Source organism: Urtica dioica, chromosome 8 (assembly GCF_054948205.1).
Source record: "Urtica dioica subsp. dioica isolate 48M chromosome 8, U.dioica_male_clone48M_v1_H2, whole genome shotgun sequence".
Lineage (NCBI taxonomy): Eukaryota > Viridiplantae > Streptophyta > Magnoliopsida > Rosales > Urticaceae > Urtica > Urtica dioica.
The window spans coordinates 29,774,671-29,846,048 of NC_142763.1; the positions used below are offsets into that span (position 1 = coordinate 29,774,671).

At 36.7% G+C, this 71,378-nt stretch overlaps 6 protein-coding genes across 8 annotated transcripts; 4 read left to right on the plus strand and 2 right to left on the minus strand.

The window, feature by feature from the left end:
* Positions 1–3,939: 3,939 nt before the first annotated feature.
* LOC149389038 (uncharacterized) lies at positions 3,940–5,321 on the plus strand. Its single transcript, XM_089624324.1, has 2 exons — positions 3,940–4,654; positions 4,780–5,321. The coding sequence occupies exons 1-2, from the start codon at positions 3,967–3,969 to the stop codon at positions 5,145–5,147; spliced, it is 1,056 nt and encodes a 351-aa protein (XP_089480450.1). The 5' UTR covers positions 3,940–3,966; the 3' UTR covers positions 5,148–5,321.
* A 2,861-nt stretch (positions 5,322–8,182) lies between these two features.
* LOC149389039 (uncharacterized) lies at positions 8,183–14,386 on the plus strand. Its single transcript, XM_089622548.1, has 5 exons — positions 8,183–8,253; positions 10,133–12,218; positions 12,423–13,609; positions 13,727–14,096; positions 14,265–14,386. Exons 2-5 carry the CDS (start codon positions 10,145–10,147, stop codon positions 14,384–14,386), a joined length of 3,753 nt encoding a protein of 1,250 aa, XP_089478674.1. The 5' UTR covers positions 8,183–8,253; positions 10,133–10,144.
* An 11,415-nt stretch (positions 14,387–25,801) lies between these two features.
* Positions 25,802–28,869, plus strand: MGT4 (magnesium transporter 4). The gene is made up of 6 exons (XM_089623186.1): positions 25,802–26,291; positions 26,357–26,614; positions 26,871–26,999; positions 27,081–27,232; positions 27,323–27,512; positions 28,497–28,869. Exons 1-6 carry the CDS (start codon positions 25,899–25,901, stop codon positions 28,782–28,784), a joined length of 1,410 nt encoding a protein of 469 aa, XP_089479312.1. The 5' UTR covers positions 25,802–25,898; the 3' UTR covers positions 28,785–28,869.
* Positions 28,870–29,170: 301 nt separating this feature from the next.
* LOC149389041 (photosystem I reaction center subunit N) lies at positions 29,171–29,843 on the plus strand. Its single transcript, XM_089624211.1, has 3 exons — positions 29,171–29,387; positions 29,480–29,526; positions 29,619–29,843. The coding sequence occupies exons 1-3, from the start codon at positions 29,195–29,197 to the stop codon at positions 29,748–29,750; spliced, it is 372 nt and encodes a 123-aa protein (XP_089480337.1). The 5' UTR covers positions 29,171–29,194; the 3' UTR covers positions 29,751–29,843.
* A 10,505-nt stretch (positions 29,844–40,348) lies between these two features.
* LOC149389042 (uncharacterized) lies at positions 40,349–41,179 on the minus strand. Its single transcript, XM_089622549.1, has 3 exons — positions 41,062–41,179; positions 40,595–40,993; positions 40,349–40,450 (listed from the first exon to the last, which is right to left on the minus strand). The coding sequence occupies exons 1-3, from the start codon at positions 41,146–41,148 to the stop codon at positions 40,349–40,351; spliced, it is 588 nt and encodes a 195-aa protein (XP_089478675.1). The 5' UTR covers positions 41,149–41,179.
* An 11,488-nt stretch (positions 41,180–52,667) lies between these two features.
* On the minus strand, positions 52,668–54,175 carry LOC149389043 (protein SOB FIVE-LIKE 5-like). Of its 3 annotated transcripts, none has more exons than XM_089623701.1 (4): positions 53,519–54,175; positions 53,302–53,412; positions 53,177–53,208; positions 52,668–53,043 (listed from the first exon to the last, which is right to left on the minus strand). In XM_089623701.1, the coding sequence occupies exons 1-4, from the start codon at positions 53,903–53,905 to the stop codon at positions 53,040–53,042; spliced, it is 534 nt and encodes a 177-aa protein (XP_089479827.1). In that variant the 5' UTR covers positions 53,906–54,175; the 3' UTR covers positions 52,668–53,039. The 3 variants fall into 3 exon arrangements, with proteins under 3 accessions (XP_089479827.1, XP_089479825.1, XP_089479826.1); XM_089623699.1 differs by having other exon boundaries at positions 53,150–53,208; XM_089623700.1 differs by lacking the exon at positions 53,177–53,208.
* Between the last annotated feature and the right edge of the window lie 17,203 nt (positions 54,176–71,378).

The following is a 71,378-nucleotide window of genomic DNA, read 5'->3' on the forward strand; positions in this document are numbered from 1 at the left end:
GCAAAAATGTTATAACAATCGTCTCGCGAAGAGCACTTGGTTCCGAGCACGCAATCCCAAGAACTCCAAGTTTCTAGGAAAAAATTTCTCTTACTGACAAATAAAGAGAATGTAAACGAGGGTGCAATGTGATATGTGAGACTTCTGGCATTTACTTGTGCTTTTCCCCCCTCTTCTTTGTTGCTTTGCTTCTCTCTTATAGTGGTGAGTTTGAAGGTATTTTTATCAAGGTAACCGCTGAGCACATGTTCTCGGGCGGTTATTGTTTAAATTAGGATGTGGCCACGTTTTTTTAGTTTGACTAGCATTTGACCTACCAACTTCTCTTATCTTCAAAGTTCTGCTTGCTAAGCTTTGTTCTTACCTTATGAACGAATTCGTTCCTAATTTCATTTGTCCCTCATGCCAACTTGACTCGTGCTCAGTGCTGGATCACTTTGTTCTCAGCGCCTTCGAGCTCATACTCGGAATATGTAAATTATATGAGTAACAACAGCCTTCTAGTTTCTTGGTATTTTAGTAAAAAAAAAGGTAACGAACTATTTATATAATCTTTAGTTCAATTTTACATATGAAATTTTACTGATTTCATCTCGGTATGATCCGAGCTTTGCAATTCATAGGCTTGAAAACCGGGCATAGACTGAGTTGTCTTTTAAATTTCTTTTATGTTGTCCTCATATAATTCGAGCACGACCTTAATTCTGTTTTCTCCGTATTTGCTCATACCCTTAAAGCTAACACTTACTTATATTAAATGTCATCTAAGTCTTTTTGCTCTTAACTTACGAGACAATACTTTATATTTTTTGAAATTTCTTTTATCTTATGCTCATACCATTCGAGCACGAACTTATAATTTCTTTCATGTTTGCTCATACTCTTTGAGCTAACACTTAATTTTATAAAATTTCATCTAAGTCTTTTTGCTCGACTTATGAGCAAAGACTTGATTTTTTTTTATTCATACCATCTGAGCACGAACTTGAAATTTCTTTCATGTTTGCTCATACCCTTTGAGCTAACATTTATTTATTTATTTTTTATGAAATTTCATCTAATTTTTTTTGCTCTTGACTCATGAGCAAAGATTTGATAGTTTTTTAAATTTCTTTTATCTTGTGCTCATACCGTCTGACCACGAACTTGAAATTTATTTTGTGTTTGTTCATACCCGTTGAGCTAAACACTTGTTCTTTTATGAAATTTCATCTAAGTATTTTTTTCTCTTGACTTATGAGCAAAGACTTGATATTTTGGAAATTTATTTTATATTGTGCTCATACCATCCAAGTAAGAACTTGAAATTTCTTTCGTGTTTGTTCATACCCTTATAAATGACACTTAATTTATGAAATGTCATCTAAGTCTTTTTGCTCTTAACTTACGAGACAAGACTTGACGTTTTTTTAAATTTTTTTATCTCGTGCTCATACCATTCGAGCACGAACTTAAAATTACTTTCGTGTTTGCTCATACCCTTTGAGCTAACACTTAATTTTATTAAATTGCATCTAAGTCTTTTTGCTCTTGACTCATGAGCAAAGACTTGATATTTTTTTTTTTAATTTTTTTTTTATCTTGTGCATATACCATTCAAACACGAACTTGAAGTTTTTTTCGTGTTTGCTCATACTCTTTGAGCTAACACTTGTGCTTTTATGAAATTCCATCTAAGTCTTTTTGCTCTTGACTTATGAGCAAAGACTTGATATTTTTTTAAATTTCTTCTTATATTGTGTTCATGCCATCCGAGCACAATCTTGAAATTTCTTCTTATGTTGTGTTCGCACCTGATTATCTTGATTGATGTCCTAGAGGTCGTTCAGTTGGTTGATGTGAGAGGCGCCATATTCCGATTATTAGTGCATATATTATTGTGTGTGTTGAAACCCGCCGACGAGATAGTAGACGCCGTGAGCAATGTAGTAGACGGTGGCGGATTCCATCACCGGAGGTTTTTGTAGATAGAATATGGGCTCACATTGAGTGGTAGTTCCTCCTCTTCTGCCTCTTTAATTTTGTACCGCTCGATCGTCGCACCATCAACAGGCTTCAAAATTTTATTGATTGTGTCCATTTGTTAGCCTCCTACATCAATTCGTAGACCTAGGTCGTAGATGATTGACGGATACGATAAACCATGTCGTTTATTAGTATAGTTGATTCTCTTCATCCAATTATAGATGAATCGAGCGACATTGATAGATTTATCATGAACGACATGGACACGATCTTCATCGAGACGGGTGAAGTGAGTGATCGGAAATAGACAAGAGCAAACAAAATAAATCCAAATTTTTACGAATCTGTTTAATTGATAACAGATATTCATATATATGAATCTATATACTGATGCTATTACTATAATATATTATTATTACTACTACTATCTTCATTATTGATAACAGATCTCTTTGTTCCTTATATATATATACATACATATATATATATATATCGTACGGTTATTACACACACGAAAAAAAATTGTGAATGTACTACTACGTACTTATATTGCTATTATGAACGATTAATTCTCAAATTAAACATAGCTATATATATATATATGATTTAGTCTAATATATTACGAATAAGTCATCGAAAAAAATCTAATAACTAAACTTGAAGTACTCAAACCACGCATAAACAAGCGTAAAGCATACATAGCGTATAGTATATAATTGAAACTTAATATATTATGTCTTTTCATATGGCTAAGTTTCGAGATTTCAAGTGTGCCTAATTTTTTTCCTAATTTTTTTTGTTTTTCCAATTGTGTATGTCGGTTTCATAATCAATTCCATATAATTAGTTTTCTTCATTCTTTACCTCTTTACATCTTTTGTAATTTTTTTGAGCGGCGTCCTAATTTTTTGGAATTCTTTGTCAGCGGTGTGTTATAACATGGTTACCCTATTCTCTTAAGTCATTCAATTTTTTTCTTCGGTTAAATATAATTTTTGGGCTGATTATATATCATATATGGATCTATGAGTGAGTATAGTACTTTGCATATAACGATAAGTTTAGAATACTTTAATTTATATAAAGCTTTTTTCGTTTTGATTACTTTTTGACTTGTGCGGAAGAATTTGCTTACAAATTAATTTAGTATTTATCAGTGATAATTTAGATATTTACTTAGGGATAAGTTTAATATTTTTATATGAAATCAAATCATATTATATTTTGACTTAAATAATTGATACATTTTGAGATATTTTAAATTTTTCTTGATAAATTTCATTTAGATATTTTAATAAGATGTTTTATATAATTTATTTATTTTCCGCAACCTTTGACTTCAACAACTAGTTTCACCCCTGTGTGTTACTGTTACAGAACCTGCAGCCCATAAAATAACACGTTCAAGTCCAAAGTCATACCTCTTGGAGGAGACTTCAGATAAAATCAGAGTATTATAAAGTTAGAGTATGAAATTAATGGAATCACAAGGTTGTTGTAGGGACTTGTTATATAAATTTAAAAAGATTAGTAAATTATGATTCCATATTTCAATTTAAAGTGAAAACATATAAAACCTGTAGAAATAACAAGGGGGTATGGTTGCTTTTGTGGATGTCCGTAGAAGGCAGAAATATGTGAAAGCACGTCTTATTTGAGAACATAGCTTCAGGACAATGTACTATATAGTTAAATAATATTAGGAAAAAATACGATATATCAAGCGATGACAAGCTGTCTCATATATACGGAGGCACGTTATTATGAATTGATGACTAATTCTATTTTGAAAATGTGCACGTCTTGATTAAGCTAGCTAGAGTTATAATATTTACTAGTTAGTGGGGGCAATGTATCACAGCAATAGCGCCTAGGGCATACAATTCTATTGGATTAATTATATTTTAATTGGATTGTTGTAACTATAAATTGGCAAGGTGTATTGTGGACATCCTCACTCTCCATCTTCTTCTGTACTATCTTATCTTCCAAGTCCCAATAATGGCTCGCCAAAGCATTTACATTACCTCTATTCTCTTGCTGTCCTTTCTAGCCATTGCCTCGGCTTATGAGTACGGGACACCAGTCGAAAAGCCTGAAACTTTACCCACAAAGCCAGTGTACAAGCAGCCAAGCCCAGAAGAAGTAGAAAAGCCTGAAACTTTGCCCACAAAGCCAGTGTACAAGCAGCCAAAGCCAGAAGAAGATGAAGAAGAAGAAGAAGATCTTCACTACGAGAGACCCAGCTACTACAAGAAGCCGATGTACCCCATTAATCTCCCTAAGTACAAGCAGCCATACCCGGAAGAAGATGAAGATCTTCACTACGAGAGACCCAGCTACTACAAGAAGCCGATGTACCCCATTAATCTCCCCAAGTACAAGCAGCCATACCCACAAGAAGATGAAGATCTTCACTACGAGAGACCCAGCTACTACAAGAAGCCAACGTACCCCATTAGTGGGCCCAAGTACAAGCAGCCAGAAGCAGAAGAGGAAGAAGAGTACGTGCCGAACAAGCCATCCTATTACAAGGCTCAGCCACAGCCACAGCCAAAATACCCTGTCAACCCTACTCTCCCAAAGTACAACCAGCCCAAGCCACAACCAAAGTACGAGGCCCCGAGAACCGTTGTCGTTCAAGGCGCTATTTACTGTAAATCAGGCCCCAAATACTCTCCACTTCAAGGTATTATATTTGAAACACATGCACCATATATATATATATATATATATATATATATATATATATATATTCATTAATTAGGGTTTCTATATATATCTATATATAACATATGCCTGTGTATTATTTAGGAGCCGTGGCCAAGATTGTCTGTGTGAGCGAACACGTGCAAAGCTACGAGACCAGTGAGTACTCTGTCCTGAGCAAGCCATGCGATGCCAAGGGCTATTTCTACGCCAAGATGATGCTCGGTCATCAATGGAAGGTCAAGAACTGCAAGGCCTACCTTTACTCCTCTCCATCCAAGTCATGCAACGTCCCAACCAATGTCAACAATGGCGTCACCGGATACTCCTTCACTCCTAAGAATTACGGCATTCTATCGCACCACGACAACGCCAAGCTCTACTCCGTCGGAACTTTCTTCTACACCACCCCCGTTCCTAAGCCTACTTACTACAACAAACCAGCCCCTAAACCATACGGAAAGGGCTACTAATTCCTTCAATTATATTAATTATTAATGCACCCTTTGCTTTTTTCCATTCATTACTTATCTGTTTGAGAGCTCGTGGGATCATTTTCCGGCTCAGATATCGACATGTCAATGTCTTATTCTTTTTCATTTTTGTTGTTTTTATTCAATTATTTGGATTATCTATTTTATTCTTAATTGCCTGTGTTTTTTTTCTTCATGGCTTCCTGCTCTCTACGCACTGAATATGCACAAAACTTAAAAAGAAAGACACACCTACATTAGCGCCCTCCCTCAAAACTCTCTCACATAAATTCTTGATTCACTTTTTTCTCTCCTTGCCTTTTCCTTTTCCTTATGGGCAGGAATACAAACGAAGTTTAAAATGTACATGGTGTCTTTTGATCCAAAAATTTAGGATTTCACTATCATCACCTTGGCCGAACCTTCCCCTTCAACTTTGTTACTCGATCGTACACGTTCATTTTTGTTGTTTTTATTTAATTATTTGGTTTATCTATTTTTGTCTTAATTTTATGGGCAAACTAGCAACGTAACCATTTTGAACCATGGTTTTAAAAATCTAGTTTACGTTTGGTAAATTTTATAATGTAACCATTTACTGAAATTTACGACTATGAAATATCGAATGTACCATTGTGTGGTTTAAATTAGTGAAAATAAAACAATAGCCAACGTTTGAGTGCTACTAATAAGAAAATCAACAATGTCATTAGGCTTAGTATACATGTTTGGATTCAAATTTGAATATTTAAAAGGAATATCATTAATGAATATAATATAGGAAACAAATTAAATATTGATTGAAATAAGTAACTTGTGAATCGCCAGTAAACTTTCATTAATTTTTATTTATAAATTATGCATTTTTCAAATTTTAGGGCTGTAATAATTAATTTTTTATGCCTGTTATAAATATTTTTCATACGTTCAAAATAAAAAATAACATAAGTACTTCCTAATTAAGGAGATATATTCGTGTGCATTGAAAGAGAAAGTCAATGAGAATGAAATCTATTAAATCAGAGCAACGAATTGACCTACAAAAAAGGAAATAAAAATATGATAGAATAAATTCATACATCGTGTAATAAATAAACGAAAATAAACCAAAATAAATAGGCGATTTTGGCGGCGGTCAAAAAACGTTGGTTACATGTGATATTCAGCCGACTTTTAAACAAAGGATAAACATGTAATTTGCTAAATGACCAATAAAAGCCATGTCAACAATTATGGCTATGTTTGAAACTTAGCTTAAACGTTGGTTAGATTGCAATTAGGATAAACTTTTGTAATGCTCGGCTTGTGGATATGAATAAAATAAACGAGCTTCCGTTTGTTACAATTATGTTTTGAGTGAATGATGGACGTATAAGTTTCTCGAGTTAATTTAAAATATATTAAGGTAAGGAGAAATCTCGGAATAAATAAAGGAATTATCGAGTTTATCTCGACTAATAAATTATTTCCGAGGAAATATTCCGGAAATTAATTTAATAAATAAATTCTCAAGAACGAGAATTAATTCCGAGAAACCTTAAATATATTTTAATTAATTTAGAGCGAACGAGAAAATTCTCGGTTCGAATCATATAATTATAATCCATTCGGTTATGGGTTTAATTAAATAATTATATGAAGAGGACTTGGTTGTAATGATTTTTAAGGGACCCATTTGAAAAAAAACAAAGAAAATGGGTTAATTTTGTAGATAAGAGGATAAGTATTAGGTTGCCACATCATCAAGGATTCCTTATCTTCTTCACGTCTATATCTTCTCTTCTCCTTCTTCTTCACTCACGCGAGCTCCACCTGCAAAGAGTAACAAAGAAAAAAAAAAATTTGACAACAACAACCACCGAGTCTCTCTCTCTCCGGCCGACCAACCACATCACCACCCTCTCCTCATCTCTTCTCCTCCGTGCTTGCGCTCGACCAGCCGCCCATCTCCGAGTCGCGCGCACACCACCAGCCGAGAGGAGAAGGTCGCCGTGCGTCCTAGGAGCTCCGGCGAGCACCTCCGGCTGGGGAAAAGAGGGTGAGGACGGTCCAAATGGTCCGACTCTTCAAGTGAGGTATGGATTTCTTGGGCTAAAGTGAAGATTTCGAAATCTAGGGTTCATAGCTCAATTTGGGGGTTTTTGATCCGAGCTAAAATCAGTGGAATTGATTGGTTTTATTTGGTTATTGGACTTGATTAATGATGTTCCTAGCTCGGATTTGTGTTTTTGAGTCGATTTTTGAATGATTTGAGAATTTTGAGCTCGCTGTGGACAGCCTCTGTAAATTGACGTGGACAGTTCGATACCGATTTAATTTGGATTTGTTGATATTTTTCCTGGATAATAGACGTTATGAGGTTTCTAAAATGACCAAGAACGTGTAAATCCGTTGAGAATTGAGTGAGTTATGAATTTTTGAAATCTGTGTTTGAAAGCTGGGAAAATTGGGTATACCGAATTGATAAGCTGAAATTGTGAGATGCTTTTGAGTTAGCTGCCTTGGTCCAAAATTGGTTTGTAATACCTCGTTAGAAAGATGTGGATGTTAATTTCATTCTGAAATTGGAATCGTTGGTTTTCGGGTTGTGTAGCGGAAGTTATGACCCGTTCTTCACCGGGTGTCGAATATGTGATTTACTTGTTAATCCGGTGTGGATTCGGAAATGTTTAGGTTGATTTGAGAATTGAGATTTTTAATTGGGATTTGATTTGGAAGTGAATTTGAATTTTGAGTTGTGAGAATTGAATTTGAAATTGGATTTAATGACAAGTCTAAGAATTTTGTGACTAGTTAGTTGGATTCGTGTTTGGTCGTGTGACTTGTTTGGGTTCGGGTTTTTGAATCGAGATGTCGGATTTGGAATTTTGGAAATTGATAAGAGTTTGGACTTAAGGAAGTAACTCGTTATCGAATTCCGAACCGACTCAAATCTAATCCCGACACCGGACCCTATATTTTTCAAGTAATTTTGAATCCAATAACTAACGGACTTTCAACCTCGGATGCTAGTTATTTAGACGTTTCGACAAGCGTCAAGTATCTCATAGAACGTGAAAAACAAGACATCGCCGGAGGTCGTCGAGCTTCTGTCACAGTATTCCAGGTAAGTGTGGAGACATAAGTCAACTACTTACCAAGGGAATAATCATGTTTACGTGCATTTACGTGTTAATAATAAAAAGAGTAGGAAAAGCCTTAAAAGACACAAACACCAAAGATTAAGGCTTCGGCCACTCTTTTTGGAAAATTTAGTTGGGTTTATACCCATAGGTTCAAATGCTAACTTGAACCAGCCACGTTGCTATTTTGTTGTAGTTAGATCCCTCTGCTAACCATAGAGTTTAGCTAGATCTGAGGTGACAGGAGAGCATGTTGGACTCTCGGATTCGAGCCGAGGGTAGGAGTACCGGGAGTCATATCCCGAGTCTTCAACTTAAAACACTAACGAGCATAAAAGTGAAATGATAATTCTTTCGGGATTTAACCCGAGTCGCTCTCCTGTAAGTAGCATAGGTGTGTACTCTGAGTGCTGCAGAGTACCCGAACCCTAAAGAGATGATGTGTCGATGGTACCAAAAAGGAATTGAACCCTGACGGGCTATGAGGGCCTGGGGGATGGCGCTGAGTACTCATATTTCGGGGAGTCGACCAAGAGTCGTACCCGACTTTGTTGCCAGGCTATGAAGGCCTGAAGAGCGGGGAGTCGACCAAGAGTCGTACCCGACTTTGTTGCCAGGCTATGAAGGCCTGAAGACCTTGACGGGCTATGAGGGCCTGGGGGTGGCGCCGACGTCGAATGAAGTGGTACCATTAGTGGATCCCAGACAGATGTTAAAACTCTTAGGCCGCCGGACGACTGCTGCTCGAAGTCTAAGGCTGGTCTCTTGTCGTTCTAGAGGTTATAGCGGGGGATGTGTGTAACCTTAAAGACGACAAGTACTAGTTAGAGTGTGTACACACGAGTCATGCTCTAGAACTTGTTAGATTTGCATCCATGCATTCTTATGTGCCTGTTTGCACGTCACATGTTATCACATGGCATTAGTCGCTTTTATTTTTCTAGGTTAGACTCCCACTTACTGAGTCAATCGACTCATAGTTTTATGACCCTTGGTAATGTAGAGAAAGGCAAGGCGCCGATGTGAATAAGGAAGTCGTAGATGAAGACCAGACGTGTATCTCTTGACCTTTGGGCTAATGGGAACTCACCCGGGTTCAAATCCTTCTATAATAATATCTATATTTTGTTGAACCCCTTTCGTAAACTATGATCCCCAAACTATCCCTTGTATATATACTTAAAATTAGGGAGCTTGTGTATAAATAAGAGTCGCTATAAGGCTCTAATTCCTAAAGTTAAACAGCGAAAAATTTACCCAGGTTTTCGTATAACCACTTATAGTACTTATATATGATCGTGTTATGTTTAATATAAGTATTATGGTTATTATGTTGATTTGATTCTGTTTCCGCTGATATGAGATATATTGTTATATATTGATGTTGAAATCTGAGACGTAACCCCACCGTCTCGGCCCGTGAGCCGCCGACGAGAGGTCGCGGGTCGTGACAGGTTTTGTGGTATCAGAGCCCATGTTTAGTCTTTTCTGTAGACTTGAGATACACGTTTCCGGTACGGATTGTGGGATCATGCTGAGCTTGATGTTGCCTTCTTGTTGATAGGACATAGATAGTTAGTAAGCAGTGTCAGGATTACCCTTTTTGAAACTCGTCTGGCTAAGCCTCGGAGAAGGCTAGTCTCTTTTTGGGAGTCTAGATTTGTATAGATAGCGTTAGTTGCCATGTGACGTGTAAAGAGTAAATGCATGAATGCATGTTGCATATATCTTTTGACTTGATGTAGATATGATAAATGTTTGTGAAATGTCGTTTTGAGTTGGGATCGTGTGTTGATATGGTTTCTTTTCTCGCATTCTCGATGTTGTGACTTGGATTTAAACCGTGCCCTCTTCCATGTATAGAATTGAGCAGGCATGGGCCCTAGACGAAACCCGTCTAATGCCGAGAATGCTACAGCGGCGGATCTCACGGAGATTAGACGCGCGCTGGAGAGACAAGCTGCCGACGCAACCCAGAGAGACGAGATGAATCAGAGGTTCGCGCAGCAGCTAGAGGAACAGAACCGCACGATCGCAGAACTCTTAACGAGGCTGAATGCGCCGCCTCAACAGCACCCAGTGCCTCCAGTTCCAGGAGAACGACTAGATAATCCACCGCCAGTGCCTGTGGATCCTCTTGAGGAGCTCAACTTCCATATTCCTGACGTCGTTCCTCCTGTGAGCGAGCCGGTATACGAGAGGTTTCGTAAGCAGAAGCCTCCGACGTTTGATGGCCATGTTGATCCAGCTGCAGCTGAGAACTGGGTAAAGAAGATGCAGCAGATCTTCAATTACATGCAGCTGTCGGATAGCGAGAGAGTAGCTTGCGCCGTGAATCAACTGGAGGATGAGGCTAGGGGCTGGTGGGAAGTGGTGGCGTCGTCTGAGGATGTCCACTCAATGACGTGGGTCCATTTCCTCAATTTGTTCCATGGGAAGTACCTGAGTGAAGCTAACCTATCGAACAAGGTGCGCGAGTTTATGAGCCTTCAACAAGGTTCAATGTCAGTATCAGAATATACGACAAAGTTCGACACGTTAGCAAGGTTCGCTCCTTCCCTAGTCGCTACTGATCAGGCTAGGAAGATGAAGTACATGCATGGGCTCAACGTGGATATCGTGAGCCAAGTTGATAGTGGCGATGATGGACCTCGCTCTTACGCCAACGCCGTGCAAAGAGCTTTACGGATTGCTGGTTGGCGCGAGCGTGATCGAACTCCTGCACCGAAACCAATTGCTGCAACACCGTCTGAAGCTGCTGGCCCAAAGCAGAGTGAATCAAGGAAAAGATTCAGATCCCAGTCAGGATGGGAGAGTCGGCCGCAGCGAGGAGACGGAATGAGGTCCCAGCAAGGCTCGAGTTATCGACCTCAGGGAAGTTCTGGAAACCGATCACAGTCGGTGAACCGGTACAGAGGCCGTGAAGATAGCGGAAGGTCAGGGCCGCCTAGTAAAAAGCCTAGGACCTCTGGAAGCAATCAGTCGCCCGTGTGCCGAAGGTGTGGCAGACCGCACGAGGGAGAGTGTTATGCTCGTGCGCTGGTATGTTTCAAATGCGGGAAAGAGGGTCATCTGTCTCGGGTATGTGAGAATCCAGAAGTAAAGACCCCTGCACCCAAAGAGCAGCCGAGAGCCAATGCCAGGGTCTTCTCCATCCGTGAAGATGATGTGCGAGCAGGGTCGTCCACCGCTGTCACAGGTCAGATTTTCGTGGATTCCTTCTCTGCATATACATTGATAGATTCAGGAGCCACGCATTCATTCATCGCATCTAGGAAGTCTGGTCAGTTAGCTGAGTATCAGAAGGAATTCTCGTACCCGTTCATCACGGCTACGCCTTCTGGGGAAAAGTACCAGTCATTATACTGGTATAGAGATGTGTCAATCCGAGTTCATGATCGGATAATGAAAGCAGACTTGATAGAATTGGAAATGGTGGACTATGACGTAATCCTTGGAATGGATTGGTTAAGTACCCACCATGCAATCATAGATTGCGAAAAGAAGTCGGTTCTATTCCAGAACCCAGGACTTGGACCGCTGCAGTTCCAAGGTTCCTCTCGGAAACCGAGTTTTCCGATCGTATCGGCGCTGAAGGCCATGAAGATGATGCATCAGGGATGCGCTGGTTACCTTGCAAGCGTGGTAGACGTCACGAAGACGGTCAAGCCGCAGCTACAGGAGATTCCAGTTGCTAAAGATTTCCCTGATATTTTTCCAGAAGATCTTCCAGGGCCACCTCCTGATCGAGAAGTTGAGTTCAACATAGAACTCATTCCAGGCACAGCTCCGATATCGAAAGCTCCATATCGTATGGCTCCAGCGGAATTGAAAGAACTGAAGACGCAGCTACAAGAGTTGCTTGACAAAGGGTTCATACGACCAAGCCATTCGCCTTGGGGAGCACCGGTCTTGTTCGTCAAGAAAGCAGATGGTTCTCTACGGCTCTGTATTGACTACCGTGGATTGAACCAAGTAACAATCAAGAACAAGTATCCGTTGCCGCGGATCGACGATCTTTTTGATCAACTGTCAGGGGCGACAGTGTTCTCGAAGATTGACTTGCGTTCAGGATACCATCAGCTGAAGGTTCGAGATGAAGACATCCCGAAAACTGCTTTTCGTACTCGATATGGTCATTACGAGTTCTTAGTTATGTCGTTTGGATTGACTAACGCACCGACAGCGTTCATGAACCTGATGAACCGAGTATTTGAGGACTTTCTGGATAAGTTCGTGATCGTGTTCATCGACGACATTCTAATCTACTCGAAAACTAACGAAGAGCATGAGCAGCATCTGGAGCTAGCGCTAAGAAGGCTGAGGGAAAAGCAACTATACGCCAAGTTCTCGAAGTGTGAATTTTGGCTAGAGCGTGTAGTATTCCTTGGTCATGTTGTCAGTAGCGCTGGTATCATGGTAGATCCTGCTAAAGTGGAAGCCGTGAGGCAGTGGAGTCAGCCAAAGACAGTCACTGAAATAAGGAGTTTCTTGGGTCTTGCTGGCTACTATAGGAAGTTTGTGGAAGGATTCTCTAAGTTGGCCATGCCCCTAACCCAACTAACCCGTAAAGGACAGAAGTTCCTTTGGACCGAGACCTGTGAGAAGAGCTTCCAAGAGCTCAAGAACAGGCTGACAACCGCTCCAGTGCTCACCATTCCACAAGGAGTCGATGGATTCGCTATTTACTGCGACGCGTCTAAGCAAGGTTTGGGCGCTGTTTTGATGCAACATGGAAAGGTCATCGCTTATGCCTCGCGACAGCTGAAGGATTACGAGACCAGGTATCCTACCCATGATCTAGAGCTTGCTGCTGTAGTGTTTGCACTCAAGATATGGCGACACTACCTGTACGGAGTCCATTGTGACATCTATACAGACCACAAAACGTTAAAGTATCTCTTCACTCAGAAGGAGTTGAATATGCGCCAAGGACGTTGGATGGAACTCCTGAATGATTATGACTTTGATTTACATTATCATCCTGGTAAGGCAAATAAAGTCGCAGATGCGCTTAGCCGGAAATCTGTAGCGTCCTTAGCAAGTTTGGTTGAAACATCTCTTCAACTAAAGGACGATGTTCAGCAGCTAGAACTTCAGTTGATCACTGGGAGATTAGCTGCTCTCAGCGTACGTCTGATGTTGCTGGAACAGATCAAAGATGGTCAGTACGCAGACGAATATCTTCTTGGGAAGATGTTTGAGGCTCAAAATGGTAAAGAAGGTGACTTCAAGTTGGATGAGAACGAGGTTCTAAGGTGCAATGGAAGAGTTTGTGTACCATCCAACGAGGAAGTCAGAAAGAAATTGATGGTAGAAGCTCACGGGACACCCTATTCGGTACATCCAGGTGTGACAAAGATGTATCAAGACTTGAAAAAGGTATATTGGTGGCCAGGAATGAAGAGAGATGTAGCTGAGTTTGTTGAGAAGTGCCTAACTTGTCAACAAGTTAAGGCAGAGCATCAAAAACCAGCTGGACTTCTGCAACCACTTGAGATTCCACAGTGGAAATGGGAGCAGATAACGATGGATTTCGTGTCAGGTTTGCCAAAAACCACAGCTGGTCATGACTCAGTCTGGGTCATTGTCGACAGGTTGACCAAATCAGCTCATTTTCTGTCCATCAAGACTACTCACACCGTGGATAAACTAGCTGAACTCTACATCAAAGAGATTGTCCGTCTACATGGAGTTCCTAGCTCAATCGTCTCTGACCGTGATGCTCGTTTTACGTCTAAATTTTGGAAGAGTGTACAACAACATTTGGGGACGCGATTGAAATTCAGCACTGCATTTCATCCCCAAACCGACGGCCAAAGTGAACGTACGATCCAAGTGTTAGAAGATATGCTCCGAGCGTGTGTTTTAGAATTCCACGGCTCGTGGAGTCATTATCTTCCCTTGGTAGAGTTCTCGTACAATAATAGTTACCAAGCGACAATTGGGATGGCACCCTATGAAGCTCTTTATGGGCGAAAGTGTCGCTCTCCAGTTCATTGGGATGAAGCTGGTGAGGGCGAGTTCATCGGACCTGAATTGCTCGAGCAGACCACCGAAGCGATCAAGAAAATACAAGCCCGGATGAAGACAGCACAAAGCGTAGAAGACCTCTAGAGTTTGAGGCAGGAGATAAAGTCTTTTTGAAAGTTTCCCCGATGCGTGGTGTCATGAGATTCGGGAAGAAAGGAAAGCTCAGCCCGAGATATGTTGGACCTTTTGAGATTCTAGAACGAGTAGGCAAGGTAGCGTATCGCCTAGCCCTACCGCCGTCTATGTCCAACCTTCATGATGTGTTTCACGTATCGATGTTGCGGAAATACATGTCTGATCCTTCACATGTACTGCAAGATCAAGAGGTGGAAATTTCTCCTGACATCAGATATGAAGAACCAGCTGTTGCAATCCTAGATCGCAAGGAGAAAGTCTTAAGGAATAAGACAATACCTCTAGTCAAAGTACTATGGAAGAAACACTCCGCAGAAGAAGCTACTTGGGAGCTTGAGAGCGAAATGCAAAAGAAATACCCTGCCTTGTTCTAAGTTTCGAGGACGAAACTCTTCTAAGGGGGTAGGGATTGTAATATACAAACTTTTGTAATGCTCGGCTTGTGGATATGAATAAAATAAACGAGCTTCCGTTTGTTACAATTATGTTTTGAGTGAATGATGGACGTATAAGTTTCTCGAGTTAATTTAAAATATATTAAGGTAAGGAGAAATCTCGGAATAAATAAAGGAATTATCGAGTTTATCTCGACTAATAAATTATTTCCGAGGAAATATTCCGGAAATTAATTTAATAAATAAATTCTCAAGAACGAGAATTAATTCCGAGAAACCTTAAATATATTTTAATTAATTTAGAGCGAACGAGAAAATTCTCGGTTCGAATCATATAATTATAATCCATTCGGTTATGGGTTTAATTAAATAATTATATGAAGAGGACTTGGTTGTAATGATTTTTAGGGGACCCATTTGAAAGAAAACAAAGAAAATGGGTTAATTTTGTAGATAAGAGGATAAGTATTAGGTTGCCACATCATCAAGGATTCCTTATCTTCTTCACGTCTATATCTTCTCTTCTCCTTCTTCTTCACTCACGCGAGCTCCACCTGCAAAGAGTAACAAAGAAAAAAAAAAATTTGACAACAACAACCACCGAGTCTCTCTCTCTCCGGCCGACCAACCACATCACCACCCTCTCCTCATCTCTTCTCCTCCGTGCTTGCGCTCGACCAGCCGCCCATCTCCGAGTCGCGCGCACACCACCAGCCGAGAGGAGAAGGTCGCCGTGCGTCCTAGGAGCTCCGGCGAGCACCTCCGGCTGGGGAAAAGAGGGTGAGGACGGTCCAAATGGTCCGACTCTTCAAGTGAGGTATGGATTTCTTGGGCTAAAGTGAAGATTTCGAAATCTAGGGTTCATAGCTCAATTTGGGGGTTTTTGATCCGAGCTAAAATCAGTGGAATTGATTGGTTTTATTTGGTTATTGGACTTGATTAATGATGTTCCTAGCTCGGATTTGTGTTTTTGAGTCGATTTTTGAATGATTTGAGAATTTTGAGCTCGCTGTGGACAGCCTCTGTAAATTGACGTGGACAGTTCGATACCGATTTAATTTGGATTTGTTGATATTTTTCCTGGATAATAGACGTTATGAGGTTTCTAAAATGACCAAGAACGTGTAAATCCGTTGAGAATTGAGTGAGTTATGAATTTTTGAAATCTGTGTTTGAAAGCTGGGAAAATTGGGTATACCGAATTGATAAGCTGAAATTGTGAGATGCTTTTGAGTTAGCTGCCTTGGTCCAAAATTGGTTTGTAATACCTCGTTAGAAAGATGTGGATGTTAATTTCATTCTGAAATTGGAATCGTTGGTTTTCGGGTTGTGTAGCGGAAGTTATGACCCGTTCTTCACCGGGTGTCGAATATGTGATTTACTTGTTAATCCGGTGTGGATTCGGAAATGTTTAGGTTGATTTGAGAATTGAGATTTTTAATTGGGATTTGATTTGGAAGTGAATTTGAATTTTGAGTTGTGAGAATTGAATTTGAAATTGGATTTAATGACAAGTCTAAGAATTTTGTGACTAGTTAGTTGGATTCGTGTTTGGACGTGTGACTTGTTTGGGTTCGGGTTTTTGAATCGAGATGTCGGATTTGGAATTTTGGAAATTGATAAGAGTTTGGACTTAAGGAAGTAACTCGTTATCGAATTCCGAACCGACTCAAATCTAATCCCGACACCGGACCCTATATTTTTCAAGTAATTTTGAATCCAATAACTAACGGACTTTCAACCTCGGATGCTAGTTATTTAGACGTTTCGACAAGCGTCAAGTATCTCATAGAACGTGAAAAACAAGACATCGCCGGAGGTCGTCGAGCTTCTGTCACAGTATTCCAGGTAAGTGTGGAGACATAAGTCAACTACTTACCAAGGGAATAATCCTGTTTACGTGCATTTACGTGTTAATAATAAAAAGAGTAGGAAAAGCCTTAAAAGACACAAACACCAAAGATTAAGGCTTCGGCCACTCTTTTTGGAAAATTTAGTTGGGTTTATACCCATAGGTTCAAATGCTAACTTGAACCAGCCACGTTGCTATTTTGTTGTAGTTAGATCCCTCTGCTAACCATAGAGTTTAGCTAGATCTGAGGTGACAGGAGAGCATGTTGGACTCTCGGATTCGAGCCGAGGGTAGGAGTACCGGGAGTCATATCCCGAGTCTTCAACTTAAAACACTAACGAGCATAAAAGTGAAATGATAATTCTTTCGGGATTTAACCCGAGTCGTTCTCCTGTAAGTAGCATAGGTGTGTACTCTGAGTGCTGCAGAGTACCCGAACCCTAAAGAGATGATGTGTCGATGGTACCAAAAAGGAATTGAACCCTGACGGGCTATGAGGGCCTGGGGGATGGCGCTGAGTACTCATATTTCGGGGAGTCGACCAAGAGTCGTACCCGACTTTGTTGCCAGGCTATGAAGGCCTGAAGAGCGGGGAGTCGACCAAGAGTCGTACCCGACTTTGTTGCCAGGCTATGAAGGCCTGAAGACCTTGACGGGCTATGAGGGCCTGGGGGTGGCGCCGACGTCGAATGAAGTGGTACCATTAGTGGATCCCAGACAGATGTTAAAACTCTTAGGCCGCCGGACGACTGCTGCTCGAAGTCTAAGGCTGGTCTCTTGTCGTTCTAGAGGTTATAGCGGGGGATGTGTGTAACCTTAAAGACGACAAGTACTAGTTAGAGTGTGTACACACGAGTCATGCTCTAGAACTTGTTAGATTTGCATCCATGCATTCTTATGTGCCTGTTTGCACGTCACATGTTATCACATGGCATTAGTCGCTTTTATTTTTCTAGGTTAGACTCCCACTTACTGAGTCAATCGACTCATAGTTTTATGACCCTTGGTAATGTAGAGAAAGGCAAGGCGCCGATGTGAATAAGGAAGTCGTAGATGAAGACCAGACGTGTATCTCTTGACCTTTGGGCTAATGGGAACTCACCCGGGTTCAAATCCTTCTATAATAATATCTATATTTTGTTGAACCCCTTTCGTAAACTATGATCCCCAAACTATCCCTTGTATATATACTTAAAATTAGGGAGCTTGTGTATAAATAAGAGTCGCTATAAGGCTCTAATTCCTAAAGTTAAACAGCGAAAAATTTACCCAGGTTTTCGTATAACCACTTATAGTACTTATATATGATCGTGTTATGTTTAATATAAGTATTATGGTTATTATGTTGATTTGATTCTGTTTCCGCTGATATGAGATATATTGTTATATATTGATGTTGAAATCTGAGACGTAACCCCACCGTCTCGGCCCGTGAGCCGCCGACGAGAGGTCGCGGGTCGTGACACTATGCCACTTAAAACGTTGGGATTTCAAATATTCAATGTTTATATTGTTTAAAAAATAGGAAATTAACATGAGGTGACAATTGGTGGATTATTACTTTTTTCGGTTTTGTCCTATAATTTTCGAATTCATTTTTTTATTTTATAATTATTTACTAAATATTTAATTTTTTTTCCAGGTATATGGTTTATTAAAACTTTCCCTCAACATTTGGAATCAATCATTGATAGAATATGCATTAAAAAAACCCTAGAAAAAACAGAATCCCAACACCCTTTTCATCCGCCACCTCTCCTGGGTTCGGAACGTCGTAAGGCTCCAATACTGCCGCTATTGGTGAGTGATGAGTCTGTCTATGTTAAGTGTCTGGTAGATCTTAGTGACCGGTGGTCGTCTCGGTAGGTGCTTTGGGTTCTGGCGCTGCCCTCACCGGCGAGAACTTAGAACTCCATGTTTAGGCACTCGTCGTCTTCTTTGAGTGCTTGATGGCCTTCCTGAATCCCGACCCAAAACAATAGTAGGTGCGTGGTGTAAAACAAAGTGCAGATGGAGACGGAGGCTTTGTTATTAGATGGTTTTATTTCGAAAGATAACAATTTTAATTTCATTTTTTTTTATTTTGTTTGGTTTGTTGTATCGGGTCGTCTTTATTTGGAACTTGGTTTGTTATCTCCGCATTTCAATTGTGGTATGGGTCTCTTGAAGATGGAATAGCCGTCTTTTAGGTTTTTTCTTTAGAGTTTTGGGCATACAGATTCTCGGACGTCATTTTTCGAGGTAGGTGGTCCTCGCGTGATTGGATCCTTCCATCAACCTTTGAGGGATTTTTAAACGAGCTATGGAGTTGCTCTAAAGTGAGCATATGTTTTATCATACAGAAAGGTCTAATCCATTCTGAAAAGAACATCCAAAATCTTTGATGAAGAATCTCAAGTCATGCAGAAGAAGACACTACGTTTCTTATTTTGCTCGAACTTGTCCGAAAGTCTTTGAATCACTCCAAAATTGCTTCAAATGTTCTCTATGAATCAATAGCCTGAAAATTCACTAAAAATATATAAATAACATCAAGAACAAGTCTTGATTCACTTTCCAAAAGCATTGATAAGTGTGAATGAATTACAGTTATCAGTAACTTACAGCACACACCCGAGGCACAAACGCGACTCACTACTACAAATATGGACATCAGGTGCGACAAAAGTCGCATCTGATGCCCACAAAGTCGCACCCGATAGTACTATCGGGTGCGACTTTAGGTGCGACTAAGTCGCACCTAATAGTCCGCAGCTAATACTATTGGGTGCGACATGTCGCACCCAATAGTATATACTATTAGGTGCGACACTATTGGGTGCGACTTAGTCGCACCTGATGCTCTTTACCTTTAAAAAAAAAAAATTAATATGCTGATTATATATTAACTAATTGATAAACTAATCACATTATTACAATTATTAATCTTAATTTTAATTTCATTAACTAATTATAATTCCTAATTGATAAATTACACTAATTACAATTTCACAAACTAACACTACTAGAAATATGACATTTAGCGACGGAAGTATTAGCGACGACTAAATCGTCGCTAATTTTTCGTCGCTAATCAACCTTTTAGCGACGATAATTCCGTCGCTAATTATTTGGTGCCAAAACTTCTAAAGTTTGGCGGCAAAGATAATTAGCGACGAATTTATCGTCGCTAAATGTGTATATTCGTCGCTAAGTTCGCGGGGAAACATTTAGCGACGATATTATCGTCGCTAATAGTTTGGAATTAATTTCGAATTAATTTCGAATTTTAACGAAATTCAAAGAGGGAAAAATCCCCCCAAAATAATTTAAATGAAATGATTTAGCGACGATTATATCGTCGCTAAATGTATAAAAACCTATTAGCTACGAATTTTAAACATTTAGCGACGATTTAATCGTCGGTAAATGTCTTTAAATACCAGGTCGCGTATAAGTTCCCTCGTTCGCTCCCAAACCCTAAAAAAAATTCAATCGGCCATCATCAACCGAGCTCTCTCTCTCGGCAGCTAAACCCCCCACAGCACCACCCTCTCCTCATCTCTTCTTCTCCGTGCTTGAGCTCGGCCAGGCGCCCATCTTCGAGCCGCGTGCACACCACCAGCCGAGAGGAGAAGGTCGCCGCGCGTCCTAGGAGCTCCGGCGAGCACCTCCGGCGAGGGAAAAAAAGGGTGAAGACGGTCCAAATGGTCCGACTCTTCAAGTGAGGTATGGATTTCTTGGGCTAAAGTGAAAGATCCGAAAATTAGGGTTTTGATGAAATTGATTTGGGGGTTTTACATCTGAACGTGGTTGATGCTTTGTGATGTGATTTGTGCTCGGTTTAGTGTTGATTACTTATGGGAGTGTTGATTTTGGACTGAATTCTTGTTTTGATTGTGGTTTGGACGGGTTTTATGTGTGGAACGTGTTTTGGCCGTGTGTTTGTTTGCTCAGCTGTGTGGTGTGAGTTGAGATTTTGGGTTTGTGATGTATTGATTTTGTTTGAGGCTATGATGATGATCTCTTGGATTTCTTAAATTTCTTGAGTTGGATTGTGTTTTTCTTTGGCCGTGAGATTCATTTGGCCGTGTGTCTTGTTCTTCTGCCGTGTGTTCTAAGGGGTTGATTGTGATTTGTTATGGTTAAGTTGATGCTCATATTTGTGAAGGAATTTCTGGTTGAATTAGGAGGCTATGAGGATTTTTGGAATGTTATGGAATTTGGTTTGGAAATGGTTATGACCGTGAGTTGTTTTGGTCTTGAAATTTTTATTTGACCCTGTGATTTTTGGCCGTGAGCCATATTGTGATATTTGTTTGTGATGATGAAAGTCCGAGCCTCGGGAATTTTTGGTGATGTTGAAATCGTTGTTTTGACTTGAGGAATTGAAAGTCATATTTGGTTCGGTTTTGAGTTAATGCTCAGTTGATTTTTGGTTGGTTATGAAATTGAGAATTGTTTTGGAAGTGGTTTTGAAGTTTGGAGTTGAAAGTTATGATTTGTGATTTGAGATGAGATTGTACGTTACGGGTTTTTGGTTTGAATTTAAAATGTGGATTTAATGACAAGGTTACGAATTTTGTGACAAGTTAGTTTGGATTCGTGTTTGGTTGTTGACTTGGTTGGGCTCGGGTTTTTGAGTCGAGATGTCGGATTTGGAATTTTGGATATTGATAAGAGTTTGGATTTAAGAAATTAACTCGATGTCGGATTTTCGCGGTTTGATGACAGATTTGGGCGGACGAGCGGGAACCGGACGAGTCAAAGGTGACGAAGCCGGATTTTTGAAGTTTTTAAGAAAGAGTTATCCAAATTAAAGCTCGATTAACTCGTGAGTTTTTTAAATCGCTTATAGTGTTTAAATACTCTCATTTGGTTATTGAAATGTATTTCATTTATTTAAATAAATAATTTATGATTATTTATTTAATAACGTTCGAGAATTTAATTTAATTATTCATTTTGGAATTCTCGGTTATTTAATTTCGGATTAATTAACTTTTGGAATTGATCTAGGGTTTAAGAAAAAGTTTAACGCTTCGTGATCTAGGGTTTAAGAAAAAGTTTAACGCTTCGTGACCACGATTCAATTTCAAGTATTTTATATATAAGTTCATTTCGATAATAATAATAATAATAATAATAATAATAATAATAATAATAATAATAATAACTAACGATCATAAAAAATGAATAATTTTAAAAATTGAAAAAAAATTAATAATTAGCGACGACAAAGTCGTCGCTAATTATTAAAAAATTAACGTATTAGCGACGACTTAATCGTCGCTAATTCGCGCGCGAAATTCACCCGCGGGAATTAGCGACGATTAAGTCGTCGCTAAATAATTAAAAAAAACTCCTAGTTTAAACATTTAGGGACGAAAAAATCGTCGCTAATATCGTCGGTAAATATTTAGCGATGATTAATTCATCGCTAAATATATTTAGGCACGGACATTTAGCGATGATAAAAATCGTCGCTAAAGAGATTTAGCGACGATTACGGGGTTTTTAGCGACGAAAAAAATCGTCGGTAAATGTCCTATTTGTTGTAGTGTAAACTAAACTAAACATATTACTATTTCACAATTTCACAAACTAATCACAAATTCTAAACTAAAATAAAATTCCATCCATGAAATATGATACTTTCTAAAATCATTTGATGCCAAAGAGAATCATTCATGTGCAAAAGAATGTGAAACTCAGGGTCCGAAATCCAATTAAACATCTAGAAAATAAATAAAATAATGTGTGTACCTTTTGCTTCTGTCCAAGAACCGACGGAGTGCTTCTAGAAACTCGACATCGTTCCCTTCACGAACGCCGGAAAAAACATCGTGTAGACCAACTCTACAATCCATGATCAGCCTCCTCAAATCGGACGATTCGGAGTTGCCAATCATTCCCGTCAGAACCAGCGAGTCTATTCGAAGCAGTAATTCCAAACACAGCGTCTGACTTTCTACATAGACTCAACTCAATTCAGCCAAACAACATTGCCCAAGTGTAGAAAAAAATTGTATATCATTTGATCAAACCGATACATAAATGAATAGACTCATCAGACACCACAAAAATCAAAATTCCCCGAAAAGTTACCTTATACATTTAGCTTTATACATTTCAAACATTCATAAACCATCAAGTCACAAGAATCGAACGCTCGACAAACATAAACAAGTCAAAAGAATTCCCGACAGCCTGACCCACTAGCGCTTAAGCCATCATAACTCGAGCTACAAAACTTGAAATCGATTGATTCTAGCGGCAAATGAAAGTAGACTCATGTAGCTTTCTAACGAGATATTACAAGCATATATACAACAAGAATAGCTATCTCAAAAACAGCCCGTAATTCACTGTTACAATTCTGGAAATCCCGTTTTACTGCTGCGAAACACAAACTTTGGAAATTCATAACTCATTCAATACTCAATGGATTTACATGTTCTTGGTCATTTTAGAAAGCTCATATAGTCTACTATCCATGAAAAATATCCACAAAATTATCTCAGACGATGTCGGACTTTCTACGTCCGTTTACAGAGGCTGTTCAAACAGTTTATCAAATCAAACGAAAATTCGAGAAATCATCACAACTCATCATAATCCAAGCTACAACCCTAGATTCCCAAATCAACACATCAAAATGAAAATTCGAGTTCAATCACACATGAAAACAGCTCGGAGAAGGAAAGCCCCAAATCAACATAAACCCTAGATTCCCAAATCTCCAGAATCTCGAATCAATAGAGGAAATCGCTTACCAATCCTCGTCGAAGGCTGCGATGGAAATCCTCGTAGCTCGCGACGGAGCTGGCGGCAATGGAGGCAGCGGACCGGCAGCTCGACGGCGCTGGACTCGACTGCCACTTCCTCTTCTTCCTCGCTCTCTCTCAGCTCTCTATACCTTTCTCTCCCGGCGATCTCTTCTCGGCCGGTGACCTGGGTGGTTCGCGGCGGCTATTTCCCTCGGCGGAGCGCGCGCGGTAAGTAGGGAGAGACAAATTTGAGAGAAAAAAAAGAGAAAGAGAGAAAAAAGAGAGGGAGTTTAGGTTTTTTTTCAGAATGAGTTGTTTAGTGGACAAATGAAAAAAATGAGGGGGAGAAGCTGAGTGCCTAAGTTTTTTTAGACTTTCAGGTGCGACTAGTCGCACCTGAAAGTTTTTAAAATTATTGGGTGCGACTAGTCGCACCCAATACCACTTAAAATCAGCGAAATTTTTTTCTTTTCTGGAGCCCGTTGGGTGCGACAAGTCGCACCTGATGCCCAATTAGGTGCGACTTTTAGGTGCGACAAGTCGCACCTAATACCATTCCGCACCAGAAAGCCTTATTTGTAGTAGTGACTCTAGGATCTTTTGTCGACATCGGTACCCCATCAAAGGGATCGTCGCAGATCCAATCGTTGTTCTGCTGGCAGCACCGTCCCCAACAGCACCTGCAGAGGACGACGTCTCGGGTCAAGGAGCGGGAGGTTATTTTGATCGATTTTAGACTTTGGCATTTATCTACTTTAGACTATGTATGTTTATTTGTACACTTCAACCTCATATATATATATATATATATATATATATATATATATATAACCTTTATTAGGTAGGAAGAAATGAGTGTCTCATTTTAAATGTTAATGAGAATCAATATCCCAGTTACACTCTGTTCGTGCAAGGTGAAATTTCAATATTCTTTTCGAGTAAACTGGTACATGACTAAACTATACCTATAGAAGAAGTACAAACGACGCGTCCTTCTTCTATAGGTATAGTTTAGTCATGTACCAGTTTACTCGAAAAGAATATTGAAATTTCACCTTGCACGAACAGAGTGTAACTGGGATATTGATTCTCATTAACATTTAAAATGAATTTAAAAAAAAATTAAATAAAAAACTACAAAACTACCACATTTATTAACATCCACAAATTTATTGACAAACATATCAATAAATCTTTAAAAAAAAAATTAAGATTCTTTGAAGATGCATTGACATCCATAAATTTATCGACAAACATGTCAATAAATCTTCAAAGAAATTCTCAAACTCTTTGAAGATTTGTTGAAATCCAAAAATTTATGTTTCAACATGCCAATAAATCTTCAAACGAGAAAAAATTCATATAGGATTTCAGGAACTATAAAATGATATAATCAACACACATATATATATATATATATATATATATATATATATATATATATATATATATATATGTGTGTGTGTATATCAAATGCAATTAAATCAAATAAATATATTAAAAAAATTATTAGTTATTAATGGTATTTTTTTTTTACCAAAACATGTCTCTCTCTTATGAGTATGTCATAATTTTTTTTATTAAATTACAAAAAAAAATGGATTTTGGTCTAAAACTATTAAAATTGTCAAAATTTTCGTATTTAGTTTACTATTATTTTCTTCTTTTTGTTTAATTAATTTGATATTAATGAGAGTATACGGCAAAACAATTACATTTTATATTTTAAATCGATCGTAATTATAAAAAGAATCAGCTCTATGCAAAGTTTACGAGAAAAAAAAAATTGACATTTATTTCATTTGTAAATTTGAATCTTTATTATATTATTTTTTTAAAGAAGGACCCATAAATTAGATCTTTACACACTTAATTCTATTTTTAAAAGCTGAGCAATATCAAACTAGCTAATCTATATGAGCAGATATAATATTTTTCCTGATTAAAAAATAAACTTTACTTGCAAAAGTATTTTGTTTTCCTAATTTTACCGCAATAAATTTTTTTTCATAAATAACCTACAAAATGCATAATTTTTCATATTTCATTCATATTTTCAAAACATTTCATTAATCATCATTTTTCTTTATATTTTGAACAAAAATACTTTAATATTTAAGAAATTTAATTAACAATTATTAAAATCTGATCTCTAATTATTGAAATCTGATAAATAATTATTGAAATTTAGTTAAAAAAATCCGATTAACTGTTATTGAACTATGATCAACAACTATTTAAAGACTGTTATTGAAATCAGATTTAAATGTTATTAAAACTGATTATTTATGAATACGAGAAGTTTCATCGGTTAATATTGAAAAAAGTTACGAGGTTACTTTCGACTATTTAACGTAAATGATGGGGAAAAAAAAAAATATCGATTATGTGTCGTTTCGGTGAAACCCAGAGACGATGAGATCAACATCGCGGTGGGACTGGGAGTGAGAGGGCCAAAGGCAGGCATGAGGAAGACGAAGGCCGGGGATGAGGAGGCGGAGATGGGCCGAGCCGGAGCGGCGGCGTCGGCGGGTGGAGGAGCGATGAGGAAGAAGGGGTCGGGAGTTCGGGCGTGGCTGCTGGTGGACGCGGCGGGTGAGGCGCAGCTGGTGGAGGCCGGAAAGCACGCGATCATGCGGCGGACGGGCCTCCCCGCCCGAGACCTCCGAATCCTGGACCCCCTTCTGTCGTACCCCTCCACCGTGCTGGGGCGAGAGCGAGCCATCGTCATCAATCTCGAGCACATCAAGGCCATCATCACCGCCCAGGAAGTCCTCCTCCTCAACTCCCGCGACCCCTCCGTCTCCCCCTTCGTCGAAGAGCTCCAACGCCGCCTCCTCCGCCACCACCAAGCCCAGGTTCGTACTCTCTCTCTCCCTCTCTCTCTCTCTCACTCATTCATTCGGTCGTTCGGATGAACTAGGAGCGGGGCGGGGAGGATTCGGCGTGGGCGAATCTGTACGGCGCGGACGAGGCACGCTCGAGGGCTGAGAGTCCCCGGAGCTCCTCCGGCGGGGGCTTCCCAGGGCAGGATGAGGAGGTCAACGACGGTGGTTCTCCTCCTCCACAGCAGAATCAAGATGGCGGCGGCGGAGGCGGAGGTGGGCTCAAGGTTCTGCCGTTTGAGTTTGTGGCGTTGGAGGCCTGCCTCGAGGCCGCTTGCAGCGTCTTGGACAACGAAGTAAGTAAATCTTCGTGTTTCTGACTTTGGGTTTGGGATTTGGGAAATCCACTATGTTGAAAAATTGGTTGCGTTTCGTTCGAGGGTGTACGGCAGAAGGAAAAATGCCAAAACGAGAAGGGTGACAGAATCTTACACCTGGAGGCTCATCCATTATGTATATAGTTAGGAAACCCGAGATGGATGAACCCGTTATGTAGAAAAATTGGTTGCGATTCGAGTGTATTGTAGAAGTAAGTAATCGATTGTTTTGCAGGCTCGGACACTGGAGCTTGAGGCTCATCCGGCTCTGGACAAGCTGACCTCGAAGATCAGTACTCTCAACTTGGAGAGGGTCCGGCAAATCAAGAGTCGCTTGGTCGCCATCACCGGACGCGTCCAAAAGGTTTTGACCAAAACAAAGAAACTCTGCTAAATATGTAACCAGGTTTCTTTACGCTTTTTTTTTTGTTTTTTTTTGTTTCAGGTGAGAGATGAACTAGAGCACTTGTTGGACGACGACGAGGACATGGCAGAGATGTACCTGACCGACAAGCTGATCGAGCAGCAGCTCGACAACTCCTCCACCTCCTCCATCAAGGACAGAGACGAAATGGACGAGGATGACATGGACGAGAGGCATGTAGTTTATGATATAATTTTGCTCGTCTTTCTGTCTGTATCGCTCGGTTTTGAGTTATAGAGTTTTGTATTGTTTTGATGGGGCAGGACACCGACGGAGATCTCGGTGGAGGGGCCGTTGTTCAGAGGAGCCAGCGCCCTGAGCCGGGGGAGCCGCGGGACCCGCACGAGCACCACCCGTAGCACCATGCCCAAGAACCTCGACGTAGAGGAGCTCGAGATGCTCTTAGAGGCCTACTTTGTCCAAATTGACGGCACCTTGAACAAACTATCCACGGTATGTGATACGTAGTACGAGTAAGGGCTTAAGGTCTTCCTGAGTTTGATTTGTTTATCAAAACAAAAAGTCTAGTTTAGTTTGTATCAAGCCCAAGCCAAGCCATTTTAGTTTTCTAGTGGCTCACTTTGATTCGTTGTATAAGCCCAGGGCAAGCCACTCGACAGTAAACCACCAGACCGAACTGGTCTAAATGGTCCCAAAATAAAAAAATTACCAGACCAGACCAAATAAGAGGAAAAAAAAAAAAAAAAAAAAAACCGAACCTGACCAAACCGGTTAAAACGGTCCAGTCCGGTCTGGTTTAGATTGTTTCACACCGTTTTACTCTGTTGTAAACCGTTAGACCGTTTAAAACCAAATCATTTTAGGCTTATTTTTATTATATTTTACTTGAATACTAACCGGTCCGGCCCGGTTTTGGATTGTTTTAGACCGAACCGTTTTAGAGATTTTCTTTTCAAAATACTAACATGTCCGATTTAGACCGTGGTTTAAAAATTATGGACCGGATTGGGACTAGTGAAATTTTTAACCATTTTACCATCGGTCTAAAAACTAGTGGTCCGGTCCTTTACGGTTTCTCCAATTTTTTTTGCTCCGCTCATATCTTAATCTTTAAAAAAACAAAAAAAACGTTGGCCTTCGGGCTTTGCTGGACTAAGTCCACAAGGCCGTGGAAGTTCAGCTAGGAAACCCTCCCAACCGCACAACACTCCTTCATCTTGTTAACACATTTTTTTTAAATTACTGTGGTATCTGGGTCAAACTTGACTAAAATACACGAAGCTCTGGCATTAACGATCGAGAGACTACCTGAGTGACCCCAATTCTTGGAAATCTCCCTTAATGTCACTATACCACCAACTAATAGTTTTTACCTGCCTGGCACATTATAACTTTACAGTAATTTTTAAGTCCACAATACGTACACACGAAACCCGACGTTTGCGATTCTTGATGTTGTTGTGGGTTTTGGTGAAGCTTCGGGAGTACGTGGACGACACGGAGGACTACATAAACATAATGTTGGACGACAAGCAGAACCATCTGCTTCAGATGGGGGTGATGTTGACGACGGCGACGCTGGTGGTGAGCGCCTTTGTGGTGGTGGCCGGGATCTTCGGGATGAACATCCACATTGAACTCTTCGACTCCGACAAGGCAGGTATGCCCGAGTTCCTCTGGACCATCGGCGGCGGCACCACCGGCTGCGTTTTCCTCTACGTCCTCGCCATCGCCTGGTGTAAGCACAAGCGCCTCCTCGAATGAACCACACATTTCACATTTTATTGCTCTTTATTTCTCTAAAATAAAGGTGTAAAATATCCAAGCTTAATTGGTTGACTGCTTATTCTGTTATGCGTTTCGACTGTTCAAAGAACATTTGAAGTTTGAACATAGAAATTCACACTGTCTATGTATGAAGTGTGATGAAATTTAAAAAGATGTCGTTTGTGGGACATGTAATGTCGAAGCTTTTTTAGATTGGGGGGTATCTATGTAATTTGAGTGAAGAAGTGACATGAATTTAAAGGATTAATATTAATATTTGTGAGGGAGGGACCAAGTCGAAGGACCTCATCATCTATTATACAGTCCATCTATCCATTCAATCCATTTTCCAGATGCTGGGAAGAAAAAAAAACTGAGTGGCCAAAAAAAAAAAAAGATAGGGGGTGATGAGTTCGATAAGCCAGAGCATACTGATGGCACTCACTGTGACCGTCAACAAATACGCTTCCTCAAACGTTCAGTCCGTTCACAGGAAAAGGAAGAGTGACACGTCATCTGATTTTGGAAGAAGAGGCATTTTCTTATCCACGGTCGTCGCAGCTCTCCAAGCCACCGATTCTAGGACTGAGCTTCTCAACAGTAATCTCCCAACTATATCTATCTATATATTTATTTATTTATCTTCTTTTTATCATAGCCATAGTAAGTTGAGTACCATATAATGTTTTCAGAGTATCTGAAGAAGACCGAGGAAAACAAAGCCAAAAACGACAAGGAGGTGACGATAAATGTCTTCTAATTACCATCGGTCATAGTGAGGTGTGATATTTACTTAGAGGTTTGATTGTGGTAATTTTGTGGAAATGACAGAGGTTGGACAGTTATTATAAACGCAATTACAAGGACTACTTTGAGGCGGTGGAAGGGACTTTGAGGCGAAGCGACGGAGAACTTAGCGACGCGGAGAAGGATATCAGTAAATGGCTTGAAAAAAACAAGTAAAGTAGTGTCTAATAATACATTTTCTTTTTCAGCTAATTAATCATTGAAATAAATGGAAATGTGCAATCTATTTAATAGCGTTAGTATCATCAATAGTCTCTATCTTTCTTTCTTCTCTTTATTGCATATGTGTATAGGAGACGTAGTGTGTGTTTTTACCTTCTTCTTCTTTTTTTTTGGGGTGGCGTTTGCGTGGTTGAATATGTATTATATGTATACACACATACATATTCAACCATGCCAAACGCACCCCCAAAAAAAAAGAAGGTAAAAACACACACACACACATATATATATATATATATATATATATATATATATATATATATATATATACACGAGGCAATTCTATTAAAACCGATATGTGAGACCTTAAAACAATAGAAATTCACTCCTAACATCAGATAAAAGCACAATTAGTGCGATTTTCCGACAAGCGAAAGACAGCTCATACTAAATTTCGAGCAACTCAACGGCTCTTTCAAACTACCCTCATAGGCAGGGCCGGCCCAAAGTACTACGGGACCTTAGGCAAAAATAAAATTTGAGGCCTTTATTTTAAAAGCATATAAAAAAAAAGTGGATCTTATACATAATAATTTTTATTTTTGAGGCATTTTTTAAAAAAAATTAGACCTTTTTTAGATTAATTTTTTCACTAAAAATTTGAGGCCTTAGGCCATGGCCTAAATGGCCAAAGGGTAAGGCCGGCCCTGCTCATAGGTTAATGATTGAGCCATAAAGCTCAAGAACCACCGCCTGTGAAAAAAGACGTTCGATAAACAGTACCGCCAAAATATCAACAGCGAGCTCTAACTCTTAATGATTGATGTATGTTTAAATGTTCCATTTTCTCTCTTTATAATGGCAAGTACCATAATCATTTGTCACAGTACTGTATGGAACGCTACCTAAAGTATCATGAAATAATTTTTGTAAAAGAAAAGAGGAGAAATCTTATTGGACTGTTTGAGAAGAAAACATTTCAGAAAATAAATAGTGTTCTTCTCATTTCATAAAATCTTATAGGGTTCTATTCATACGTTCGGCAACTCCATTTTGCTGAGGGGTTTTCCTAATCGTCCTATGTCTCAGGATACCGTTGGCTCTACAAAACTCATCTAGGTCCACATTACAAAACTCAAGGCCATTATCAGTCCGAAGGGCTTTCAGCTTTCTACCTGTTTGATTTTCCTCAAGGGTTTTCCATTCCGTTATTTTTGAAAAAGTTTCATCTTTAGTTTTAAGAAGGAAAGTCCAAACCCTTCGGGAAAAATCATCCACAATAGAAAGAAAGTATTTCTTGCCCCGTGGGTCTCGAATTTCTCCGGACCCCACAGGTCAGCGTGCACATAGTCAAGGCAGTTTTTAGATAAGTGTTCTCCAGATTTAAAGCTCAACCTATGTTGTTTTGCTAACACACATGGTTCACAAAAAGACAAATCAACAATCTTATCCTTACCCAACAAACCTTGCTTGCTGAGAGCATTGAGACCACCTTGGCTCATATGCCCCAATCTCAGGTGCCACTTCTCCGTCACGCTGTTAGTCTTTGCAGTAACAGAGTGTGTAGAGGCGGAAACATGGCAGCCACATAGAACATACAACCCACAATATTTTTTACCGTATAGAACAAGGCGACCATTTCTGCACACTTCCATAACACCATTAAAAACTTCATACTTACACCCCAGATCATCAAGAACGCCAAGAGAAATGAGGTTGCGTTTCAGATCTGGGATGTATCTAACAGCAATGAGGGTTACTAGATTTCCATTGTCTAATCTAAGATCAATGGAGCCAATGCCATGAACCTCACAAATGGCATTGTTTCCCATGAAAACAGATTCATTCTCAACAAGCTTGAAATCAGAAAACCAGTCTTTATTTGGACACATGTGAAAGGAGCACCCGGTGTCTAATATCCAATTATCATGGCATGAAATGTCAGAAACATTCAAGACTTCACTAGTAAAGCATGTGCTTGTACTAGCGACATTAGACTCCGGGTTCTCTGCTTTCGACAAGATTTTCAAAGCAAAACAATTTTTCTTAAGGTGTCCAGCCTTACCACAATGAAAACATTTTCTGGTTTCCTTTTCCTTCTTGTCAGATTGAGCCTTTTTCTTATTCTTGCCTGGTTTGGTACTAGCAGCTTGATCATTCTTAGTTTTCACAAAAAGGTTATTCCCAACTCTTTTCTTATTTTTCAATTCAAATTCTCTAGTTTTCAAAGCATTACAAACTTGATCAAAAGTTGGCATAGTAGTAGAATATTGAAAAATATCTTTTACAACTTGATAAGTGTCGGGAATTGAGTTAAGAATGATCATGCTCAAACTAGTATCGTCCAAGGCCTGATCTGTCCCCTTTAGCAACAAATTAATTTTCAAAAAATTCGTCCAAGTTTTCGTCTATGGATTTTGATGAGTCCATCTTAAAAGAAAACAAAGATCATTTTATAAAAGCTAAATTGGGGGCAGATTTGTTTGAGTAAAGGGACTCGAGCTTTACCCACAACTTCAGTGCAGTGTCAGCACCATCTACCTTTCTGATGACTCTGTCGGCTAGGAACAATCTGCTCAAGAGGTCTTATCGGACTACCAATTGACTCGTGACCGTGAAAGGAGAGATATAAGACCGCCCTCTAGGTACTCCTATGCCGATCTTGTGTTTTGTGCCCTCCTTTGTGCTAGTGAAGTTAGGGTTGAGCCTAATACCTACCAAGAAGCCATAGAGTCTAAGGACAAAGCTAAGTGGATAGAAGCCATGGAAGATGAGATGAACTCCCTTAAGGTAAACAACACTTGGACATTAATCGAAGTCCCAAAAGGACAGAAATTAATAGAGTGCCGATGGTTGTTTAAGTTAAAGGAAGGTATCTCGAATTCTGATCCCCCTAGGTACAAGGCTAGGTTGGTTGCGAAGGGCTATACTCAGCGAGAAGGCATTGATTTTAATGAAATTTTCTCTCCCGTTGTCAAGTTTAAAACTATTCGCATTATGCTTTCTCTTGTTGCATGTTTTGATCTTGAACTTGAGCAGCTAGATGTGAAGACAGCCTTCCTTCACGGTGAGTTAGAAGAACGGATTGTCATGAGACAACCCGAAGGGTTCGTGGACAAGAGTAAGTCCGGTCATGGGTGTTTGCTTAAAAAGTCTTTATATGGACTTAAGCAATCACCTAGACAATGGTATAAATGGTTTGACTCTTTCGTGCTTAGTATTGGTTTTGTGAGAAGTGACTTTGATAGTTGTTTCTATTTTTCATCTCTTGATAACCTTCCCGTGTATATTCTTTTGTATGTTGATGATATGTTGCTTATTAGTAAGTCCGTAGATAAGATTTGCAAGTTAAAGGCTGATCTTAGCTCGGAATTCGATATGAAAGACTTGGGGAATGCAAAAAGAATTTTGGGAATGTATATTGAAAGAGATAGGAAAAATTGTTTTCTGAAAATTCATCAAAAACCATACTTGCAAAAAATTGTGGCAAAGTTTGGAAACTTGAACTCTAAACCGTTCAAGTTCCCTTAGCCGGTCATTTTGTTTTGAGTAAAAACCAATGTCCCCAGTCTAGATCGGATATTATTAAGATGGAAAATGTTCCATATTCTAATGCTATAGGTTCGATCATGTATGCTATGATAAGTACTAGACCTGATTTGTCTTTTGCTATTTCTTTACTTAGTAGATACATGTCTAATCCCGGTTATGAGCATTGGGCTGCGCTTAAACATGTGATTGCTTATATAAATAGTTCGCTGGATGTTGGATTATGTTATAGCAATAGGAATGTGCCTTTTGAGCTGGTTGGTTATGTTGATTCGGATTATGCAGGTGATAGGGATTCAAGAAAATCCACTACGTCTCATTGTTTTGTTTTGGGACAGAATTGTATCACTTGGAAGTCTCAATTGCAACCCTTGGTTGCTTTGTCGACTACCGAATCGGAATATATTGCCATTTGTGAAGCTTTTAAGGAAGCTATTTGGTTGCAAGGTTTATTAAAGGAAGCACGTCTAATTAAATCTGTTGCTTATGTGTTTTCAGATAGTCAAAGCGCGATTCATTTGAGCAAGAATCCGGTCTACCATGAACGGACGAAGCACGTGGATGTTCGCTTTCATTTTATTCGAGATACTATAGCTACTGATGTTATTAAATTATTTAAAGTTGCTACTGAGAATAACCCTGCAGATATGGGAACGAAGATCGTGACGGTCAACAAGTTCAAGCACTGTTTGGACTTGTTACACATCGAATAAATGGCGATAGAAGATTGAGCAATGACGAGGATAAGTGAAGTTCACTAAATCAGAGGTCTGAATGGGTCGGTGTTGGACCTAGGTGGAGATTGTTGGAATAGAAGAGGCCCAACTTTCATTCATCTGGGCCAAGCCCATTCCTCAAGCACCAAACAACATCAGCAGGGATTGAAGCAGAGTATAAAAGGGATCGAACCCTAGACAGAGCCTCGATTCAGCATTTTTTGACTCTCTCTCTACGCGGCTCTCTCTCTCACTAAATATCTCGCAGCCTCTCGTTGTTCTTCCCTTTCTGATATACGCTCGATTTGTTGCTCTCATTGCCGAGACCTGGTGTGTTCTGTCCGAGTGCGATCGCTGTGATCTTGTGGAGAAATCTCCGACTCGGGACTCTTGATTGAGTCAGGAAAAAGAACTAGGGTTTCGTGTTGGTTTGGGGGTTTTTCGTGTGTATTGGTTCAGCGGTACTTGGCTGGTTGTAATCGGTGTTTGTGTGCTTGTAAAGACTTCTGTGATTAGTGAAACGAGCTTATCCTCTGAGCTCAACGTGGAGTAGGCATTTGGACGTCGAACCACGATAATCCTTGGTGTCTTTTACTTTTCTGCACGTATATATTCATTGTTTCATTTCTCTGCACAGGTTGTTTAGTTTCTGGATAATTTCTGTTCTAATTGGTTCTTTATTAAAATCTTGAACCGGAAATGAGAGAGAGTGGGAAAGGTGAGTAGAGAGAAAAGCTTCAACTCGGGTTGCCAGCAAGTTTGCATGCATGTTTTTGTATCTACTCTAGGAACAAATGTGTGAAAAAAAAAAAAAAAAAAAAAAAAAAGAAAGAAAAAAAAAGGTATTTATAGAGGTTTGAAGATGTGAGCTAATCTATGAATTATTATCTTCAAAAGAAGTATATGTGAAATTTCCTGTTAGTGTTCGGACGCATGTTACTAGGTTTCATCAGACCGTGTTTAAGCTAGTGATAATTATTTATAATATTCTTTTAGGAGAAAACGAAGAAAAAAAAAATTACAAAACCAAATTATTTATTTATTAACAAATGTAAGGATATAATTTTTTTATTATTAACATTGGCCTCTGATTTCATTTTTGTTTCAAGTTATCACACCATTATCAATCAAAGGGGAAAAAATTATCATTTCTGGAAACATATGGTAAAAAATATTGATTCTGTTAAACCTCACGACAACAATTTTTTTGGACTTTGTCTATATTTAAGAACTGATGATCTACCCTAAGTTCTCAAGTCTAGTTGCATTGAGACTTGTAAACTCTAAAACAAATTAAGCGCTCTTTATAAATGAGAATTCAACTCTCTAGCTCAATTAAAATTGAGGTAAAAACAAAGTGCATGGCCAAATCGGTCGAAGGGATCCCCCCCTTGAAGAAAAATTGAGTGTAATTATTAATTCTAGTTGAAATAATGATGCCATGGATCAAAAAATTGAGTTCAATTCTGAACTGAGGTACTAACTAACAACTATATATCTAGCTGTCTCTCAATTCGAATTAAGATGGGTTGAAGTTGTGATGTAATTTATAGTTACAAAGAGGGGAGAAAAATGCATTGTAAAAAATCAACTTAGGGCTTATTTCTTATTTCTTAAAAAATATAATATAAGATACAAAGTGTTTATAGAGCGCCTCGATACGCGAAATTACAATTTACAATCTAAAATAGAACTACATTAAGCTAACTAAAACCGAATAAAAGTAAAAAAATAATCGAACGAAAATCTAAATCCAAAATCATCCAAAAATATTTATAAAAACTTTTGGAAGATAGAAAAATGTCATTTTGATGGCCTAAACAACGGAATTTGAACATATGCGCCAAGACAAAGAGCTATGTTTTGTTGGATATGGTCCCTTAATCAAAACATTAAAGAAAATAGAGACCAAAGTATACTCAAGAAAAAAATGAAAGTCTGGATATTTGTTGTAATGTTTACTTTCTTTGGATGAGATAAAAAAAAATAATAAAAAAAAAAGAAGAAACCCACGCATGGTGGTTTACAAATGGAGTAGCCCAAATTATTTGGAATCAAACAACAAGTATTTAAAGACAACAACACATACGACCCACTAACACATGATTCATTGCCACTAATAAACTACCCACTAATAGAGAAATTTCATTAAGTGGGCTTAATAAGCCATTAAATATCAAGATTAGACCCTAATGTTTAAAAATATCTAAATATGGACTTTTGTACCGAAAATGGACAAAAATGCCCCTGTGACTATATCAGCTCATTTGAACGAGCCTTTCCCTCTCACTCTCACTTTATCACTCGCTCAAACTCTTTCAAATCCACTCAAATCCTCTCTACTTAAGCGGGTTTCAAAAGAATCATGGGTAAGATTACTAACTTAATCATTTTTACAAAGTTTATGATTGTATATGATAGAATGTAGCAAAAAAAATCGACCAGATCTGAAAACAAAGTCCAAAATCTGGGTTTAACTTGTTTGTACGATGGTATACGATGATGTACGATGAAATTTAAATTTTTGTACGATGAAATTTAGAATAAAAATTGCGTTCTGTACGATGGTATACGATTCTGTACGATGTTGTACGATGCTGTACGATTCTGTACGATGTTGTACGTTGTTGTACGATACTGTACGATGTCGTACGATGCCTCTCTGTAAGATGATGTACGTTGGTGTACGATGGTATACGATGTTGTACGATGATGTACGATATAAAAGCTTATTTTGCATAGTTTGACTGTTTTTTGCAGTTTTTGTCATGATTAACGGCACTTGGGAGAAGGAAGGACACCAATGGGTTTTCACCAATGCAGAATTTCGTGCATTCGTAATTCCGAAAGAGGTAACGTACACGGAGTTAGTAGATTTCTTATACGAGAAGTTCGAGTTAAACAGATTCGCGTTCGACTTAAAACTCGAAGTCCCATACGCAGTCGGTACAATTCCAGTAGGTCCTGCCGTATTGAAGGACAATGGTGATGTTTCGCATTTTATGAAGCACAAATATCATAATAGATTTCCACTCTGTGTAAGTTTGGTACCGAAACAGATCGAGGTCATTGCACCTATTGCGTATCGAGGAGTATGTAAAGGGAAAGATGTGGAAGTTGAATGGTGTCTCGCAATGAACCGAAGAAGAGACGGAATACTCTTGTTATCGAGGATCGACAAAATGATCCTATAATTTAAAACAAAGACGGTGGCTGTGACGATGACTTGTTTAACGAGTACAAGGGTGCCGGAAACGGTGACGAGGTATACAGGCGTGATAGAGATTGTAATCACAACAGTGACGAATATGATGGACACAATGGTGATGAATACGAAGATGGCGAAGGTGATGAAAACGAAGGTGGCGAAGGTGATGAAAACGAAGGTAGTGATGGTGATGAAGAGAATAGTGATGGATATGACGGAGATAACAATGGTAGAGGTGAAGAATTTGAAGAATTCGCCAATCCCGAAGAATATGAAGAATTTGTGGAAACGTTTACGGTACCAACGGGTCATTGTGAACCATCGGGTCAATGTCAGCGTGAGCCTCCGATGATCGGATCACCTATCGTTCCTTATTCATGGAAAGCACCCGAGTTCAGCGCCGATGATGTTGTGAAGGAAAACCCGAGTCATTATCCAAGTCATTCTTCTACAGGTAATTTAAGTGGATTCAAATGAGATTCAAGTATAATATGAAACCACCTATTGTTTAACTAACCTTTGAAAGTAACAGGTAGCTCAGAAGAAATATATATTGGGCAGCAATTTGAAAACAAGCATGAACTGAAGAAACATATCCACTTGTACGCGTTGAAACATAATTTCGAATTTAGAGTGAAATCTTCTTCGAAAAAGAGATGGTATGTTCTATGCAAAAACGAGAGATGCACATGGAGGTTGAGGGGTGTCGTGCAGTGGTCTGAGATGTGGGAGATTACGTCGTACGAGGGTAAACACTCATGTGGGCGTGTTGTTCGAACAGAGGGCCATCGAGGAGCGGCACCATGGGTCATCGGTCACGTATTTAAAGACAAGTACTCAATTAACTCTATGGCGGAGTATTCGGCGCATAACGTCAGGGAAGAAGTGAAGACAAGATGGGGTGTGAACATATCGTATTTGAAAGCTTGGAGATCCAGGGAGAAAGCTATTGGGTACGTGCGGGGTACGCCGGAACAATCGTACCAGAAGTTACCGTCTTGGCTGTACATGTTGAAGCAAAAGAATCCTGGGACGTTAACAGACTTTATGCAAGATGGTGACAAATTCAAGTATGCTTTCTTTTCCATTGGGGCGTGTCGTAGAGGCTTCAAAGCATGTCGGCCGGTCATAGCATTGGACAGTGCATTTCTGAAGACAAAATACGGGGGACAGTTGCTTTGCGCAATTGCAATGGATGCGAATTCACAATTATATCCACTTGCATTCGGAGTTGTAGATAGCGAGTGTCATGCTTCTTGGATTTGGTTTTTGAGAAGATTGCGAGAAGCTATCGGTGAAGACGTACCTAATTTGGCGTTCATATCCGATCGCCACGTTAGCATCATACATGGTGTCGAGGTTGTGTTTCCTGGTATCCCTCACGGAGCATGTTACCATCATTTACAACTGAATGTCCAACACAAGTTCAAGACAGACAATTATCGCTTTGAAGTTTACGATGCGGCTTACGCCTTCAGTAAAACAGCATTCGAAGCTAATTTTAGACAGTTGAGACGTAAGGATGTCGAGATGGCAAAGTATCTCGAAGAAGTTGGTGTCGATCGGTGGGCCAGAGCTTTCTTTCCTGGAAAACGGTAAGAGTCTAGAACTTCTTTTGTACTGAATTTTTTATGTCGTCGATTATATAAATCAAGTATGTTTTATATAGGTACGACCTAATGACAAGCAACAACGCATAAAGCTTCAACAACAAAACAAGGAATGCTAGGACGTTTCCCATTACGACGTTGCTCGAGTTTATTCGATTCACACTCCAAACTTGGTTTTTTGAACGAGAAGAGATAGCGAACAAGTTGAACACAAAATTGACACCAACGTGGCAAAATGATCTCGCACAACTAAATAATAAGGCACAGTTCGTCAATGCGTACGGGCTTGGTCTATATGAATGTCATGTCAAAGACGCAAGAGGTGATTTCGATGTAGACCTTATGGCGAAGACATGCACTTGCGGACTACCACAACAATTGAATATCCCGTGCGAGCATTCTATCGCAGCAGCCCAACATCGAAGCGTGGACGTGTACTCGTTATGCAGTGACTTTTATTTGAAGGATACGTGGATTGAGATGTACAAGGAAGCCATATATCCGGTTGGCGATGAAGATCAATGGGATGTCCCGGATGAGATAAAAAACATGAAAGTTTCGGAACCCGTTGAAAAGAAGCAAGCCGGTCGACCGAAGAAAAGTAAACAAGGAAGAAGAAAAATTAATCGATACCCATCTCAAGGCGAAAAGATTGTCGTCTAGCGAAAATGCGGGAAATGTGGTGGTAGGGGACATAACAGAAAAACATGCACTTGGAGGGATTAAAACTTTAGACTTTGTGTTATTTTTATTTTTAAGTTTAAAACTTTAACGTTTATTTGAGTGACCTTTTTATTTTGTTTAATGGAGTGTCATCTCGCTTTTGTCTGTGAGAACGAAGAAGATCTCATCTCGCTTTTGTCCCAAGACTCGTTTTCGTCCACAAATGTCTCGAGTTCTAAACCCTTTGTGAATGTGTGAATTTTTGATGTTTTTTTTGGTGAATCTCTTTCATTGAATTACATGTTTATAAGGTACAATAAAAAAACATATTCAATCAATAGTCAACAAACCATCTCGATAATATGTTTATAATGTACTATTACATAGAAAACCAAAAAGATAAAAAATAAACATCCGAAAATACAAAATCACGGGATAAGGTGGTTGTAGAATAAGTCCACGCACCATTTCTTCCTGAACGTTCTCATATTGACACTTTGAAGAGTGTCAAATGATTCGTTCAGTACTAGGTGCTCGACATACTTCAGTGCGAACATCCCGCAATCACCGTTACAACACAAGAATAAGTAAAAGAAATTGTCAAAAAAAGTTGAAACATAACTTGAAAAAAAAAGTTCAATTAACTAATTGTTTAAAAACATAAATTGTCAATATAAACATAATTGTTTAAAACTTGTCAATAAAAACATAATTGTCAAAAAAAAGTTCAATAAACTTGTCAAAAAACTTGTAAAAAAAAACCAAACTTCTAAAATAACTTGTCAATAAAAACATAATTGTTTAAAACTTGTCAAAAAAAAGTTCAATTAACTAGTAAAAAAACTTTTACATGTATGCACATTGTGGGACGTTGTCCTCGACGAGCCACGTCAGGTTAGCGAACTTAATTTCACCTTGCCCATTCTCCCGGTAAGAGTAGGGATGGTTCTTGAAGAAACCACCTATGGCCACAATCCTAGCAAATGCTCGACTCCAAGTCTGAATAATAAACATTTTAACAATGTTAAGTAACCCTTATAATTTAATTAATTGTTGCTCTAATAATTGTGAATAACATAACATTTTACGTACCTCCATCAGCTCAGTGAAGTCCTTTTGATTGTTCGACGACTGCATGAGATCCTTTTGGCAGTCGAGGACGGTAATGGTCCAGGCCTCGATGTCGATCCGAAATGTGAACCAATGAAGGTTCTGGAAGTTCACGACGAACAGGATCTCGCGAGCACCATCCCAAGGCAAAATATCGGTGTCCCTATACCCAGTCATCGGGCTAATAGTTGCCCTCATGTCCCAGTCCACGGGTTCGGGCTCTGCTCCCAGCTCGATGGCCTTCTTGATGTTCGCTTCTTCCGTTCTGAATCGGCCGTACACGTGCTGGACCCACCGACAATCCATGATTCGGACGTCTTGCCGATATCCGTCGAGAGCTCGTTGGCGAGCCCGAATCATGTGAATCATAGCATCAATATGCTGAGACATTACAAACATATAGCGTTATTTTAAATTGATAGGGAAAGTGAAATTATATAATAACGTACCGAATCATGTAGCCATCTGGTTTCTGTCAATATCGTGTCGAAGAAATTCGTGTCTCCGTCGCACGTCTTCAGTCGAACAGACTCCATGAACTTGCCGTCCTACTTTTTTATCCGCACCCACTTAAAGAAATTATCAAACTCTTTTTGCTTCGCGTCCTTCAACGGCTTGAACTTGGGGATCGGCTTTTCCAAATACTTGGGCCTCGTCGGATCAGTGAATTCGGCCCAACGCGACGTCTTCTGTCGCACTTGCCGATCTGGACGTGCCGGAGTAAGATGTGCCTTCTGTCTTTTCCTTAGAGGAGTTGTGAGCGGGCGTAGCTTATCCGAAATATCTTCTCTACGAGGACTCGACGAAGACGTCGACAACCTGGGAGAAGTCACCGGCCTGATCTCCGATCGCTTCGACGACTCGCGATGCGTTGAAGACGGCTTCTTCGACTTCTTCGATGACTCGCGATGCGTAGAAGACGGCTCTGACTTCTTCAATGACTCGCGATGCGTAGAAGACGGCTCTGCCTCGTGCGATGGAGACGCCGTCTTTTGACTAGCCGCCGGAGGAGGAGGGGTCCGACGTTTACGACCATCAGCTTGGGTCGTGGGAATTTCACCCCCAGGCAAGCCCGTTGCGTCCTCGAACAAAATGTTCAGCCTCTTCCACATAGAAAGCTGAAAGTCAAAGTAATAAAATATGTCACAAAATTTAAACTTGTCACAAAAATTTAAACTTAACTCTAAAACGTTAAAATAAAATTTAAACTCAACTCTAAATTTTAAACTCAACTTTAAAACGTTAAATTAAATTTAAACTCAACTCTAAAACGTTAAATTGATTTAAACTTGTCACAAAATCTAACCTGTCTAACACTCATGCGCTCAACTCTACGGCCGGTCGTGCAAAGAGAACGTAAGACTATCCCTTGTGACTGAATCATTTGTTTTTGGGATGCTAGCAGTTGTTCTTGAGATGCTCGCAGTTGTTCTTGGGAAGCTCGCATTTCTTCCCACATTTCCCGTGTTATGACAAAGGGCTCGGGAATGTCGGCGCGAGAGGTCGCTGTGGGCCTCGATCCCATTGCGGGAGTGGTCGGACTAGCAAGACGAACACGTGGAGTGTCTGACACGTGTTCGTCGTCGGAGTCTCCGACGATGGCATCTTCTGCAACAGTCGCGACTCGATCTATTTCTTCTTCGATGTCTCGCGGCTCTGTCGCATCTTCTCCCTCGACGTTTATGGGATACAGACATTTGCTCGTCTGTGTCTCGAGGAGAGTGAACATTTCTTTCTCCGGTGCCCTTGGTCTCAGCATTTGAAGAACACCCACCTACAATACATTAATAAACGTTACCAATATTCCAAAATAATGTAAAATACATTAATAAACGATAAATAATAAAAAGTTACCGTTTTTTTATTCAAGACCGCCTCGATGTCTTTGCCCATTATGAGCACATTACTAGACCACGAGTGCATCCTGGGCACACGAATCCCCTGGTTCGACCCGAACCTCATCCCGATCTCTGGGATAGCCTCGTACGCCCAGTAATGAAGGGTATGGAGATTACCCGTCAATGTGTACTTGGCCTTTCTGTGCCACATCCGGCTTGTCCTTCAACTTCTTTTGCAGCGTCTCGTGATAACGCCGTAGGTTCACCGAGAGGCTGGAATACGTCTCTGCCCAACTCAAATTTCCCCAAGGCATCTTGAAGAAGAAGGGGAGGTCTTGAACGATGTATAGAAATTTCTGCCACCTTTCTTCGATGGCTTTGTTGGCCGGCTGCCCCAGAAGATACCCATAGACGAATACGAGCAGCCCGAGCTTGAACGCATCGTCAGGGCTTCGACATATGGTGAACGCGTTGATCAATGCGCTCAACTTGCTTCCGGCAACGCCATTCAAGTGATCAATCCATCGTTGTTTCGCTCGTCTTGTTCGGCTTTGGTCGGACCGTCTTCATAGCTCATCCCCGAGACGAGTGCGTACTCGAGGCGTCCAAATTGTACTCGTTTGCCTCCGATACCAAAATGTATCTCCCCCCGTACCGTCGCCTCGATCTTCTTCTGAAGGAGAGTATGTACGAGCACCGGTGAGAAACCAAGCTCGCTCTCCGTAAAAAATTGCTCGAACGGAGTCCCGAGGATTCGTTCTTTTATCCCGAGCTCATCGAATCTACTCCGTACAAGCTTCAAGATCCCCGTCCCACCGTAGGTGATACGCCCCGGGAATGAGACGTTGTATATGTAGTTCAAATTGTCCTAAAAAACAACAAAATTAAATCAGAATCACAATTCAATTTCCCGAGACCGCGCGCCGCGCAGAGACAGTCGCGCGCCGCGCATACGGGGATCTTGAAACAAGAAATTAAATTTTTTAAAAAAATCATCGTATAGCATCGTACAGCATCGTATATCATCGTAAAACAAGAAATTAAATTTTTTTAAAAAATCATCGTATACCATCGTACAGCATCGTATATCATCGTAAAACAAGAAATTAATTTTTTTAAAAAAATCATCGTATAGCATCGTACAGCATCGTATATCATCGTAAAACAAGAAATTAATTTTTTTTAAAAAATCATCGTATAGCATCGTACCGCATCGTACGACATCGTACAACGTCGTACGACAATTTTTTGAGAAAACATAAACCCATCGTACACCATCGTATCGCATCGTAGAGCTCTATGAATTTCATCGTACGACATCGTACAGCATCGTACGACATCGTACGATGCATCAATCTCATCGTACACTGGCCCTAATTTCAAACCCTAACAATCTAAATCCGACCCAAATCACCTTAAATCAACTCAAATCAGGTAATAACTAAGTCCTAAACCATATTCTAACTATTTTCAACGAAGTTTAACAAGAAATTTCATGAAAACTTACATTTTTACTTGGTTTTGCAGGCTCGGGATTTCTGTCCGTCACCGCCACCGGATCTCGACGCATTTCCACCGTCCGCCATCGTTCTCTATCGTACCGACTCGTATGCCCTCGTACACGATCGTATGCCCTCGTACACGATCGTAGAGTTTTTTGTTTTTTTTTTGTTTTGAAGTGAGCGAGTGACAGAGAGATTCGAAGAGAATGAGTTCAAATGAGAAAGTATAAGGGTATTTTTGTCCGATTATGGTACCAAAGTCCATTTTGGGATATTTTTCAATATTAGGGTCTAAATTAGATATTTAATGGCTTATTAAGCCCACTTAATGAAATTTCTCCACTAATAATACACGTACAGAAGAAAAACTAACTCTGCTAGGAAAATAACACAGTATCTGAATCGCGGAGAACACAGATAGAGGTAAGGGGTAAAAATCGACAATTGATAGTAATCAAAATTACAAATTCGAACATAGAATTCAGGATTCAAAGTTGCAATTTGAACACGGAATGAAGTCATCTCTTGGGAGATATGAATTTTATTATTTAATTTTGATTTAAGTCTATTTTTTATTTCAAAATTGGGGATTTGAAAGTTAGGGTACTGGTTTGGATTTGATTCGGTTTTCTTATATAAGAGTTAACATCAATGAAAGAGAGATTTGTAACATTGTTATCTATTTCGGAGTATAATTTTGGCATTTTAGTTAAACAGATGGTATGAACTCGACATTTTTTAAAAACAAAGGTTAAAATCGATATTTCACTAAAACACATAGTATATACCTATTATTTCCCTTTAAAGTTTGACTAACTCCACTATTTTAACGTTTCAACATAATATTGTTGGAAGAATTGTAAATAAAGAGGATTTATTTACAAGTGTATGGGTGATTTGTGGCTAATATTTGAGTGGGGTCCACTTATCGGAATTTGTTAATTCTTGCGTATTTTTATTCTTCGTTGCGACGGGTATAAGATTGATTATTTATTTGCCAAAATTATTATTATAATGAATGAGAAATTGATGCTCAAAGTATGCTTAAAAGAACACATTTGTTATGTGTAAATGAAGTGAATTGCAAGAGTCCCACATGGTTTGGGTAAGTGTGTTGTGTAGTGTATATATACTATCCTCTTTCTTTAGCGGATAAGCAAGTGCAAGAGAGGAGAGTGTGGGTGAGTTAAGAAACCCCTCGCGTAAGGATGCCAACGGGTACGGGTAAAACCGGGTACACCTATTCCGTTAACCGTACCCGCTATAATTTTTTACCCGTTACCCGGACCCGTTTACCCGGATTTTGAGACGGGCCGGGTAACGGGGATACCCGCCGGGTAAGCGGGTTAAAAATATTGGACCCGTTACCCGTTTACCCGGTTTAAAATGGGTAGCGGGTCGGGTAGACCCGCTAACCCGTTTATAAAATAAAAATCGATCAACAATATAAAGTTTAAAAATAATAAAATTTACGTGAAAAATATCAAAGTGCTACTACAATATAAAGAACATTAAAATTCAAAATAAATAAATAAAGAAGTCTTCATTACAAATTGATCATCTTCATTGTAAATTTGGTCATCTTCATTGCAACATATAAAAATTTATTATCTTTTTAAATATTTAAAAGTTAATGGGTCGGGTCCCGGGTAACCGGTTACGGGATGACTATTCCGTTACCTGTACCCGGACCCGTTAAAACTTTAACGGGTATTACCAGTTTACCCAAAAAGAACGGGTATTACCCGACCCGAATAAATCGGGTAACGGGCCGGAACGCGGGTAACGGATCAAATTGCCATCCCTACCCTCGCGCGCACACACACACGCGCTCCCGCCGAGGTTTCGGGAATGTCTCGGGCTTTAGGCCTTAGCTTTTTATTGCAAATTTCACTTAATTCCTCAAATAACTCTTGTGTTGTATTGAGAAAGGCAACGGTTTGGAACCGTGTGCATTAAGGCTGGGTGATTTTTTGAGCGTTAATGGAAATAAAAGCCTTTAAGGCTGAGTGGTTTTGGTTTGATTCTTATTCGTAACCACTCTGCCTTGGCCTATAAAAGGAGGCTTAGCTCTCTCATTCGAACACACCTCAAAACACGTCCTCCCTCCCTCTCTTCGAAATTGTTTTTGTGTTTGTAGTCCGGTGGTAGCTTCTGACGATCGGATTCTAGTTCACCGAAGCCAAATCTTGTGGTGCATTGCTCGTCTTAGTAGTCGTTGTATCCTGGGAGGCTTTCACTCGTGAAATCCAACACCCGTGGGAGGACGATAAAAAGCTTCAAGGAAACCGTCAAACAGGCCTCGACAATTTCCTTGCCAATTTCTTTTTCTTTTCATTTCCGGTTTATGTTCTAAATTTTATTTTCCTTGCGTTTGTCTTTAATTTTCTATCAATATTGTTTGTAATATTGCTAACAAATATTTATTTCCTTTTCTTTTTTTAACAAGTCTAGATTAAGAAAACCTACATGTTTTACTTTTTTGCCGTATCACTCAAAATTGCTTGTTTAGCCGTTTTCACTCAAAGTATGCGTCAAGGCAAAGTTTTCACTCAAAATTTACTAAGCCCTCGTCAATATTTTGGACACAACTGTGTCTTAAAAAAATTCAAGACTTTTTTTGCATTAAGGTCCGTCCACCAAAGGGAGCCCAAATATAAAAATCAAATGTATATTTACCTAGAAACATGTCAAGAGGGGGAAAGGAAGAAAAAAAAATTCGCAACCGACAAGATCTAAACTGTTGCTAGACTCACAACCATGTCATCTTCAGCGAGTGAGAAATGGACTGTCGATAGTCAAATAGACAAGCTTCATTATCGAGAGAGAAAGAGAGAGAGAGAGAGAGAGAGAGAGAGCTCTTCTATATATATATATATATATATATATATATATATATATATATATATATATATATATATATCGTCAAACGTGTCATGATTCACGCCCTTTCCATTCTAATCTAAAATTTTGGCGAGCCTGAAAAACGACACATATTTTTTTGGTAAAATATTAAGATCCCACAACGCACTTTCAATATAAAAATGAATCACGACATATTGAATCTAGATAGAGTTTATAATAGTAAGTGTATAGTGACTTATATATATACATGCATATATAATTACGTGCATGTTTCTAATACGTACGTAACAGAGAGATGATAAGGAGGACAGAGAGTTTGTCCTGAGAATTGGGAACAACTAAAATTAGATAGGCATTTGGAGGCAAAGAAATGAGGCACAGAATAATGATGCGTGTATAGACTGTAGAGACATGAGGCCAAAACAATCAAAGTAAAAAATAAAACATCTTTATTTAATAGATATTTATCACCCATATTAAGTCTATTATGTGTGTTGCAGGGAGGGAATTGAAGGTTTTGTTTTGGCGGTGGTTGAAAGGGCAAGGGAAGTTTTTCCCATACCTTCCTTAGATTCTTATCCATTATTATTTGATGTAACAGTACAAGGAAAATGTACTAACCGTATTCACTTTTATATATGTATGTGTGTTGTATTCATTCATTTGTTCTATGTGTATGGAATTGCTAAATGGCTGGGCCTGGATTTAATTAATATCATATATTAAAGAAAGAACATGTGGGTAGGGCTTGGAATTTTGAGCAGTCTTAAATTCAAAGTGCTATACTATTGTTTATATCTTTCTCATTTTTTACGATTACTATATTGTAAAAAAATAAATAATTGTCGGAATGAATAGTGGGATATTGGAAAATTGGAATAAAAGAATGGGGTGATGAGAAAAGGAAAAAAAAAAAAAAAAAAAAAAAAAAACATATATAATTGCTGCATGACATCAACTCCAATGACAGCTTCACAGCAGACAAAAGCTTGGAGATGGACAGAGAGAGAGAATGAGCCAAAAGAGAGATTATAAAATTAACAATCATAAAATTGTCACATTAACAAATGTGTAAAAAATATACAAAAAAAAGACCCTTCTAATTGAAATAAAGAAGACGCATTAAACAAAATGGAGCATGTTCCATTGGGTCAGGAAGATCTCAGGCAGGATCTCCTACGGCCTATTATAAATCATTTAAATTTAAAATATAGAAATAAATATGATTAAAAAAAATGAAATACATATGAAGGATTTTTTTTTAATTGCATGGAGTTTCCATTAGAAATAGGGTAAAATACCCTGATATATAAGAGCATAATACTTTAGTAAAAAGTACACTACAGACCGAGATCGAAGTGAATCTAAGTACAAGAGATTGTTTATCTTATGCATACTTTCAACAGGTGGAAGAAAAATGAGCTCATTAAAAATCGAGCACGTATAAAGCTCTTTCAAAATACCCAAAAACGTTGATGGATAGATCCAATCAACTGCAATCCGATAACTATGAAGAAAATGATTATTCGGTCCGTATAGATAAATACCTAACAGGAAATCCATACGGGGATAATGGATGATGACAGAGCTGTCTCCAATACAAATCAAATAAAACAACACGCAACAAAATATAAAACGTTCATAGACAAAATGGAAAAAAAAAAAAAAAAAAAATCAAAAATCAAAAATCAAAACGCGTCACAAGAGTATGATAAACAACAACGTAACCTACTACAGAGACGACGAGAGTATGAAGAACCATTTTTTATGCTTCCTCCTCCATAGCAGAGGCGCGACAGCAAGCGGCCGCAACCACTGCATGCACCAGCCCTAGGAGAAGAAAAAAGTTGCGCTTTGTTTTTTAGATTTAAACCCTATCGAGAGAGAAAAATCAGATGAGAGAAGCGTTTTCTTAGAACATATGAAAGATCTTTTTGTGAACTCACATTTGTGGATAAGGTGTTCAGCCCTTCCTTCTTAATCGTAATTTGTAAGAAAAAAAGATTGTGACATTTATAAAAGTAGAACGTATCAAAGTCAAAATTTGTTTCTGTGCTTGAAACTTAAATTTAAATTGCAATAAATCATAATGGTGTAATTAATCTGGTAGTCTAATAATTGATCCTTCTTTTATTAAAAGTAACTCATTTTTTTAGTTAATTTAATTTATTGCAGGTTGGTAGATTTTTTATTTTAATAAAATGACATTTGAGCTAAATCTTAAAAGAGATTAGTTGCAACAAATTTCAAATACGTTCATCAGTTTTTGCGCACTATAATGGATATCTTTTTATTTGTTAAGATTAAAAAATTACCAGTGGTGATTAATGGTTTACGTACGTATTTGGATCGGTGCTTGTAATGTATTTTAAGAAGGAAAAAAGATAAAACAATGTATATTTAATATAATGTATAAATTATTATATTCTCTTACGGTTTTCTTACAACATCATTATAAATTACTAGTTAAATTTTATTGATAAGTGAAAAAAAAACTAGAGAAATCCATTTAAGAACTTGATTGATACATTCTATCTTTGAATTGTTAAAAATGTAGTTGTAAACCTGCCCTTAATTGAAATCCCAAGGGAACCGGACGGGAACCGGTCGGGATCCCCCTTTTTTGAACTCCCCGGCACCGGAACGTTCAAAACCGGAATATTTTGGTGGTTCCGGGGGAACCGGACCGGGAACCAGTGAGGAACCCGGTTCCCACTTCCTGGTCCGGTTCAGTTTAAAAAAACCAAAAAATCGGGTATAAATATCGGGTTTCCCCCAAAAAAATCAAAAATAGGACGGGAAAGGGGATCTGAAATTCCGACGCGAGCAAGACCAAACTTCCAGAAATTCCGCCCGGATCCCGCCGTCCCGAGCGCTTCCCGACACGGCGAAGGCCAAAAGTCACCGTATCCCGCCGGTTTGCCCAGATCCCGGTGAGTTTCCCGACCATTTCTTGTTTTTTGATGATTTTGAGTTTAATTTTTGAAATTTATTGATAATTCTTGAAGATTAAGTATAAATTGGTAGTTGTGAACATGAATGTAGTGTTTATTTAGAGTTTGTGTTCATGTTTCTATAATTTTTTGTAATTAATCCGAATTTTGTTGTAATTTTTTTATTAGTTAGTGATGATTAAGGTTATTTTGAACTTGTTTATTGATTTATGACGAAATTGTTATGACTTTTTTTTAATTTTAGAGTTTGTGTTCATGTTTATAATTTTTTTTGTAATTAATCCGAATTATTTTGTAATTTTTTGATTAGTTAGTGATGATTAAAGTTATGTTCAACTTGTTTATTGATTTATGACGAAATTCTTATGACTTGTTTTTAATTTTAGAGTTTGTGTTCATGTTTATAATTTTTTTGTAATTAATCCGAATTATTTTATAATTTTTTTATTAGTTGGTGATGATTGTGGTTATGCTGAACTTGTTTATTGATTTATGAAGAAATTGTTATGACTTGTTTTCAATTTTAGAATTTGTGTTCATGTTTCTTATTTTTTTAATTAATCCGAATTATTTTGTAAATAATTTGGTAATGTGTTGAAACATTGTACACTATTTTTAATTTTATGAATTTTATCCTACATAGTTTGTATGTTTTTGTATATTTCTTTTCTGGATTCCTCTCGGTAAATACGGTATTTGACGGTATTCTCGAACGGTAACGGTATCCTTTTTTTTTTGCTTTCCCCGGTAATCATTTACGGTACCAGAGGTTACCAATAAATTATGAAGCTCGGAACGGTAACGGTAACGGTATTTCGATCCTTGAGTCAAGCTAGATTTACCTAAAGGTTCACATATGAAAATTTTCTAATATTAAAGTTTAGCGTCTGACTTGATTAGACATCTAGACAGCCGATATAAACACTTTTTTTTTTATCAACCATGTATTGTTTTCATGTGCTTCTTGTGCCTAATTCCTTTAGAATTTATATGAGTGAGAAATCATGGAACAAATTGAGACTTGTCTCACACTTAGGGACATGGAGGTCTTGTCATTGTTTGAGCCTAATATTTTTTTTCTTTATTATATTCATTATTTCTCTCAAGATTTTGGCTCTACTTCTAGTTCTTCTTCTTCTATCCTACGCGGAGATGTATATCAAGAGTATATATTATATAATAATGTGTATATAGATTTTGAGAGAATCCAATCAAAATCAAATCTGGTAGTTTAGCTGTGTTATATATATATATATATATATATATATATATATATATATATATATATATTCATCACATTCCTGAGATGGACCCAGTGAAGTTATATTAGGTGAGAATTGAATTTGTCTTGTTGAGAAATTAGATTTCGAAACAAATAATTTCAAAGAATCTAACTACTTTAAATTAATGGAACTATACGAGCAATCTGTTCACGGGTGTACAGTCTTTCTGTTTTATTTATTCTCCATATAATATACCATGATTTCAAAACAAGTATATTTCATGTCTATTTCCTGATTTCTAATCTAAATTTACCTTACAAAATTACGTGGGAATATAATGAATTAACAAATAATTACTATAATATGAGTCAGACAGAGTGTTGATGCGGCCTTTATAACTATTTACATGACTTCGTGGCTCACATAATAAGTTGGCAATATATTATATAACAAAACTACACGAATTTGAGAATCGAATTGGGAACCGAGGAAGCACGTGATAAGCTCATGAATCAATTGGTTGCTCGTGGTATGAATACATATTTTGAGAAAATACCATAGAAAAAAGAATCATCAGTTATATAAAAAAAAAATAAAAAAAAATAAAAAAAAATTATAAAAATTAAAAAAAAAAAAAAAGTAAAGTCTTGACCAATTGATACAACCTCTCGTTCTTCTGTGTTTATATCTATCATGAAAAATAATAAATTTTTGTGTTTTATTTTAATATATTTTTCCACAATGTTTTTAAACCACATGCCATCAGATCTATTTTTGATAGTTTAGTGTCTCAGTTCGAATAATCATATAAAAAGTCCCTTAAGAAAACGGATTTTCATTGTGTGTGATTACATGCATTATGGCTTGAAATTTCGAAGAAAACGTGGTGGTAGTTGTGCGACTCGAAAATGAGCCGGAAGAAGCTAGAGAACATAGAGAAATGTTAGTTGAGAAGCCGATGTGGTTGAACTCGAGCCACGACATTGCCCGAATGAACTACATTGCACCCCTAACCAGTGGCAGGTACATAAATTATAATAATGGTAGCAAATTTAAAAAATAAATTGAGAGGGAGCATATATGAAAAATCATATAACTTTAGGGCAAATATGTAAAAGTAATCAAACTTTAAGGTAAAAAAAAATATTTAGTCTCTCATATTAACTTTTGACTTACGTTAGATCTAGTTCATATGGCGAAATATTTTTAGGGTCCAGTGGCTATCTAGCCATATGAAACGTTAGAAATTTTGAAATGGTCAACGTTTCGTTAATTTTTTGTAAATAGCCACGTAAATCTATTTACGGTATCAAAATAACAAAAAATACAGAGTAAATTTTTAGTAAATATAGCTATTCACAAAACATTTACAAAATTTTTTTACTATTTACGAAAAATTTACAAAACGTTGGTTAAAACACAAACGCTTATTTTTATGTGTCTTATATCGCTAAATTTTTTATATTTTTATGTAGTTTAAAACTTATATATTTCGATATGTATTTTAGGCAACTGAATCTCAAAGCTAACTTAAAATATGTTGAGGTTGTACAAGAATAGATGAATTAGCTAGCTCATCTTGAAAATCTATACAAATTAATAAATTGAGACCAAAACAAAAAAAAAACAAAAAAAACAAAAAACCGAAATAGTACCGAGTAGTATTGCTAAATAGTGTAATAAATAGAGAGCACGGGATTACATAAGATAAATAAAAATGGCTACAAAGTTTGCAAGGAAATCAAACTGCGTAAACGAAAAAAAAATGCGCAGCTCATTTCGTACCCACTGTTCATTGACAATAAAATTAAATTCTGCAAACAAATATATTAATAATCCTCAACTTTTTCTCTTATGATGTTTCCCATGGCATTGACAAGGCCCAAAACCAAAATAAATTAATTGAAAAAGGATGTCACTTATTGAGAGAGAGAGATCCATTCTCCATATATCTAATAATTTAACAACCTAATACCACCCCAATTCCTTCTAGAGCATGTTACTAGTGAGAGAGAGATCATTTCCATCTCCTGATTCCCTCCATATCATCTGAATAAATGAAATTAAAAACAAAAACGAATTAATTAATGAATTATAGTCAATAATCAATATAAGCGGGGAATTAGCTTAATTTCTACATCACAAGAATATATACTTAATTCGCGATGATGACGGTACAAACCCAAATGGATCTTGCAATGCAGGTCTTCTTCTCTGCAACAACATTTTGATTTAATTTAACCAAACGAAAATAGACTTAATATTACAATTAAATTCACATAATATTTATGAAACAAAGTTGTATACCTGAAAATGAGTAGCTGAGTAACCTTGTGAGTAATTCAACACACTCTCCACCACTGAGCCTTGGTTGTTAGTATTATTATTATTATTATTGGTCAAACCAACGAATTCCTCCTACATTTAATTTTATCACCAAAATAAAATTATTATAACTAGGTAATCAGCAATCACTAGTCAAAGAATTAATAAAAATATATAATTAATTAATGATAATACTTACCATATTAGAGAAGCTGAGGAGAGTAGAACTAGCAGTGTCATCTTGGTCGTCATTACTTGAGAAACGTTGTTGCTGCTTCACATTTTGCCTTTTACCATTTTTCATGCTAGTCTTTTGAGCATTGAAAAAGCATGGGTTCTTGGCATTGAAGTGTAACATTGCTTCTTCTTCTTCGCCTTCGAACTCTTCATGGAAATGAACCGGAGGACCAGAAGAAGCGTCTGAGACCATTGAAAGATCTTCTTCTTCTTCATCATCTTCCATTAGTAAGGCTTTTTCTTTATCCTCGCGAAACCCACTTGGCTTCGGAGAGTGGAAAGATTGCTCTAAGTATAGAGTCCAACCAGACTCGCATCCACTGCTACATTCTGAATCCGATACATTCATTTTGTTTTTTTCTGTTTTTTTTTTTTTTTTTTCCTTTCCGCTTAATTTGCTGAGAGAGAAAGAAAGGAAAAGAAAAGAAACAAAGCAAGGTTTTCAAAAGTTGTGGTGGTTCTAAAAACCTCTTCCTTTTTAAGAAGTATGGGAGTGATATGAAACTGGTGAATAAAAACCAAAACCAACTCTCTCTCTCTCTCTCTCTCTCTCTCTCTAAAGTGTTCACGGTAGAGCAAAAGTAGGAATGTGACGATGTGTCTGTTTTTGGGCTTTTCACCGAGTAACGTAAGAATAGGAGAAAGTTAAAATATACATAAAAAAAAAAAAGAGTGATCATTTAGTAACTAACAATATCTACGGTTTACACCATGTTACACGTATTTATATTTACAAAATTAATACATCCAATTACTGCGACATAATCGCTATTATAAAGTTTTGAATAATAACTTATTATACTGCTTTATCTATTCACCGGATAAAATATTAATTTCGAAAAAAGAGATTTACTATTATTCAGTTGGTCGATGCGCGACTATAATTTAAGCCAATAATTATCATATACATACATACATATATGTGGATTCCTACGTGGCGTTTGTGAATGGAAAATAACCAAAAGTGAGTGGAGGTGAAATCCTAGACTGGTTTTGTCGTGACTCTAATGAGACGAGTCGAGTGAGTGAAAAATGACAGTTGGAAATAAGGTATAATTAGTGGGTTCATATGCAGAGAGAAAGAGAGAGAGAGTGAGAGAGAGGCACAATAACATCTTCACATGGTAGACAGCGAGGCACTGTGTACTCTCTTTAACCAAAACCATCGTACACGTCCATTTTCCCCTCATTACATACATGGACACCTATAACTTCTCTCTCTCTCTCTCTCTCTCTCTCTCTCTCTCTCTCTCTCTCTCTCTCTCTCTCTCTCTCCTCTCTCTCTCTCTCTCTCACACATATAGAATCAATCACAAACAATTTGCCCTCCTTCTATCTTTCTATCATTAAGCTCGCCTTGTTTGACTTCACCCACACAAGGGCGTTGGACTTGCTACTATCCCTATAGTGTATGTGTCATGTATGCATGTGTGTATATATATTATCTTCCATTATAATATATAAATATGTGGTCCACTATCTAATTGCTAAATTAATGTTGCATGTATGTTTTTGTAAGGATATATATATATATATATATATATATATATATATATATATAATTGGGCATTGCTTGTTGCTATTACAAGCTAATTGGCCTTCAATTAAGCATCTCTATACGCGTGGAAATAGTACATCAACATGTGATGAAGCAGAAGAGGTAAGGAAACAATAAAGCTCCCAACATACCAACTTATCATTAAAGTTCTTAGAGTGATGACAGCAAAATAAGCATTATGTCCCATTAAAAAATATTCCAGGATCTTTGGACTTAAAACGATATCCAAATCATGTCGTAGCTCAATCTCATTGTGACATTTTTTTTCCTCATGTTAAGGACAAAACTCTTGGGCATTAAAAAAAAAGGAATTGAAGTATGATATTTAAATTTGATCTCAAACAGTCCGAACTAATTTAGACTATATTGTGTCATTTATTATATTGACATTCTAACATAGAGACTAGTAATTCATATATCAAAATAAATGACAAATTAACTACATATTTTCCCGACCGCGTCAAAAATATACCAAATGCAAGGATCAACCAAAACATACACTACTATAAAAATGACTTTTAGAAGTGACATTTGTCCTTTAAAAGCGACTAAGCCTATTCCACGGATATACAAGCATTTTACATTTACAAAGTCATACTGTTTGAGGTTAGAAGTGACAAGTCCCTTCTAAATTTTTTCCGCCAATCAGAAGCGACACGTCGCTTCTAATATCTCAAAATTTTTAATTTTTTTCCGCCAAAATTTTCAGATGTTAACAAAAACGACGACGTTTAGTGTGACCTAGACATTTAGAAGCAACAAGTTATGTCGCTTCTAAACCGCTAAAAATTTTGGCTCGTTGTTTTCTCCGCCAACTTTTTTAATTTTTTGCAAAACGACGACGTTTAGTGTGACCTAGAAATTATAAGCGACTAGTCGCTTCTAATAGGTCCCCCAGATTATAACGCATGACTTTTTCTTCTTCCTCATTTCACTGTCTCTATTTGAGACTCTCTCTCTCTCTCTCTCTCTCTCTCTCTCTCTCTCTCTCTCTCCGAACGAGCCACCACCTCTCTCTCTCTCTCTCTCTCTCTCTCTCTCTCTCTCTCTCCCCGACCAAGCCACCACCATGCTGGAATCTCAACTCCAAGAGCCACCACCGAGTAACCACCACCACCAACCGCGCCCTGTGAAGCTTCGCCGACAGCTCACCACCACCATCTTTACTTTTTTTTTTGTTTCTCCGACCACAATCTCTCCGCCACCACCACCTCCGACCACCATCACTCTGCCACAATCATCTCCGACCACTATCTTCTCAGCCTAGCCCTGCCTCGAGCTCGACAACCCCGCCTCGGTATGTTTTTTATTTTATTTTATTTTTGTAAATTATGGCCATTATTTCCGTCCACCATAGCTCCGCCAAATCACTCTATTTCTCTGTTTCTCAGCCTCATCTCCTGCCCGCCTCCGAGCTCGAAAGCTCCGCCTTATCCAACGCCTCGCCTTGACCTTTAGTCGTGCCTCGCCAGCCAGTGGCGGATCCAGACTCGGGGGGGGGGGGGGGGGGGGGGGGGGGGGGGGGGGTGGGCCAAAACTGAATTTTGGCCGGAAAAAAAAAAAAAAAAAAAAAAAAATTTAGCCTGAATTTTTTTTTTTTGGGGGGGCCCAGGCCTCTTGGGCCTTCAACGTGGGTCCGCCCCTGTCGCCAGCCCCGGCCATCATCTCGCAGCCCCGTCCTCTCCACATCGCCTCAGCCTTGTCGAGCGCCGCATCGCCTCCGCGTTGCCGCGCCTTGTACCTCGCTGCCCCGTCGGTGAAGGTTTGTGGTTATTTATGTTAATTAAATTAATTGATTAGTTATAGTAATTAGTTAGTTAAGTTCATAAATTAGGTAAATAAATTTGTTAAGTTGTTATTTATGTAATTAATTCACATGTTTATAAAAATGCTAATTAGCTATTACATTTTAATAAGTATTTTAATATGTTAGGTTAATAACTAGTTAATTTAATTAACTTGTTGATTAATTTGTTAATTTAATGAATGAAGTATATGTGTGTTTAATTGTTAAATTGTTTGTTAATTAAGTAGTTACATATGTTAGGTTTAATTAAGTATTTAAAAATGTGTTTAATTAACTAATTAGAAAATTGATTAATTTGTAGATAATTAATTTTGATAACTTAAACTGAAATTTCAGTATTTTGATAATTAATATGTGTTAGACAATTCAATCATAGTTCTCTAGATTAGTTTGATATTCGAATGCACACGTTGGAGCTACTTTTCCATGCCAACATTGTATATATTAGATCCATGCCATCTTATTTTAGTCCAGCTAAATTTTGTTCTATTAGTTATGATTAGTCTTGCTTTAGTAGTCTCGTACTCTTTCATGGATTGCATAAATACTCTCTTGTCGTTCTCACTTCACTGTAATGAAGGAATTTGTTTCTTAATTCATTGGCATATTTTAATCATCTATGGAAATCTAACATGGTATTAAAGTGGTCGTGTGGGTCATTGTGTTTCACTGTTATTATCGGTATCAGTCATCACAACTCACATGCAGATATTGCTCACAAATTTTTAGTGGTCTCGTGTGGCTCATTGTGTTTCACTTATTATCGGTTTGCTTTACTAAACCAAAGGACCAAGAAAACTTTATAATCAAAACTCGGAAGGTGGTGTTATTTGAATAAATGTAGCTCAATATCACAATCAATTTATGGAGTTTGATGGTAGCTCCAAAGTCAGATTGACAGATGCAAGCTCTACTCCATATCTGCAAACAGCTCTGAGCATTCAATATCCTTATAACTTAGATTTTAAGAAAGAATGAATGTTTTGGTAAATTGATATATATACTTGCATATAATTTTAAGTTGCCTCGAAGAAAGCTTTTTTTTTTTTTACTCTTAAAGCAAATTCATCATTCTACTACTTGTGGACATATAAAACCAAGTAAAACATACCTCCATTGACATACCTTATGGAAATTTAAGTACAATATAGACTTGTTGGATAAAGCTAAGATACAAATAGCTAAACCAACATAAGCTCTTCTGACCTATGGTCAAAATTTTGTCAACTATGGTAGTGCACTAGTGACTAATAATGTTCATCTCTACCGGAGCATAGTTGGAAGCCTTCATGAATATGTCACTATGACCAGGAATGTACTAGCATCAGGAATTTCTCTTAAAAATTCCGTACAAGAGATTACATCATGAAACACATCTCAAGTCCCTGATACATGCAGGGTAGCTATGATCACGTTTTGTGTCTCTTCACACACATTATGATTTTGGATTAACGTGTATTAATTGGTTTTTTTTTTATTTTAGCCAAAAAAAAAAAAGTTTTCATTAATATTGAAAACATTGAATTTCAAAATGTCAAAGTATGTTGTGGTGATCCATGCATTATCAACAAATGGGAATTTGATAAAGAAATTTTCCTTTAAATATATTAACCAAAATCTTGAAGAGTATAACTGTTTGTTATCGCCATATAATATGTAACCAAATCAGTATTGTCTCATCATGCCATTATATAATACGTAAGATCAGGGAGTGAGTCAGTGATGTCGAGTTTTGAAATTTTCTTAGGACAAAGTGATGTTTGACTGAGTTTTTATGAATTCACATGTAGTCACATTCCCACTCGCCTGCCTTGATCTGTTTATGTTTTTTTTTCATTTCTCAAGATAAATTTTCCTCAGGAAATGTGGTTAAAAAAAAAAACATTTCCTTAAGGATTCACCCACGCATGTGAGCACGTGTGCATAAAAATGTACGAGCTTCCAAATTCATACACATGTATGCACGTGCAATATGCAATTCTATGCAATTTAACCTAAATTGGCCTCTAAAAGCTATATTAAAAATATTGTCACTTGTAATATTTGTTATTATTTTCAATGCGAAAACCCCAAATTATAACATATATTTATCGAAGCTAATATATAACATATTTAATTTTGAGTAATTTAATAACCATGAGAACCGAAATGCCACTAAAAAACTCTACTAAGACAATAATTGGTTGTAAAAAACATATAGGAAATAAGATGGACAATTGGTAAGATCTAGTATGAATTGTACATAGATGGAGTCGGTGACTCTCCTAGGATTCTCTCATCTGAAATTCTTGAAAAAAAAAAGATCAAGTTGGACCTTGTCAATAATTTGATGCATTATCTCTCCTTTCAACCCTTTGAACGAAATTCGACATTAAAAAAAAAAAAAAAAAAAAAAAAAAAAAAAAAAAAAGCAAAATTTATAGACCGATCCCATCGTCTAGGAACTACGAGATCACTCTAAGGACGCCTTCGGCATCCAGGGGTCGCAGATCGACCATAGAACCCTTAATAAACTTTTCTTTCTAAATATATCATGGAAAAGTTTTTTTTATTCAACTCAAACAAATTTGATGTTTTTTTATATATAAATACAAAATTTGGTATATAATGAATCTAATCAGTTAGCTTACAATAAATGAGGCATTTAGTTTAACTAATTTATATTTAGAAACTCATCAGTGCCATTAATTTAATAAAAAAAATTGTGATATTTTTCTCCGATTGATATCATCTCTTGTTTTGGCCTTTTGCTTGCGTATGCAGTGCCAACGCCCACAATGTTCTTTTTAACATAACAAAGCATGTCATGAGAATAATAACAAAATAATTTCCTTGCATCAGTCTCGAATAAGGCCAAAAATCAAGATTTTTTTTGTTAAACAAAGGAAAGCTGTCTACTGAGCATGTGATGGTCAAAGCAAAGGAAAGAAAAGAGTAATATTAATATACTACATTCTTATCCTAACTTGCATGAATTGGATAATTAATGGACACGACCAAGCTTACTAATTACACTTTTATGTACTTCGTTTTTTTTTTTTTTTTTTTGTTTATTATTTTCAATGAAGTCCTTGTGGAGCAAAGAGCTCTAGGACTTCAAATACGAAGGGCACGTGTTAAGCCAGAGAGCACGTGAAAGCAAAAGGAAATGAAAATGAATTAGAAGCTTTATTAATAAAACCCACGTGCGATTCTCCATTGGATCACTCGTTATAAATACCCCATCAAAAAAGATCCAATACTGCTAATCCAAGTTATTGCCTAAGTGTTTCAATATTCATCAAATTATTTTGGAAATGCCAATGTAGATATTGGAAATCTCACGTCTGATAGAGAGAAAAGAATAAATAAAATCTGCCTTGTATAATCCCATTTTTGAATAATCACTCTTCTGTTTCATATTCACTAAGAAATTTATTAACTTATTTCTCTCTCTTATTTTTTTTTTCCTCTTAAATGCATCATCTAATTTTTACGTCTTTTTTTTTTTTTTTTTTGAGGCAAACCAACAGGTTTTATTCCTACCCTGAATAAACAGGGGCCGAATCGGCCAACAAATGTTCAACAATACAATAAGGAGGTTCGGCTAACCAAGTAACAGACCTAGACAAATTTGTATTACAGTACGCTAAAGCATGAGCCACCACTCTGAAGAAAAATGTTTAACAAAAATGTTTGACAAATTAAAGCGAGATAATTTAGGTCTCTTCAAAGCTTTATTAATTTTTACGTCTTTTATTTGATTATGATTCAGAAAATTTTATCTGCACGTGCCGTGATTATTATATATACCGATGTATAATGATATATCACTTAATTATATATACGCAGCAATAAATCATTAATATATATATATATATATATATATATGTATATGTTGTATATGTGTGTGTAACTCTGCAATCAAACAAAATAATGTGGGATGATTAGTTAAATTAAATATACGGGTCTATTAAGGGAAAATTATATTTAATGTTAAATATAATAATCTGATTAAGCACAGTATTTTTCCAAAATTTAAGATAATATTTTAATATGTTAAAGTATAATATTTTTAAAATAGTGGGTGTTTTAATCTGATTAAGTGCGGTATTCTTCTAAAATTTAAGATAATATATTTTATGAATGAGATTTTAAAAAATAAACAAAATTAAATCAGACACGAAAATATTAAAAAAAAATATTAAAGTTAAAGCTTTTAACATCATGAAAATGAATGTTCATTCTTAGTGAACATTCATTTTAAATGAATTTTCACTAAGAATACTATTCTTCGGATAAAAAATTTAAATATTTTATTTATGAGATAAAAAATTTAACTAAAATATCATACACAATTTTCACGTCTATTAAGCATCATTAGAGTAGGGATGCTAATGGGTAAGGTCTTGGTAGAGTTCTGCAAAACTAGATTCTTACCCACGAATTTTTTTTTTAAATCATACACTACCCATACCCAGTTATTTTTAATGAGTTTGAGTCTAAGTAAAACTTTAGAGGGTACAGGGTAACCCACAGGTATTTTTTTACCATTTAATATTAGATTTATTAATAAAAAAAATACTTAAAATAAAAATTTAAAAATTAAAAAAAAATGCTTAAATTAATAAATACGTACACTAAAATTTACATAGAATTGATCATAAATATAGTGATAATTTCAAATGAGTAGGGTATGAGTAGGGTCCTGGGCAACATATACTTAAAAATCATACCCTACTCATATTCATATAATTTATAATGGGTAATATCCGTGCCCTACTCATTACCCATTTGTTCGGGTAAGACTCTACCCGTGGCGAGTAAGGTCTTGTGGATACGTGGGTAAAAGTGTCATTCACAAATCAGAGGTTGGCTAGTTTTTATTTTATTTTATTTTATTTTATTACCCAAAAAATCTATAATTAAGTCGCTCTTAAATTTTTTTTTTGTATATTAAACCCGTAGATTATATTCCTAGCTTCGTCCCTTGGAGGGAAGATCCTTCCAAATATGAGCCGTTTATATTGAGGCGCTTCTCACCAATCATGATCAATAAAAAAAAAAATTTATGTGGTCTATAAAATTTTGTTTAGTGACATATGCGGTGTGGTGGATTTGAACCCACGATCTCATTTTGAATATAGAGTAAAATTACCACTAGCTTAAGTTTAAAATCATGAAACGGTAATTAAACTAAATACAAGTATTAAATGTGTAGTTATTTATTCCGTTTTAAGAGTCCGAATTAAGTAAAACTTTATACCTATGTAACATCGTCATATATTTTGCACTTTTGCATGAAATTTCACAACAATAACAACAGCAGCAACAACAACAAAAAAAACACATGAAAAATATATCAATGGATATTTATAATTTTTTTTTTATCTTTTTTGTCCATAGATACTTATGCTTGCGTCTTATTCTCGTGAGAATCTTAATTATTTATAGGTTCTAAAGTAAGATTCACATGGAATAATATAAATAAAAATTGAAAAAATTTCATAACTAATTTAAAACATGTGTCACTTTCATATTTTCAAAATATTTCACTAGTAACTGTTTCTTTTTTTTCGGACAAAAATACTCTCATGTTTCATAAATTTAGTCAACAATTATTGAAACCTGATCACAAATTATTGAAATCTGGTTAACTATTATTGAAATCTGGTTAAAAACTATTGAAATCTAGTCAATAGTTATTGAAATATGATCAACAACTATTGAAATCTGATTAACTGTTATTGAAATCTTGTCAACAACTATTGAAATCTGGTTAACTGTTATTGAAATCGGGTTAATTGTTATTGAAAACGGTTATTAATGAAAATTAAAACGTTCAACGGCTAATATTAAAAAAAATTAAAAAAAACGGTTACTTTTGACTATTTTCACATAAAAATAACCCTTTAAATAAATGTAAAAAATTGCAAGAAAAAAATAAGGGAAAATTTCATAACTAACCTAAAACACTTTCAAAAAAATTCACTAGTAATCGTTTCTCTTTTTCTCGGACAAAAATACCTTTATATTTCATAAATTTAGTCGATAATTATTCAAATCTGATCACCAATTATTGAAATCTGGTTAACTGCTATTGAAATCTGGTTAACTGCTATTGAAATCTGGTTAATAGTTATTGAAATCTGGTCAATAGTTATTAAACTATGGTCAACCACTATTGACATTTAATTAACAGATGAAATCTGGTCAACAGCTATTAAAAGCTAGTTAACTGTTATTGAAAACGATTATTTATGAAAATTATAAGGTTCAGTGGCTAACATTGAAAGAAATTAAGAAAAACAGTTATTTTGTCGACTATTTCCACATACTCAAAAAAAAAAAATAATAATAAATAAATAAAGATATGTGGTGGGGGATGGGACGAGGAAGAACAATAAATGGAGTTGTATGTTTGATTGAAGGCCTATGTTAAGAGATTTTTGGGCTTTCAAAGCATCAACACTCTTGAGCTTATGGGCCAAGTCCAACTATTTAATTCAGCTTGAAGAAATCATTTGCACCTACAAGACTCGGACTTGTATCTTATTTTTTATTATTATTAATGAAAATCTTGTATATATTATACAATATGCTCTTCAAAATACATGAATTTTTCCTCCATATTAATTTTTCTAAGAAAATACATGATGTGTAAAGTAATAGAACTAATAATTACCGAAAACAAAGTAAAAAGTGGATTAATTCAATTGCCAAGTGATGATATTAGCTTAATTCCAAGTTGAGGTCGTGTATTCTCACAACAAAAGGCAAATCTTATAAGGAAAAATTAAGAAAGGAAAGAAAACCAGTCAAAAGAACAATCCACTATGACTAAAAGAAATAAATATAGGACGTTAAAGATATTTAGCCTTTTTTTTTTTTTTTTTTTTTGCATCAACTTAAGACATACTTTGTCGTTCAATGTATTTATTCATCTATGCGCTGAGAACTACCCATTATCAATAACACATATTATTTAATTTTTAATAATTTTAAAATAGAGATTCTTGAGATATCTCCAAGAGGGTTATTATTTAGCCATTTTAACTATTTAAAAAAAAAAAGATTATACCACAACGAGTATGACATTTCAATATTTTTTAAAATATGACTACCTACTCTCTCTCTCTCTCTCTCTCTCTCTCTCTCTCTCTCTCTCTCTCTCTCTCTCTCTCTCTCTCGTAGGAATGACAATAGCTACGGGTCTGAATGGATCTGGTAACAAGTAATACTCGTCGGGTAGCGGGTGTGAAATTTCAATATCTGTTACCCGTTAACCTAGTTCGAAAATAAAAAGTAAAAACATAAAATGAAATTCACTAAAACAAATAAAGGCATCCGGTGCGACGATTGTCGTACCTAATGCCCCAAAAGTCACACCTAATAGTTTATTAGGTGCGACATTGTCGCACCTAATAGTCCGTCGCTAAAGGTATTAGGTGCGACATGTCGCACCTAAAGGTATCCATATTAAGTGCCACACTATCAGGTGCGACATGTTGTTGGGAATATTGCCCACTTGAAGATAATGATTACTAAATTCGATAATAAGATTACTTTATTAGCATTATATGATTAGTAGGTTGAGTTCTAAACAATTAGAATCAATAACAACTATCTTCCATAGCCTTCGTATCTAACTGAGTCACGTGCTGGGCACCTGAGTTCGGGCGGTGTGCTAAAACATGGTCGATGACTGATATACGCCTGGAAAGCTATATCTAAAGTCATATATGTGGAACACATAGGTGAAGGCTGATCACTATGTGGGAGCATTCTACACTTGTGGTAAGTGTACGACCTGGACAGGTCTTGGTGTAGATGTGTCGTTTAAGGACCGTTACGACACACTAACCGAGGCCACTATGATGGTCACAGTGAGACTTGATCTAAATCCTGAAGTGATCATGGACACTGGGTTATGTTACTGAGCTCTTTGACTCATTCGCTAAAAGGTTATTCATGCTAATCACAGCTTATGTCTTGGGAGTTTTCTCAGAGCATGATTCGAGTGGGAAGTGATTTACAGATACAGAATCCAGCCTTCCTGAAAGAAGGTTAATGTTCACTCACCTAAGGGTTGATTCCAGAACCGATAGATTGCTAGCACTTTCGAAGTAAGTAACGTTCGAAAGAATCTTTCGCTGGGGAAGCAAAAATGCTTAGGGCTGATATGTATCAAGAAAAGTATAACGGAAAAATTGACTTCTCTTGACACGGGTTGAACCTGGAGGATCTTGATCACGAACTGACTATATCAGTGGACACTCGTCACGATGAGTAAATATAATTCTAGTATAAAGGAGAGTTCAGTCTTGGCTTACAAGGTGGAGTATTTGACCAAGATTAGACGAATCGATGGACAAAAGAGAAAGGACTATTTCGTCTTTTTCATCGGATTTGTTAAGCTTCTATTACTAGGTCCATAGTCCCCGATTCGGCTCTGATAAAGGCGGATAAGAACTTTCGTATAATAATGTTTATCATTATTAATCTCACTTGCTGTAATTGTGATTGACAGCATTAATTCTGGAAAACGGGTATTCGCAGAATTAAATAAATATTTATGGTAGAATTGTTTATTTATTGTTTGATCAAGTAAATAAATAATTATTAATTATTTGTTTATTGTTGGACCATGTAAATAAATGATTAATTGGGTTTTAAGCAATTGGGCCTTGCACACATGGGAAAATTCGAATTTGGCTATTTGGCACTAGGATTTGCGCAAATTTCCTTGGCCGTGTGCCATCAAATTCGAAAATACATAATTGGTATTTACCAATTTTTTCTCTTTAGTTGTTTAAATAAATGAGAGAGAAAAATATAAGATATTGTCCTATATTTTCTCCTTATTTAAAGGAAAGTATTTAGGAGAATATTTAGGAGAATAATATATTCTCCTTTATTATCTCACTAAATAAATTATTCTCTATTTAAATAAAAGAATAATATCTCATAGATATTGATCTGATGGATGAGAGAAAAAGTATGATTCACTTGTTGAGATCCAAGAGCCTAGACTAAATCCTCTAGTGTGAACACAATAAAATGAAATAAAATATTCTGGAAGATTCCATGAATATCTCCTTTTACTACTATAAATAGGGGTTCATGAGAAGACAAAAAATAAGCAATTTTTTTAAGAAATTTGAGAGAAATTTCGTGCATCACTAGCCTCCCTTGGCCGTGCATTTGCCTCTCCCTCCCCTCGGAAATTCGTTTCCATTCTTAGTAAAATAAGAGAGAGATCTCGAAACACCTAGTTTCGTGATCTAGTGAGATAAAGACTGTGCCCACTCATCTTTCTTATTCGTCTCGGAGATTACGTTTCGGAAGACTAAGGTGTCATCCTCGAGTCCTTCATCAAGACGACGCAAGGAGTACGCGATTGGATTGGAGCGTTTTGTAGCTGAACCGAAAATCAATGTAAGTACTCGTTTACTCTTATATCGGTTGCTTGACTTATATGCTCTCGTTAATTAAATTAATTAAACATAACTAGATCTTGTTAATTATAACCATAATTTAATTAGCTTATGATCAGCGTAATTAATTATTTTTCCGCATTAATATGGTTATATGGTGGAATCATCTCAAACGAGTCGCATCGGAGCGATTGTTCGTGTCTGATGCGAGCTCGATCCACCGACACATGTCGCACCTAATGCCTAATCTATTTTGCTGCAAAAATTATTGAAATCGGCGGGTAATTTCATATCGGGTGCGACATGTCGCACTGAATAATCTTCCCGCCATTATATTCGGTGCGACAATATGTTATTTTAATTAAAAAATTTTACAAAATTATAAATTAGAAAATTAAATCAAAATTCATCTATAATTAAATAAAAATTAATTAACAAAATTCTAAATTCATCTATAATCATATTCGGCGCGACATCTCGCGTCTAATGTCGCACCGAATATGAAATCCCATATCCAAAATATTTCGGGGGGATTTTCCTGACTACTTTAAATTTTAAAACTTTTAGGTACGACATTCATCGCACCTAAATATATTAGGTGAGACAAAGTCGCACTTAATAGTTTTCAGTGCGACGATTTTGTATTTGGTGCGACACTGTCGCACCGAATACCACTAAACATTAGCGAAATTTTTAGTTATATCTAGATGAGTATCGGGTGCGACAAGTCGCACCTAATATGTACTTAGGTGCGATATGTCGCACCTAATACTATTCCGCACCATAAATGTGAATTTGTAGTAGTGATTAGCCACTCAAAAAGTTTAAATAAATTAAAAACTACAATTTAAGTTAAAATTTAATTTAAAGTGGGAACACTAAAGAAAATTAAAATTCATAGTTACAAAACAAATAATTTAAAAAAAAATAAAGGGGTTGGAAGGTATCTAATTTATGAAGAAAAAAATTAAAAAAATTATAGCGGATCGGGTAAAGGTTTCATGCACCCGTACCCGTTTAAATATTAACGGATATTACCCATTAGCCCGTTTTGACTGGGTATTACCCCATATATTTCGAAAGGGTAACGGGCAGGTAAACATGTATTGGATAATAATGTCATGTCTACTAGTGTGTGGCTAGTTTTTTTTATTTTTAAGTTGCTGAATCTTCGTGGCATTCACTTTTGTTCTCACACAACCGTTTAAAGATTTTCTTAGTTTTTTTTTTCATTTGAAGAATTTGGGAATTTCTTTAAAGATTTATTGACATTTTGTCAATTTATTGACATGGAGGTCAATACATTTTCAAAGATTCTGGGAACTCGTTTGAAAATTCTGGGTTGGTTGAAGATTTATTGACATCTTGAAAATTTATTGTCAAAGATGTCAATAAATCCTCTAAGAAATTCTCACAATCTTTGAAGATTTATCGATATCCATGTGAATAAATTGACAAAATGTCAATAAATCTTCAAACGAATTCCTTTATTTTTCAAATTAAAAAAAAATATATCTTCAAACAGTTCTATGAGAATTAAAGTAATCCCTGTGAGAGAAGAAGAAGAAGAAGAAGAAGAAGAAGAAGAAGAAGAAGAAGAAGAAGGAGGTTAAAAAGGTAAATACACAAAATTTATAGTCATATTTTTAAATTAAAATAGATTTATTAAATTTTGGACCCAAATTGTTACAGGGTGATACTTGTTGTATAACCCCTTAAAAAAAACCTATTTGAGATAGTCAATTTTTACTCTCTCACTCCAACTACACTCTCTCTATTTTAGTTAACATTTATTATTTTAATATTAAAAAAAATAGAGATTGAAGAAAAAAGAATCGTTGGAAAAAATAGAAAAAATAATTATGATTAAAATAATATTAAATTTTTTGGCAAACGAATAAAGAGCTTTCTATATTTATATTTAGAGAGCTGCGGTTATAAAATTTAAAATCAAGTATATTTAGAGTCTTTATTTTTTTTTTAATTAATTAACTATGAGAGATAGCTCCCCGAGCTCTTATAGTCTGCCCCTTTCGCCAAGGAAACTTAAATATCCCAATAAGACTCGCATAATTGGGATATTATTAATATTAGGGGGCAATGTCATCAATTTGAACAGCTAACTAATGGTAGATACCAAGCTGGCCATGAGATGTTATGATTATGTAAAAACAGAATAACGGAATGAAGTCAATACAAGAGACAAACATGCATTCACATCCCTCTTTCACTGCCACCACACCAACCAAACCTATCCCCCAAATCAAGGTTAATTAATATTTGATATAGATTGTACAATATTTCGTATTTTATACATGGAATTTAATATATCATATCTTATACAAATTATTTATGTTATTTGGAGTAAGATATAATTTTTTTTTATTCTATTTTTTTGTATCCCACTTCCAAAAATTAAAACATTATTAATTTTTCTTATGTCATAGTATTCTTATTATATATATATGCGCCACTGATTGTCTTGTCCTTTTTATCTTCCTTGAGGATTGAGGTTGAGTGCCCATCTCAAATGGTAAGAAAGATATGTTGCTATAGCCTATACCATAGTTTGATATGAAATGGAGATTGATATTTAGGGAAAACAAATAGCACAGAATAAAAAAATCTAAGCAAACACTCACATCTAAATAACATGATAGACTTTGTACAACCTCCTTTAAACGTCTTAATAGAAGCCATAAATGTCGAAGACAAAAAACACCTTACTTTGCACTACAATTCTCTAAAACCGTCATGAAAGGAAAATTTTAAAATTTGCATAACATTTTTAATCCATCGTTTAATCTACCGTCGTTTCTTAACCAAAAAGATAGAAAAAAGACCTTGTCGCATTGAAGTAATAAATTCATCGCGGTGAACTCTACTTTTACACGAAAATTTAAGTGTAATTTATACGTTTGTTCGACGGTATAATTTTTTTAAATGATCTCGCAGCTTTGAAATAATCTGAACAATGCAACAATCTCCACTTTTTAAGACGATTTTCAATTTTCGAGCAAAACTCTTTATAACCAGAATTTATCTTCTTCTTCTTCTTCTTCTTCTAGCCCACATGCCTACTATCATACCATAATTGTCGCAAAAACTAACTTTACTCGACGCCCAATAATTGTTACGCAACCTTTGGACACGGTGCTTCAAAGTTATCGTCTAAAGTTTGGATGGCAATTTTTACCATCGTGAGTTCCAATTTTTGCGTTAGTGAGTTCATTTCCATTTTTACATGTGAATGATAAATCATGTTACATGTAAATTTTCTCATCATATTAGCCCAAGATCGTACATGCATACGGCTAAAGATATTAAATATTAATCAAATTCCAACAAATTTCACTTTGTCTCTTCAATATTCAGATATTCATTCTCTTTTAACTGTCAAAACGTCCCATTATATATATATACATATATATATATATATATATATATTGCATATAATATTTTGACAAATATGGCACCTAAAAGTATACAGTTTAAAATTTAGTAATTAATAAACAAAAACAACCCCAATTGAAAATTTTGTATTATTTTCATATGACTAAATTGTAAGATCAGTATTCATATTTTTAAATCTGATGTTTTTTTTAATATTCATTTTTGTATACTTTTAATGTTCTAAAGTTAAAATATGTATATTTAAAATATTCATATTTTTGTATAGTTAAAATATGTATCTCCCTATTTAGAAATTCATGTAATAAATTGGATTGATTGAGATATTTGCAATTATGATATTTGTGTATAAAAAAAATATCTAAAATAAGATTCATCAAAACTTAAATTAAAAAGGATGATGCAGTTAAATAGCCGATTTAAAGTTATGAATTTGCAAAATAATCAAGATTTGTCTTAATTTAGTGAAATAGCCAAAATGTGCAGTAAGTTAGTTTCAATTTTTTTTTAATCCAAGATTAATTGTTTGAAAGTGATAAATTACTTATAATAATCGTCAAAAAATTTAATCTTAACTGTCAAATTTTTTTTGAAAATGTAAATTTGGTACACATGCATATATATAAATATATAGATATGAAGAAATGGCGGCATAAATATTTAATATTTTCTTATTTATACACATAAATACCTTTTTCGCGATAAATTGTACCGTCACAATAAGATTAATTAAGTTTAACGGAAATATTTAATATTTTCTTATTTAATACTTTTTTAAAATTAGTTAGTTTTTTTGGGCTACTACAAAAATTATTTTTATATTTTATATAAAATAATCAAATATATTATAATAGACCGGTTAGAACTTAGAACGTGCGACGTAAGCTAAAAAGGGACCCGGTAAAAAGTATTTACTTGGAGGATATATATCCATAACATAGTTAATAAGAGACAATGCATCTCTAACTTTTATCCTGGTGCCGCCACGTGGCGCCTCCAGGAGGCGACACGTGGCGGCACTAGGGGCCGACACGTGGTTTTTTTTTTTTTTTTTTAGGGAACCTTCCGGTTTGTTTGTTTTTTTTGTTTTTTTTTTTTCCAATTTTGAATTTTTTTTCCCTTCCAAATATCAATATATTTTGTATAATTTTTTTATGTATATTATAATCATAATTACCAATACTATATCAATAACATATATTATCATTTTTTTTCCCGATCTTTAATTTTTTTTCCCCTCTCTCATCAATATATTTTGTATATATTTTTATTTCAACTTGAATCCTGGTGTCGCCAGGCAACGACATGTGGAATCCATTTTTTTTCCCTTCCGATTTTGATTTTTTTTTACATCCGATTTTGATTTTTTTCTTTCCAATTTGATTTTTTTTTATATTTTTTATGTATATTATAATCATAATTATTAATAATATATTATACTATATCAATAACATATATTATCATTTATTTTTTTTCGACCTTGTAATTTTTTTCCCACTCTCATCAATATATTTTGTATATATATTTTTTTCGAACTTGAATCTTGGTCCGCCAGGCAGCGACACGTTGAAGCCATTTTTTTTTTCCTTCCAATTTTGATTTTTTTTTACTTCCGATTTTGATTTTTTTT

What these genes read in the sequence shown, in the direction of transcription:
- LOC149389042 (XM_089622549.1), bottom strand. Translation starts at nt 41,148, where the DNA reads ATGGAGTCTGTTCGACTGAAGACGTGCGACGGAGACACGAATTTCTTC. An exon ending in CCAGATGGCTACATGATTCG is followed by an intron (nt 40,994 to 41,061) that starts GTACGTTATTAT and finishes GTAATGTCTCAG; the next exon opens with CATATTGATGCTATGATTCA. An exon ending in ACTTCACTGAGCTGATGGAG is followed by an intron (nt 40,451 to 40,594) that starts GTACGTAAAATG and finishes GGTTTCTTCAAG; the next exon opens with AACCATCCCTACTCTTACCG.
- LOC149389043 (XM_089623699.1), bottom strand. Translation starts at nt 53,905, where the DNA reads ATGAATGTATCGGATTCAGAATGTAGCAGTGGATGCGAGTCTGGTTGG. An exon ending in TCCTCAGCTTCTCTAATATG is followed by an intron (nt 53,413 to 53,518) that starts GTAAGTATTATC and finishes AATTAAATGTAG; the next exon opens with GAGGAATTCGTTGGTTTGAC. An exon ending in ACTCAGCTACTCATTTTCAG is followed by an intron (nt 53,209 to 53,301) that starts GTATACAACTTT and finishes ATGTTGTTGCAG; the next exon opens with AGAAGAAGACCTGCATTGCA.
- LOC149389041 (XM_089624211.1), top strand. Translation starts at nt 29,195, where the DNA reads ATGAGTTCGATAAGCCAGAGCATACTGATGGCACTCACTGTGACCGTC. An exon ending in TAGGACTGAGCTTCTCAACA is followed by an intron (nt 29,388 to 29,479) that starts GTAATCTCCCAA and finishes TAATGTTTTCAG; the next exon opens with AGTATCTGAAGAAGACCGAG. An exon ending in AAGCCAAAAACGACAAGGAG is followed by an intron (nt 29,527 to 29,618) that starts GTGACGATAAAT and finishes TGGAAATGACAG; the next exon opens with AGGTTGGACAGTTATTATAA.
- LOC149389039 (XM_089622548.1), top strand. Translation starts at nt 10,145, where the DNA reads ATGGGCCCTAGACGAAACCCGTCTAATGCCGAGAATGCTACAGCGGCG. An exon ending in AGATGGTTCTCTACGGCTCT is followed by an intron (nt 12,219 to 12,422) that starts GTATTGACTACC and finishes ACGAGTTCTTAG; the next exon opens with TTATGTCGTTTGGATTGACT. An exon ending in CTCACGGGACACCCTATTCG is followed by an intron (nt 13,610 to 13,726) that starts GTACATCCAGGT and finishes CAACAAGTTAAG; the next exon opens with GCAGAGCATCAAAAACCAGC.
- MGT4 (XM_089623186.1), top strand. Translation starts at nt 25,899, where the DNA reads ATGAGGAAGACGAAGGCCGGGGATGAGGAGGCGGAGATGGGCCGAGCC. An exon ending in TCACCGGACGCGTCCAAAAG is followed by an intron (nt 27,000 to 27,080) that starts GTTTTGACCAAA and finishes TTTTTGTTTCAG; the next exon opens with GTGAGAGATGAACTAGAGCA. An exon ending in GAGGATGACATGGACGAGAG is followed by an intron (nt 27,233 to 27,322) that starts GCATGTAGTTTA and finishes TTGATGGGGCAG; the next exon opens with GACACCGACGGAGATCTCGG.
- LOC149389038 (XM_089624324.1), top strand. Translation starts at nt 3,967, where the DNA reads ATGGCTCGCCAAAGCATTTACATTACCTCTATTCTCTTGCTGTCCTTT. An exon ending in CAAATACTCTCCACTTCAAG is followed by an intron (nt 4,655 to 4,779) that starts GTATTATATTTG and finishes TGTATTATTTAG; the next exon opens with GAGCCGTGGCCAAGATTGTC.